General features: G+C 33.6%; 7 protein-coding genes, 1 long non-coding RNA gene and 3 other non-coding genes across 13 annotated transcripts; 3 read left to right on the top strand and 8 right to left on the bottom strand.

Annotated features, from left to right (window-relative positions):
- Positions 1 to 11745: 11745 nt before the first annotated feature.
- LOC107955396 (chloroplastic import inner membrane translocase subunit TIM22-2) lies at positions 11746 to 15470 on the bottom strand. 2 transcript variants are annotated; one of them, XR_005904488.1, is made up of 6 exons: positions 15239 to 15445; positions 13714 to 13778; positions 13536 to 13608; positions 13398 to 13451; positions 12449 to 13318; positions 11746 to 12350 (listed from the first exon to the last, which is right to left on the bottom strand). XR_005904488.1 is itself a non-coding variant. In XM_016891180.2 (5 exons), the coding sequence occupies exons 1-5, from the start codon at positions 15423 to 15425 to the stop codon at positions 13074 to 13076; spliced, it is 624 nt and encodes a 207-aa protein (XP_016746669.1). In that variant the 5' UTR covers positions 15426 to 15470; the 3' UTR covers positions 11746 to 13073. The 2 variants fall into 2 exon arrangements, 1 of the variants encoding a protein (XP_016746669.1); XM_016891180.2 differs by having other exon boundaries at positions 11746 to 13318; positions 15239 to 15470.
- Positions 15471 to 17030: 1560 nt separating this feature from the next.
- Positions 17031 to 23531, top strand: LOC107886331 (protein transport protein Sec24-like At3g07100). Its single transcript, XM_016810238.2, has 13 exons — positions 17031 to 17258; positions 17758 to 18844; positions 18951 to 19089; positions 19602 to 19792; positions 20315 to 20422; positions 20528 to 20731; positions 20847 to 21078; positions 21185 to 21334; positions 21553 to 21709; positions 21844 to 21971; positions 22072 to 22394; positions 22478 to 22666; positions 22853 to 23531. The coding sequence occupies exons 2-13, from the start codon at positions 17813 to 17815 to the stop codon at positions 23084 to 23086; spliced, it is 3087 nt and encodes a 1028-aa protein (XP_016665727.1). The 5' UTR covers positions 17031 to 17258; positions 17758 to 17812; the 3' UTR covers positions 23087 to 23531.
- Positions 23305 to 27017, bottom strand: LOC107886317 (uncharacterized). 2 transcript variants are annotated; one of them, XM_016810219.2, is made up of 4 exons: positions 26916 to 27017; positions 25088 to 25219; positions 24851 to 24991; positions 23305 to 23439 (listed from the first exon to the last, which is right to left on the bottom strand). In XM_016810219.2, the coding sequence occupies exons 1-4, from the start codon at positions 26937 to 26939 to the stop codon at positions 23386 to 23388; spliced, it is 351 nt and encodes a 116-aa protein (XP_016665708.2). In that variant the 5' UTR covers positions 26940 to 27017; the 3' UTR covers positions 23305 to 23385. The 2 variants fall into 2 exon arrangements, with proteins under 2 accessions (XP_016665708.2, XP_016665714.2); XM_016810225.2 differs by having other exon boundaries at positions 25088 to 25156.
- On the bottom strand, positions 26904 to 27006 carry LOC121210540 (U6 spliceosomal RNA). Its single transcript, XR_005905658.1, has one exon. It is a non-coding gene; the product is annotated as a U6 spliceosomal RNA (small nuclear RNA).
- Positions 27018 to 29993: 2976 nt separating the features above from the next.
- On the bottom strand, positions 29994 to 32931 carry LOC107886308 (uncharacterized). Its single transcript, XR_001680714.2, has 2 exons — positions 30474 to 32931; positions 29994 to 30376 (listed from the first exon to the last, which is right to left on the bottom strand). It is a non-coding gene; the product is annotated as an uncharacterized lncRNA (long non-coding RNA).
- LOC121210529 (U6 spliceosomal RNA) lies at positions 32311 to 32413 on the bottom strand. The gene has a single exon (XR_005905647.1). It is a non-coding gene; the product is annotated as a U6 spliceosomal RNA (small nuclear RNA).
- On the bottom strand, positions 32772 to 32874 carry LOC121210518 (U6 spliceosomal RNA). Its single transcript, XR_005905636.1, has one exon. It is a non-coding gene; the product is annotated as a U6 spliceosomal RNA (small nuclear RNA).
- Positions 32932 to 36898: 3967 nt separating the features above from the next.
- LOC107886290 (outer dynein arm-docking complex subunit 2) lies at positions 36899 to 38616 on the top strand. The gene has a single exon (XM_016810192.2). It carries the CDS (start codon positions 36899 to 36901, stop codon positions 38270 to 38272), a length of 1374 nt encoding a protein of 457 aa, XP_016665681.2. The 3' UTR covers positions 38273 to 38616.
- LOC107886272 (putative DUF21 domain-containing protein At3g13070, chloroplastic) lies at positions 38312 to 44321 on the bottom strand. Its single transcript, XM_016810178.2, has 14 exons — positions 43562 to 44321; positions 42613 to 42710; positions 42415 to 42508; positions 42136 to 42213; positions 41840 to 41943; positions 41600 to 41681; positions 41139 to 41278; positions 40982 to 41060; positions 40808 to 40871; positions 40529 to 40620; positions 40184 to 40249; positions 39678 to 39794; positions 39127 to 39306; positions 38312 to 38779 (listed from the first exon to the last, which is right to left on the bottom strand). The coding sequence occupies exons 1-14, from the start codon at positions 44084 to 44086 to the stop codon at positions 38525 to 38527; spliced, it is 1974 nt and encodes a 657-aa protein (XP_016665667.2). The 5' UTR covers positions 44087 to 44321; the 3' UTR covers positions 38312 to 38524.
- Positions 44322 to 56002: 11681 nt separating this feature from the next.
- On the bottom strand, positions 56003 to 61834 carry LOC107886261 (ABC transporter C family member 3). The gene is made up of 10 exons (XM_041079970.1): positions 59189 to 61834; positions 58989 to 59075; positions 58242 to 58886; positions 57961 to 58125; positions 57507 to 57801; positions 57199 to 57413; positions 56811 to 57116; positions 56668 to 56731; positions 56347 to 56586; positions 56003 to 56258 (listed from the first exon to the last, which is right to left on the bottom strand). The coding sequence occupies exons 1-10, from the start codon at positions 61550 to 61552 to the stop codon at positions 56152 to 56154; spliced, it is 4488 nt and encodes a 1495-aa protein (XP_040935904.1). The 5' UTR covers positions 61553 to 61834; the 3' UTR covers positions 56003 to 56151.
- A 573-nt stretch (positions 61835 to 62407) lies between these two features.
- On the top strand, positions 62408 to 66337 carry LOC107906303 (cleavage stimulating factor 64). Its single transcript, XM_016833265.2, has 7 exons — positions 62408 to 62536; positions 62683 to 63207; positions 63300 to 63395; positions 64621 to 64803; positions 64896 to 65341; positions 65436 to 65557; positions 66105 to 66337. The coding sequence occupies exons 2-5, from the start codon at positions 63067 to 63069 to the stop codon at positions 65019 to 65021; spliced, it is 546 nt and encodes a 181-aa protein (XP_016688754.2). The 5' UTR covers positions 62408 to 62536; positions 62683 to 63066; the 3' UTR covers positions 65022 to 65341; positions 65436 to 65557; positions 66105 to 66337.
- The last annotated feature ends 3505 nt before the right edge of the window (positions 66338 to 69842 follow it).

The raw sequence follows: 69842 nt of genomic DNA, 5'->3' as shown, positions 1-69842 counted from the left end.
GCAACTACTAATAATAAGTACCGAAGATCCAATTGTTAACTTGTAAAAAACAAAAGACAAACATGACAGTGTTGTCTGATAGTAACATTCACATAATCGTGCACTGAGCTGGTTCACTGTCAAAATAGTGTAACGGTGGAGGCAGCATAGGAGGCTGAGGAAGATACTGAGGCGGACGCGGAATTGGATCATAAGGATGGTGGTAATAATGATGGTTAGCTTGCCAATATCTTCCATGGTTGTTGACACCATTTTTCGGATAAAAACGGGGTCGACTTGGATTTTGAAAAAGGAAACGAAAATGGGAGTCGCCACCAATCTTTTTTGATGAGGTGTGATCGGGTCACCTCGAAAAGTGGTTATTTTTAATAAACAATTTAATTTTTATTAAAACAACGCTTTTGGTCTACGAAATTCAGAAAAACGGGTTCGGGAGTCGGTTACGCTCGAGGAAGGATTAGCACCCTCGATACGCCCAAAATTGGTACCTAATTAATTACTTAATGTCTTGGTGTCGGAAATTGAGAACTTTAAAGAATTTAAAATACGATCCTTCTTATTAATGTTATTTTAAAATTACTCGAATAAATCAAAATGGAAAAATGCCTTCTTATCTCGAAGTAACAAAATGTCGCATCCAGTAAGTTAGGACACAACACATCGTATTTTGAGAGTAAGCTTGCTTTTTCATTTTTATTTAAACCTCATTTATTTTAATTTTAAAAGGATATTCGATTATTTAAGATCAACGCGAGAAAAATCGAAGCTCAGAAAGTTAGGGCACGATTTCTCGAATCTTCTAAATACGGAATATTGCCTTTATCTTTGAAATTTTACCCTTTTGAATTTTGAGTATGATTTAGTGGAAATTTTTTAAAAACAAATGCGTGCGATTTTGATTATATTTAAAAAAAAAAAAAATTGTTCAGAAGGAAAAGAATACCGTACACGACCTATAATGAATATGCAACATAGACTTAAAATCCATAACATAATATGCGTCATAAAGTATACACATAACATAGATACAAATAAATCGAAATGCATGAATAATAATGTAAGAAACAATATAACAATAATATTAATATAATAACAAAACAAATACAATTCTAATAGATTTAGATTTTAAAACATTTGAAGATGACAAATAAATAATTAATAGAATGAAATTGCAATAATAATGGCAAGGATTAAAATAAACAAAATTAATATTTAAAATAGTGAATGAATAAATAAAATAAAACCTAAAGATAGGCATATATATATATGTTTATTTAAAAAAAAAATAAAACGTATATTTATATATATATATATATTAAAATGTATGCTTATGAATTATAAAAATAGAAAATACATAAAAAGAAATAAATTTTAAAATATAAAGAATATGTATAAATATGCGTGTATATATATTTATGAAAATAAAAGAGGATATATAAGTATGTACATATATAAAATTTTAAAGTATGCAGGCAAATACATATATGTATGTAAGTTATAATATATAAATGTAAGCGTATGTGTATATAAATATTAAATATGTATATATATAGTAAAATTTGAAGTAAAATAAAAATAAAAAATAAGGATAATAACAGTATGTAAATAAAAAAATAATATCACATTTATCAATTTAATTAATAAGATAACCAAAAAATAAAGGAAAAATGGGTTAAATTTAAAAGAAACAAAGGAAAGAGGGACCAACTCGCCATACGCTGAAAGTATGAGGGAGCGAAGGAGAAAATATCCCAAGCCCCCTTGTGCGCGGCGTTTCAGTGCAAAGGGCACACATGGTCAGAGGACCCAATTGAAACAGGCACAGAACTCGCATCCCAAATTTAAATAAATAAAAAGGTCAGATTGCATTTCAACGCGAAATGGAGGGACCGAAGGCACAAATTACCCATTAGGGCAAAAGTGCGCAGGTTTCCCTTTTAAACGGCGCCGTATGGAATCTTATAAATAAAAATAAATAAATAAATAAAACCCTAAAAAACAAATCAGCCCCCATTTCTTTCTCTTTTCTTTCAGACGAACTGAAGATCTCATACCCCTCAATCCCTTTTCTCGACCGCTCCAAATCACCGCCATGGCCGGTGGCCGGCGTCACGCGACGGAGTTCCCGGTCTGCGCAGTTGAAGCATATTCAGAGGGCCTGAACTTTTGAAAGGGGAATCGAGGAGAAAACAAGACCTTTGGCCCCTCTCGAGCTGAATCCGACGACGGCAAAGGACCATCGCCGGCCAGTCCAAGGGCCGATTCAGGTATTCTTTTCTTTTCTCTTTTTTGATTTTTAATTACTTTAGAATAGATTTGCAAAGAAAAAAACAAAATAAGATCAAACAAATAAGAGAAAACCAAGAAGAATAGCAAGGATTCAACCTTTTAAAATTTCTATTCCCTTTTGATTTCTGATGTGGGTTTTACAAAAAAAGAAAAAATCCCCCTGAATCCCGTGATGAAGCCCCCCTTTTATCCCCCGAAAATGATACAATAAAATGTTATTTTCTCCCCTTGGTCTCTGCTTTGCGTGTTCTTTCATTTGCAGGGAGTTAGAGGGCAGGTGAGGGAGTTGGTGGTGGCGTGGGACAAGGCGATGGCAGAGGGATGGGACCGATTAGGTTTTCTTTCTTTCTCTATTTTTTGTTTATTTTGGGCTGGTAGAAATGGGTTTGGGTTAATTGGGTTCTTGTTTTGTGTTGAATTGGGCCTCGGGCAAAATGGCCTGTAACAGCTGCCCCTCTTTGCTCGTTGTCGTGTAACGAGAACAGAGCAAAGACCAAGAAAGGCCAATTTTGTCCGGTCTTGCCGAATCTTGACTTCTTCTAGTGCTTCTTTTCTTCAAATAGCCTCCTTCCAGTCCACTATGTCTTGTTGCTTCGATCCACTCCACTGCACTTCAGAGTGATGCGTCCTGTAGCCTTTATCTTCTTCGTAGCAACTTCAGGGGAACGAGGTTTGTGGTTTTCAATCTATTCCACTGCATCTTCAGGGAAATAAGACTTGATGCGACCTACTCTGCTGTAACCTCAGAGAGATAAGATCCTTTATTTTAACCCACTCCACTGTAACTTCAGGGAGATAGGATAGTGTCTTCGATCTGCTCCGCTGTAATCTCAGGAAGATAAGATCCCTCATTTTAATCCGCTCCACTGTAACTTCAGGGAGATAGGATTTCTGGCTTTAGTTTGCCCCACTGTGACTTCAGGGGGACAAGATTTGTAATTTCCAACCTATTCCACTACAGGTCAGGGATATAGGACTTGTGGTTTGAATCCGCTTCCTTACACTTGAAGATAAGATTTGCTGTCTTTGATCTGCTCTGCTACGGCTTAGGGAGACAGAATCTGTAACCTTTAACCAGCTCCAATGCAACCGATGGAGGCAAGGCTTTGTTTTTTTTTTTGATCTGCTTTGCTGTTAATGCAGGAAGGCAAGATCTGCTTCTTTAACTAGCTCCACTGCAATCGATGGACGCAAGGCTTTGTTTTCAATCTGCTTCGCTGTTAATGTAGGAAGGCAAGATCTTTTGTCTTCAACCAGCTCTATCACAACCGAAAGAGGCAAGGTTTGTGTCTTCGATCTGCTTCGCTGTCAATGTAGGAAGGCAAGATCTTTTGTCTTCAACCAGCTCTATCACAACCGAAAGAGGCAAGGTTTGTGTCTTCGATCTGCTTCGCTGTCAATGCAGGAAGGCAAGATCTTTTGTCTTCAACCAGCTCTATCACAACCGAAAGAGGCAAGGTTTGTGTCTTCGATCTGCTTCGCTGTCAATGCAGGAAGGCAAGATCTGTAACTTCATTGATCTGTCCCTTGGGGAACATGACCTGTATGTTCTATTTTATGAACCTAATTGTGCCTAGTGATTAGGATGACATAATCAGAATGAATCAAATGCTCCTAACTAGATATGTATGAATGACATTTGAATGAATGCAAAATGTCATGAAGATGATTCCTTAATGCTTAGGTTAACATCACGTAAAAACTTATTAAGGTTTTATCACTGACGTACTACAACGCCTTTTTGCTCGTCGGGTATATCCAAAGAAACACTTAATCTGGTTGCCCCCCACTGTAAACCTTAAAGTTTGATCTATTAGGGCACAAAATTTGTACCATCATTCTCCCTCTACAATCCAAGGGTAGAAAGGTATGACTTTTCTCAATCTTCTCCTATCGCAATTCAATGATATTGAATGTGAAACTCTTTGGTCATTTACCTCATTCCCAAGGTGTCATACCAAATGCTCATGCACAATTGCAAAATTTTCTTCTCCCAGAAGACCTTCTCCTTTTGCCTGGTAAACATCGCTTGTTGGCTCATTGAAGCTTTGCCACCAACACGACATCTTGTCATTTTACTCAATCAATATTTGGACAACAAAATCTGAAGAGAAAGTCCAAACTTAGACTCTTCCTTCTCAAATTTCCAACCTTCGAATTTGGCATGTTCTAAACAATAGTCCTGTTTCAGGTTCCTGTATTATTTAGAAACTTTTCAGAGTAATATGCAAAACTTCATTTGTGAAAGTTTTATTAGTCCATTAATCATTATTCCAATGCTTGCAAAAAGGTCATAACAATGGATAAGAATAAAGTTGGTTCTGAGCATAGCTCGAAAGAACAAATTATCGAAAATAGTGAAGATGGACAACAAAAGAATTAATTGGGAATGTATATCTTGGAAAGAAAGAAAAAGTATTCCAAGAACAACAAATAGCATGAGAATTGGGTGCCCCAGATATCACAGCTTGGATTTCTCTACACAAACTTTCTGAAGACCCTTTTGAGTTGGACATGTGTTTAGGAGATCTACAATGCTCTGTCGATGCCCCCAAGATGTCGCCTATCCTTTCCTGTTGATTCAGGTATGGCAAGATCAACACATGCCTCAATATGAACAAAACTTGAGCAGCTTATATCACCTCATGCCCCATTCTGATCAATATTTGAGCCGCCCTTTTCGGTTTTCAACTCAAATCCCCTTTGGCCTAAGGTGCCCTTTGCGGGTTTTCCCCTTAGCCTCTCCATTTTTACTGTTTCATTTTTTTATTTTTTTCATCTTCTTCTTCTTCTCTTTTTTTTTTTTTTTTTTTGAATCAAAGTGCCCTTTTGCAGGTTTTCACCTTGGTCCTTCCTTCTTCTTTAAACGAAGTGTTTCTAGACTGGATCCGAGTTTATAGGATTAGCAATCTCACTCAGGATCAGTGCTCTTCTAAAAATGGTCTTCTTTACAACATAGGGACTTTCCTAGTTTGGCATTCATTTCCCTTTAGAATCCTTTCGTTTAAGGAAGAGTCTTTTTCAACCTCCAGCCCTCTTGTGGAATTCTCTGAGACGAGCACGTTTATTATGGGCTCATATTATTTATTTATGGTACATCTGACCCTGATGAATAGCTTTTAACCCTTTTCCTAGGGCCAACTAACCACATTGCGATTGGATCCCTTCATCAAGCAACGAGGGGATTTTAATAGGTAGAACTACCTCAATCCTGTAAACCAAAAAGAGAAGTGTTGCCCCAATACCGATGTTCGACAAACAATTAGGGTAAATGGTAATTTCTCACGTCAATCCTCGTAAGTCTCAGTCATTTTCCTTCAATTTTTGATGTTCAACTCTAGGAACTTCAGTGACGAATCGTGGTGTCCACTTCTGAGCTAATTTGAGACTTCAGCTATCGTGCTATTGTTTAACCTCAATGCATTCTCCAATACTCTCTTCTCTAAAATTCTGTATCGGTATACGATGACTTTAGCTCATGAAGTAGCCTCTCAAAATGAAACAATACCCATTAGAAGTCTTCGATAATGGTGATGTCCATGCCCCATTGTGCTCAAAATTTGAGTCACCTTTTTCAGGATTTCATCTCAAAACCTTATTTGGTCATAAAATGCCCTTTTTGGTTTTTCGCCTTGGCCTCTTCTTTTCTTTTCTTTACTTTTCATATTTCTATTTTGACTTTGATTGATTTCTCTTTTTCTTTTTATTTTTTATTTTGATTTTGATTTTATTTTTTTTCTTTTCCCTTGTTTTTTGAATCGGATCTAAACTCTTGGGATTAGGCAAGTCCTTGTTATCCCCTTCAAAGGATCTTCTCTGATATCGAATTTCCTTTATAGAGCCTTTTAGGGCAAAACCACAACTGAAAACTTTTGATCTTCTTCTTCCATCGGGATAAAATCCAGCAACATCTTGAAGGAATAGAAACTCGACTTCAAACCGGCAAAGCTATGCTGAATTGACGAGAACGGTATTGCCCCGGCAAAGAATTGCATCGTTCGCACTGTAAATTTCTGACATCGTGCTGTTGTGCAGGTTTTATTATAAGAATCGAGGCATACCCTGGTATGATCATACAAAGTCATCTTTGACTTTTTCGTCTCTGTAGGCAGGTCAATTCTAGTCTTCATCAAGCTCACAATTTCTAATGATTCACTAAGAGGTAGGATCTGTTTATCCTTTTGTTCTACCATCCTCAACAAGCTACGATCTGTGTCATCTTTCAAAGTCGTGAGATCCCTTTAAACACATATCTCGCTCAAAAGGAGGTTCTAAGTCTGTAGTAGTGTTATTCATGTCGTTGATATCCAGGGACCTATTGTAGGTACAAAATAATATATAAAGAATGTGTGAATTTAAGAATAATTATCTGCACAGTATGATTATGAATGAACGAAAGAATGATTTGGATGGAAGAATAAAAGAATGATCGATGAAAAAAATATTAGTTCAAAAGACCGCAAAGATGCATTCCATTAAAATAATGACGTTCAGACATAAGCCTTTTTCACAAAAAACTTCTTGTTGCTCTAGGCTGAAAGCAACAAGTGTGTTTTGAATATTACTCTGAGTAAGCTCTAAATACTACAAAGGTTTCTTTAGAACACTCCCAGGTTTATAAGGGCGAACACCTAATAAGATCCCTTTTCAATTATGCCTTCATATATGTGAAAACTTCCCCACACTTTCTCATATATTGCGTTCACCCCATTGTTAATCATGATTGGGTGGCGAATTTTCTGTACTAGATGAATCACCAAACTTGACGACACCCATGTTGATGAGCTTTTCAACCAGTTTCTTGAAGGCTATGCAGTTCTCTATGGAATGCCCCGTATTTCCCGCATGATATTCGCAATGTGCATTCGCATCGTGCCATTTGGGGTACGGTGGCTGTGGAGGTTTCGTGTAGAGAGGGGCGACAATACGTGCGTTGAATAAGCTTTGATACAACTCCTTATATGACATCGGAATTGGCGTGAATTGAAGGTTCTCAGTGCCTTGCTTCACATACGATTCTTGTCTAGATGAACCTTGCTGACTAGTAATCACCTTTCTTGGCTGTGTAATCGATTTGTTGTAGGTGTTCACATTGCTCACCTCATTTTCCTTCTTCTTTAAGTCTGACCTCCTATTATTTTCTCCAGCATCAATCTTTCCACTTCTCACGGCACTTTCAATCATTTCACCGCTCATGACTATGTCTGAAAAACTCTTCGAAGCACTTCCTAACATGTGGGTGATGAACGGGGCCTTCAATGTGTTGATGAAGAGCATCGTCATTTCTTTCTCTAGGAGTGGCGGCTGAACTTGGATAGCGACCTCCCTCCACCTTTGTGCGTATTGCCTAAAACTTTCATTAGGCTTTTTCTCCATATTTTGAAGGGTAATTCTGTCAAGGACCATATCAGCTACATGACTGTATTGTTTCATAAAGGCTTGTGCTAAATCCCTCCAAGAGCTAATCTGGATACGCGTCAATTGATTGTACCATTTAGACGCTGCCCCTGTGAGGCTATCTTGAAAGCAGTGTATGAGCAGTTGGTCGTTGTTGACGTATCCGGCCATACGCCTACAGAACATAGTAATATGAGCTTCTGGGCAGCTGGTCCCATTATATTTCTCGAATTCCGGCATCTTAAATTTGTAAGGAAGTACCAAATCCGGAACTAAACTCAGATCTTTCGCATCTATTCCACGATAGCCGTCGATACTTTCTATCGCCCTAAACTTCTCTTCAATCCATTTCCATTTCTCCTCAAACTGCTTTGGTAACTCCTCCTTCATCTTGTCTTTCTCCGCTACTTCATCGAAGTCCGGGACAACCAGATTATCGTCAGGACTAGGACCAGATCTGCCCTGAAGGTTCTTCGGTATTGAAGCGTCACCTTGAAAGTGCTGGGGCCTAATCGAAACAGAAGATCTTCGTGGATGTGGTTCAATCTGTACTTGCGCTTGCGGAGGCGTGTATCCTGGAGAAAAAAGTGGCTCATCATTGTTTCCTTCTTCATCGCAAACCACAGGATTTTTCCCTTTATCCACTCTCTTGGTTATTAATTGCGTCAATTTAGTCATTAGTTCATCCTGAGACTCCTTCATCTTTTGTGCCATGTCTTTCTGGATCTTTTCCATATATTCTTTCATTTGCACCTGTAACTGGTCTTGCATCTCTTTTTGCGTTTGCTCCAGTTTCTCTAATCTTTGATCCATTTCTTTGGCTTTGCGACGAGTACCGTAAAGATGTTTGGTTGATTGGTTTTCCAGATTAGCTGAAATAATTTTACATAATTAGGGTCACTTCGTGAAAATCTAATGCATATGATGCAATGTAATGCAAATGCATGAAATGAATGCCTAAAGAGACGTTGATTCTGATTCAATTACATTTAGGAAACTTTTCTAGAAAGCAAATTCCCTTACATAAAACGGATACATGTACGACCTCACCCTCATATTCCAAGAAACAATATCGATTTTTTCTTCATCCGCATGTTTGAGGTGATCTCACCAATAGATGCCATTGCTAGCTCATTTTCTTGATCCTGGTTGCAATCCATCATCTGCCCATCTTCATAAGGCTCGTCAGCTTGTTGAAGGCTTTTGGACAATCGTCTCGAATCCCCAGGCCACCAAGCAAGGTCACGAACTCTTCCATCGCCATTCTTGTGTTTCTCAGAATATGTTTGAGAAGTCGTATTGTTTTCCACTTTATCAAGGAATTCGTATTCCATGACAAGCTTTCTAATTTAGTAATTGGATTTGAATCTATATCTCTTTCCTAAGAGGCAAATGCAATGTAATGCAATCATAATCAAAACACAACGAGAAGGGTTAGTACAAAACATAAGCAAGCACAGAAAACAAAAAGTACCTAATCGGGTAGATACTAGGGGTTTGGAGTGGCTCTACCTAGGTTAAGTTCCTAAGTCTACTATATGAGGGTTGGTTCTAAAGTAAGGGTACCCGAACCAGCAGATTCCTCGATCCTCACCCATTATAGGCTCATACGGACTGAGTTCAGTTCAGGGGAATACATTTCCCTATGGCCATGCGGAGATGAAAATCTCACGAAGACATAGGTACGGATGTATCCCGAAAGCGATTCACTATCCCATGCGGAGGTGAAAACCTCACGAAGGCGTAGCTTCTCACTCCCACTTAAAAGGGTATGACCAACGGTCATGCAATGCAATGTGCAAAAATAAATCTGAACTTAAACACAGCAATTATGAATCACAATGACGAAGATCATAATAAAGATAAATAAAAATACAATGAAAGGATCGTATATTTAAACTAGGTTTTTGATTTTTGACAAAAGGACAAAAAGTAATCAACTCATGGCTTGACTCTCGTGTTTCCTCCCCAGCGGAGTCGCCAAGCTGTTGACACCATTTTTCGGATAAAAACGGGGTCGACTTGGATTTTGAAAAAGGAAACGAAAATGGGAGTCGCCACCAATCTTTTTTGATGAGGTGTGATCGGGTCACCTCGAAAAGTGGTTATTTTAATAAACAATTTAATTTTTATTAAAACAACGCTTTTGGTCTACGAAATTCAGAAAAACGGGTTCGGGAGTCGGTTACGCTCGAGGAAGGATTAGCACCCTCGATACGCCCAAAATTGGTACCTAATTAATTACTTAATGTCTTGGTGTCGGAAATTGAGAACTTTAAAGAATTTAAAATACGATCCTTCTTATTAATGTTATTTTAAAATTACTCGAATAAATCAAAATGGAAAAATGCCTTCTTATCTCGAAGTAACAAAATGTCGCATCCAGTAAGTTAGGACACAACACATCGTATTTTTGAGAGTAAGCTTGCTTTTTCATTTTTATTTAAACCTCATTTATTTTAATTTTAAAAGGATATTCGATTATTTAAGATCAACGCGAGAAAAATCGAAGCTCAGAAAGTTAGGACACGATTTCTCGAATCTTCTAAATACGGAATATTGCCTTTATCTTTGAAATTTTACCCTTTTGAATTTTGAGTATGATTTAGTGGAAATTTTTTAAAAACAAATGCGTGCGATTTTGATTATATTTAAAAAAAAAAAAAATTGTTCAGAAGGAAAAGAATACCGTACACGACCTATAATGAATATGCAACATAGACTTAAAATCCATAACATAATATGCGTCATAAAGTATACACATAACATAGATACAAATAAATCGAAATGCATGAATAATAATGTAAGAAACAATATAACAATAATATTAATATAATAACAAAACAAATACAATTCTAATAGATTTAGATTTTAAAACATTTGAAGATGACAAATAAATAATTAATAGAATGAAATTGCAATAATAATGGCAAGGATTAAAATAAACAAAATTAATATTTAAAATAGTGAATGAATAAATAAAATAAAACCTAAAGATAGGCATATATATATATATGTTTATTAAAAAAAAATAAAACGTATATTATATATATATATATTAAAATGTATGCTTATGAATTATAAAAAATAGAAAATACATAAAAAGAAATAAATTTTAAAATATAAAGAATATGTATAAATATGCGTGTATATATATTATGAAAATAAAAGAGGATATATAAGTATGTACATATATAAAATTTTAAAGTATGCAGGCAAATACATATATGTATGTAAGTTATAATATATAAATGTAAGCGTATGTGTATATAAATATTAAATATGTATATATATAGTAAAATTTGAAGTAAAATAAAAATAAAAAATAAGGATAATAACAGTATGTAAATAAAAAAAATAATATCACATTTATCAATTTAATTAATAAGATAACCAAAAAATAAAGGAAAAATGGGTTAAATTTAAAAGAAACAAAGGAAAGAGGGACCAACTCGCCATACGCTGAAAGTATGAGGGAGCGAAGGAGAAAATATCCCAAGCCCCCTTGTGCGCGGCGTTTCAGTGCAAAGGGCACACATGGTCAGAGGACCCAATTGAAACAGGCACAGAACTCGCATCCCAAATTTAAATAAATAAAAAGGTCAGATTGCATTTCAACGCGAAATGGAGGGACCGAAGGCGCAAATTACCCATTAGGGCAAAAGTGCGCAGGTTTCCCTTTTAAACGGCGCCGTATGGAATCTTATAAATAAAAATAAATAAATAAATAAAACCCTAAAAAACAAATCAGCCCCCATTTCTTTCTCTTTTCTTTCAGACGAACTGAAGATCTCATACCCCTCAATCCCTTTTCTCGACCGCTCCAAATCACCGCCATGGCCGGTGGCCGGCGTCACGCGACGGAGTTCCCGGTCTGCGCAGTTGAAGCATATTCAGAGGGCCTGAACTTTTGAAAGGGGAATCGAGGAGAAAACAAGACCTTTGGCCCCTCTCGAGCTGAATCCGACGACGGCAAAGGACCATCGCCGGCCAGTCCAAGGGCCGATTCAGGTATTCTTTTCTTTCTCTTTTTTGATTTTTAATTACTTTAGAATAGATTTGCAAAGAAAAAAACAAAATAAGATCAAACAAATAAGAGAAAACCAAGAAGAATAGCAAGGATTCAACCTTTTAAAATTTCTATTCCCTTTTGATTTCTGATGTGGGTTTTACAAAAAAAGAAAAAATCCCCCTGAATCCCGTGATGAAGCCCCCCTTTTATCCCCCGAAAATGATACAATAAAATGTTATTTTCTCCCCTTGGTCTCTGCTTTGCGTGTTCTTTCATTTGCAGGGAGTTAGAGGGCAGGTGAGGGAGTTGGTGGTGGCGTGGGACAAGGCGATGGCAGAGGGATGGGACCGATTAGGTTTTCTTTCTTTCTCTATTTTTTGTTTATTTTGGGCTGGTAGAAATGGGTTTGGGTTAATTGGGTTCTTGTTTTGTGTTGAATTGGGCCTCGGGCAAAATGGCCTGTAACAATGGTGATCATCCAAAAACTGTTGCCCATAATTTCTTCTCTCTGATACTTGGTTTCCATCTCTAGAGTCAATGCAGTACAGCTGAGCATGTTTCCCTGCTTTTGCTAGCAGTTTCAGAGTTTTTCCGGGGTCTACATTACCCGAAACACGAGTGATACCGTTTGGATCAATGGAGAAAGTAGCGCCTGTAAGAAGAACAACAAAGAATCTGCATCACGGGACTATATATACATAAGTACATATATATCATATCAGTCGTCAATGGAGATCATATTCGGAATACCTGGAATTCCCTTGAGGACTTTGATCATGGTATTCTCCCAACCTGGAGTTTGAATATCGACTCTGAGGATGAAACTCTGCAAACAACCAAAAGAAAAGAATTAAACTAAAGTAATGAACACTTGAAAAGATAAAACTAAGAAGAAAAAAAACGAAGATTTGGTGTTACAGTGAATTGAGATGATCCAGAGTCCATTGAAATTTTTTGAATAAATTTCTTGACCAGATATGAAAAAGGATAACGTTTACAAGGAGATAAATAGCAGATATGGTTTGTATAGATAGCTTTTTAAGCAAATCAATGATTTGGGATTCAAATAAGGCATGTTTTGTAATATCTTTAACAATAACTACTAACATATGGAGATATGGTAATAAATCAATTTGTAAGAATCTTACCATATAGGCATATGATGCTTGGGATATCCCTTTCCTTCCCATACATTAAAATGGAAAATTTTACCTTCAAGCAATCATATAATTGAATCGAGAACGGACATGAAATGCAACATAAAAGAAACAATTTCATATTTATGCAACAAAACTTTGCGTGTACAGTCGCATCACTCGCACTCGCACTCGCAACGATATACAGAAAACAGAAAACATAAAAATGGCACCCCACATCAGTTAGCTGACCTAGAGCTGCCTTTATTTGGTTTTACTAAGGATTTGCAGAAAGAAGAAAAAGGTCCTTTGAGCTCATCTGGAAGAGGGAGTGAAATAGGGAGTGCCAAAGGGTGAGTTTCGTTCTTGTTTCTCACAGAAAATGAATGTGCCAGTGCTGCTGGTTGCTGCTTGTTAAGCCCTTCGAGGATAAATGATAATGCCCCAAATGTGAGACAGCTCTGTAGAAGTGTCTGTGGTGTACCTGCAAAACCATTTCAATGAAAAAAATAAGGTTCAAATGGAACCCTGGAAGCAACGATTGAAGCTTAAGATTCTCGTACCAGGGAAACATAGAGCAAGTCCAGTGCAACATCCAGCTATGCCAGCATTAATAACTGCAGAGAAAGACAGTGTAGCCGTATATCAACATACCAATCATGAAAAAAGGGCGGTGCTGCTGTGTTTTTTACAAGGCATACCGTCATCTTTTCCCCGCAGCCTCTTTAAAAAGCAAACGACCAAACTGTGTACGCCCGACAAAACTGCAAATGTCTGTAAAAGGGAAAATTAGATATATAAGAGAAGCTAGAGATTTGTTCACTCGAGGGGGAAAACTACAATTTAATCACATTGTTCTCAATCATGAGATTCTCATACCTTGGCATGAGAACCTGCCACCACAAAGGAGCTTTTGAAGTCCTTCTTCTTAATCAATCCTGAACCTGCAACAAATGCATAATGGGAAATTTAAAGAAAGCGTAGACCTGATTTCTAAGCAGACAAATCAGCTGCATCAAAATGTTAATTAAAAGCCCCGAACCTGCCGAGAATGATTGCTCAGTGACTATAGGTTAAGCGGCCTAACCTTGAATTGCCACCAAAAGAAATAAATTCAGGGCATTAAACATGCACTATGCAGCAACCTAGAACACGAAAAAAAGCCTACAATCCGACTTCTCAGTCATCTAAAGCTCACATACAAAATATTCACATCTCTTCAAGGTCCAAAGTTCCAGTAAGTAATTTTCAAGCTTAAAGACAGAGGGCCATAGATAGGGCTGTAAATAAAGAGTGTTTGAACAAACGGATCCTTATTCATAGTCATTTATTTATTTTTAAGCTTGTTTTGTTTTTATTCGTTAAGAATTTCAAAATTGCCTTTGTGTTCATTTATTTAAAATTAAGTGTATTATGTCCTGTTCGTGGATATTAAACAAGTATATTTATGAACATATAATTGATCATATTTATGAATGATAAAAAGAAATGTTCATGAATAATAAACAAACAAACCTTCAATAAACATATTTCTTACCTTTTATAAAAGATTATTTATATAATAATCAAACAATAAATGAGTTCTAAACGAGGTTTATATAATTTATTAAACGAACTTCAATCAAACATAAACAAGCTCAGGGGCGTAGCCAGGGGGGGCTGGCATGGCCCCGGCCCCCCCTAAATGGAAAATTTTATTTTAGGCCCTTAAAATTTTTTAAAAATTTTAAATTAGTAAAGGTAAAATTGCACTTTAGCCCTCCTAAAATTATAAAAATTCAATTTAATCCTTTATAAATTATAAAAATATAAACTATAAAAAATTAAAATTTTATCCGTCCCCCCTAACAAAATTTTCTAGCTTCGCCCCTGAACAAGCTTATCCTGAACATGATTGAATTGAACATGCATTATTCATATTTGGTTCCTTAAACAAACACGCTTCAAAATCCAGTTCATATTCTATTATTTGGCTTAAGAAACGAATAGAAATCGAACTATTTATGAATTATTAAGGTTGTTTCACTTACATCCCTAACCATCGATGAACCGCAGTCACTGCTATGCAAATTCGGATGCTTTGTTTTAAGGAACTTATCCTATCTAAATTACAATTTAAGATGCTGAAAATTCCATTTTTCAACGTTATGACCATCTCATCCACTCAACTGGCTACCATTTTCCCGTAACCACATTAAACTTCCACTTCCAAGTTTCATATTATATGTTTAGTGCGTAATAATATGATAAAATTCTCCTACAACAAAGCCAAAATTTTAAAGAGAAACGCAATGATTCTGTATTCAAAGTTCCATTTACGAATAATATCAATCACCGAGAATTTTTTTTTCAAAAGAATAGAGATATGAGGCATCAAGTTAGAGAGGAAAAAAAAAAAAGATACCGTAACCGAAGATGGAGCCCATTAAGGCACCAGCGGCGGAGTCTCCTGGGAATTTGAAGAGACATACGGCGGGAGGATTGAAAATATGAAGATTTGGGGTTATAGCTTTTGAAGAATTAGGATCAGGGCTAGGGTTTGTTTCAACGTCAGTTTCAGTGGAAGAGCTTGATGAATCCGAAGCAGCCATTGTTGTTCAAAAATACTTGCTTCTTTCTATGCTTTGGCTTTCTTTGAACGGGAAAAAGGAAATGCCCGATGTTTAATTTTGCATTTATCAATACGGCATCGTTTGCCTCCCTTATTTGATTTTTGGGTAAACTGCTTCCAAGGTCACTAAACTATTAGTGAGTTTATGTTTTGGCCACTCAACTTCAAACAGTTACAAAATAGTCACTTGACTATCCGAAGCTTTCATATAAGTCACTAGGTTGTTAAAATCATTATTGTATGGCCTTCCCTATTCGTATTGTTTGAATCAATCGAAAACTCCCATTCCTTTTTTTGTCTACAGTTTAATTTTTTCATAACTGTCAATTTGAATTGGATGATGGAGTTTTCCTTTCGTTAATGATTAATTAGTTATTCTGTTGCAAATACATAAAAGAGAGTTTATTCTGAAAAAACAAACCAATATAAGACCACTCACATAAAACAAGCACATACCATATGTTATATGCCTACTCCTAGCCAAACCTAAGGACCACTCCTCGTGGTCAACTCTCAGTGCAATTCCTTAAGAAAACCCTTTAAGAGAATTCATCGGACTCTAAGTTGTACGAGGGTCAATCCCTCAATGCAACTCCTCAAGAAGCAAATAGGGAAACAAATGGGATGCATGGTTGGTTTCCTTTATATCTTTGATCGTCATCTGCTTCTTTCTAGCAAATGCCTTTACTCTCCTAAGCGCCTCCCTCCCATGGAAACATCGGTTGGTTTTTATTTCTCATTTATGTCTTCTTCTTATTTTTTTATATTGGTTTGTATTGTTTTATCGGTTTTTTTTAAATTCGTTTCAGGCGAGTGAACAAAAAACGGAGCAAGTGAAGACTATTAGTACACCAACAATATTGAGAAAATTAGAGAAGCAACTACAAGGCCGAGCAACAATGTCACCGGACCATTCGAAGCAATCTCCGATTACATCGGATCTTTAATCTCCAACATCGAAACTTTCCACACATACTGGTAATCAGAGCAATTCATCTTTCCCCCTTCCCCTTTTCAAGTACAAAGAAGGTAGCGCGAGGTCGCCATGAAAATTCTTCAAGGAAGCTCCGAGCCTCTCTCTGGATACCAAAGCCGTCGTTTAAAAAATAGCAAAGCCTTAAGCCTCAAGAGATCCGTATGAATGCCTCTATATTATTTGTGAACCAATGCAAAGATGAGGTGGACGATAACGATAAAAAAATAGCAATCACCAAGCGTAATTGCAAGACTCATAAGATTGGAATCATTATCGAATTTGAATCCCGAACCGAATGGAAAAGCTAAAAATGAAAAAAAATATAGGAAGCAATTATATAATTTAACCTAAAATTTTCATTTGAAATGATGATTTAATATGCCATGTCAGCTTAAGTTACACCGTTAATAACAATTAACGGCTTAAAGACTAAAATATTACAGCACTATAAAATAATGTAACATTTTAAATATAAATGACTAAAATGTAACATTAGTCAAAAAAAAGTGACTATTTTAACAGTTTACCCAAAATTAAATAAAAATAATATATTTTAAAGCCTAAGTAAAAAAAGGATGTACTGTATATACATATATAAAATTACATCAAAGAAGGACGTAAAGATACGCTTCATGTTCTTTTACTATGTTTCTAAACGTCCTTTTTATCGATCTGTAATTTCAATTTTTCAACAAATCCTTCTTTCTTTTTAGATCTTGGCTTGGACAAATTCCTATTAATTTGATCTCCAGTTCTTTTTTTTTTTTCTGAAAATCCTCGGCAAGATCTTCACTGGCCTGCTGCTGAAGCTGTACGCTGCTGAATACGACGGCGCCGGTTAGTCTTTGATTGGTTTTACGTTCCTTTTCGTTGGGACACTTTAAGGTTTTTGCTTATTTGGGAGAATGGTTGTTTTGGGTCTTGAAAAAGAGTAGTTTTTAGTAAAAAAACTGAAGCTAAGCTGGTGCTAAGGAAATTGAATTTGGATTAGTTGATTGAAATTCAGTTAATGGGTGGTTATACTTATATTTTGAATCTGAACTGTTTTAGTGGAATTTAGATTGGTTTTGGATTGAAAGAGTTTAAGTTTGTGGAAATTTGTTGGAATGGAATTGAATTTTGATTGTTCTAGTGTGCTGGAAGCTTGTTTTGATTTTTAGTCTATGTATTATAGTTATGTTGCAAAGACTGAATGCTTAAGATTTTGATAAAAAGAAGGAAGAAAATCAGATTCTTTTCAATTTCAATTATGTTATATGTGATCTTTAAATCATCATACTCGTAACTGTTTTAGTTGGAAGTTACTTTATCAATGCAGTTGTACTTTTCCTGGCAGGTTTGCTTGTGAGATCACTCTTTAAGTAGTAGACATAGACATATTATTGAAAACCATGGGGACTGAAAACCCTGGTCGTCCGAATTTTCCCATGAGACCTCCCCCTGGCCCTTTTGCTTCTGCTCCGCCAACTATGACTCCTTTTTCATCATCTAGACCTACCCCACCAAGTGCTTACCCAACTATGACTCCTTTCTCATCAGCTGGACCTAGACCACTAGCTCGTTTTGGCGATCAATCAGTACCACCTCCACCCGTAACATCTGTTCCACCTGCTGGGGGACCTTATCAGCAATTTCCAACATCACCGTCTCCTTCAACAGCTCAAGCCCCCCCCATACGTGCACCACCCCAGGGGCAGCCACCATTTCAACCTCGTGCAAGTCAAGTATCTGCTTCATCTGTTTCTTTCCCTCCACAATCACAAGTACCACCAGTGCCAATGGGATCTTCACCACAATCTGTAAATTTTTCTCCATCTGGTGTGAATGTTCCTCAACCTCCAACAGGTTCATTGTTTGCAGGGCCTAGACCCAATATTCAGCCAACTTTCTCCCCTCCAGATTCATCTTATTCTGCTGCCAAATCCACTTTCCAGCCACCTTTTCCTGGATATCCAAGCAAGAAATCTGCAGTTTCACAAACACCTTCACCTTTTCCTGCTCAGCAAGGAAGTTTTATGCCTCCTCCACCAGCATCATCTTCTCCCTTTTCTAGTCAGCAAGGAAGTTATGCTCCTCCTCCACTAGTAGCTGCTTCCTTGGGCTACCAGTCAAGGGGCCAAATGCAGCATCCTAGCTCTGCACCTCCTATTGGTGGCATCCAAAGCTTGACAGAAGATTTTAGTTCACTCTCTCTTGCATCTTTACCTGGATCAATTGATCCTGGATGCGATCATAGAACACTTCCTAGGCCATTGGATGGTGATGTGGAGCCAAGTTCTTTCACCAAGATGTATCCTATGAACTGCAATCCCAGATACCTACGGCTTACTACAAGTGGCGTACCATCTTCTCAGTCTTTAGCTTCAAGATGGCATTTGACTCTTGGAGCTGTTGTCTGTCCTCTTGCAGAGGATCCTGAAGGGGTAAGTGTCTCAAGATTCAATTATAATTTCCTTTTTTAGATTTACAATAAGTGTATTTTGTTGAAGACTAATGTTTTTCCTGTCGATTACCTTTTTTCCTGTTCAGGAGGAACTGCCAGTCATTAATTATATTTCAACTGGCATTATTCGCTGTAGAAGGTGTCGCACATATGTGAATCCCTATGTCACTTTTACGGATGCTGGAAGAAAGTGGCGCTGCAACATCTGCGCTTTACTAAATGATGGTAAACTCACTTAATTTAGGAAGCAAAAATATGTCTCAATGGTTGAAACTTGAAAGTAAAATAGTTACTTAGTTGTGGCTAATGTGTACAAAATCTTTTCCATGCCGTAGGTTCTTTTATATGTTATCAGCACTCGTTTTCCTCTTTGGAATGTTCAATTCTATTGAAGTGCAATGAGCTCATGCTTCACTTATACTGACTTGCTTTAACAGTATGTCAGTTTTCCGCAAGCTTGCTTGTTTTGGCCATCTACCTCTACATTTACTTTGAACTATCTCAAATCGTTGTTAAAGTGCAAATGAAAATTTTATGTTTTCAATTGAGCTAATGTCAGTTGTAGAATGGAATTTAATATAGCATGTTAACTAACTGTTCTTTATTGCAATGTAATTTTGTTTTATTTTCAGTTGTATCCAATTGGTAATATTGTGTGGCAGAATTTGATTTTTTTGCCTGGTAATATTTGGAATTACAAAGTATTTGTGCTGATTTGATTCAACTTCCATGTTCAGTTCCTGGTGACTATTTTGCCAACTTGGATGCCACTGGCAGAAGAATTGATTTGGATCAGCGGCCTGAACTTCTAAAAGGCAGTGTGGAATTTGTTGCACCAACTGATTACATGAATCGGCCACCAATGCCGCCACTATATTTTTTTCTCATTGATGTTTCAATATCTGCAGTAAGAAGTGGCATGATTGGGGTAAGCACTTCCTTTAAAGAAGTTGATTATTTTCCATCTCGTATTGCAATGTGAATAAATCTTGATCAGGCTATTTTTTGGTGCACAATATCGGAGCTTTTCAGATATCCTACATAAAATGCTGGCTTGAGTTATCTAGTGTGTGAGTGTCATATATTTATCGCTATTTGATTGTGGTAGATGGGCTGGCTGTGGTCTCAAACATGTCTATGAAGTAAGGCCTGCAAGATTAGTTTGCCTTCTTATGGAATCAGTAAAGAGAAAAGAATTATGGAATTAGCCTTGCTGCTATCATTACAGGGTTTGTCCAACACTGTAAAACTTGTTTAGATATTTTGATCAGGCTGTTGTCTGTATTGCTGGGTCATAGTTGATTCAATAAATGCTTTTGTGTGCATAGGTTCTGCGCTGGCCTTGTGATGATAAAAAGTACTTTGATAGGCTATGCTGCTCTTTTCTTTGTCTCTCCTCATTATACACGCATGTTAATGGTTTCTGCTGACTTAGAACATATCTGTATAGGTTGTTGCTCAAACTATCCGTTCGTGTTTGGATGAGCTGCCTGGTTTCCCCAGAACACAGATTGGTTTTATTACTTATGACAGCACGATTCATTTTTACAACATGAAGGCAAGTAACTTTTGAAATCAGTAGAAAAGTTCTTCTGAGACGCCTCATATTTTCTCCATTTTAGCCCAATTTTCCTGAGTAACTTCTGGGTTTTCTTCTCTGCAGTCGTCTCTTGCACAGCCTCAAATGATGGTAGTTTCAGATCTGGATGATATATTTGTCCCATTGCCAGATGATCTTCTTGTCAACTTATCTGAATCAAGAACTGTTGTTGAAACATTCCTGGATAGCTTGCCGTCTATGTTTCAGGACAATGTGAATGTGGAATCTGCTTTTGGTCCTGCAGTTAAGGCAGCATTCATGGTTATGGTGTGTTTTTTTCTCCATCTTTGCTATTATGATCTTTTACAACAATGGGACACCTTTTAGTATCTTGCTGATGGTTGCATTTGATAATAGTTGTTTGACCATCGCTTTATTGCAGAGTCAACTCGGAGGTAAGTTGCTAATTTTCCAGAACACATTGCCTTCCCTGGGAGTTGGACGCTTGAAGTTGCGTGGAGATGATCTTCGTGCATATGGAACTGATAAGGAACATTTATTGCGATTGCCGGAAGGTTCCTTCTACAAGCAAATGGCAGCTGATCTTACAAAGTACCAGATAGGGGTTAATGTTTATGCTTTTAGTGATAAATACACTGACATAGCTTCCTTGGGTACAAAAATCCATATCCTCGTTTTGACTTTAGGCTTAAAAATAACATTGAAGTATAGAGGAACTTTTGATGATACTTCAAGTCTCCTTTTTGAATTTCAATGTAGGAACCCTGGCAAAGTATACTGGAGGTCAGGTATATTATTATCCGAACTTCCAATCAAGCATTCATGGTGAGAAATTGAGGCATGAATTAGCCAGAGATCTTACTAGGGAGACTGCCTGGGAAGCAGTTATGCGCATAAGATGTGGAAAAGGTTTTCTGATTCTCTTTATTTATTTGAATCCATTTGTAATACAATGCTATTAAGCCATGATCCCAATGCAGTTTGTTTAGATTATTGATTTTTTTTCTCCTCAATATATGTTGAAATGGGTGTGCATATAGAACCACTATTTATATATATTTTTGTTTTTTCCCCTACGATTTTGTGATTACAAAGCAGTTGATCCATTTCGTTGGTACTTACACCAGGAATTCGATGTACCTCTTATCATGGGAACTTTATGCTGAGATCCACAGATTTATTAGCACTTCCGACTGTAGATTGTGATAAAGCATATGCAGTGCAGTTATCCCTTGAGGAGACACTGCTCACAACTCAGACAGTATATTTCCAAGCTGTTCTACTGTATCCTTTAAGCGGGTTGTTTTACTGTATCAATGCTAATTTATTGGGTTATTTGCTTGTTTGCTGAAACTCGCGGGTTACTTTTGAAAGTGGAAAAGGATATGGGTTACTAATGATTCTTTGACAATTTAAAGATACACTGCATCCTGCGGAGAGAGGCGCATCAGAGTGCATACAGCAGCTGCCCCTGTTGTTACAGATCTAGGGGAGATGTACCGACAGGCTGACACTGGTGCCATCTTTTCTTTGTTTTGTAGATTAGGTAAAAGTTAACCAAGCCCTGTGCAAGAGATGCTTTTTGTTTTGGCCGATTTCAGTTTCAAAGGGTCCTTTTATTTTTCTAATCCACTGATGTTTTGCAGCAATTGAGAAAACATTGACCAATAAACTTGAAGATGCTAGAAATTCTTTGCAACTAAGGATTGTAAAAGCACTCAGAGAATACCGCAATCTCTATGCTGTGCAGCATCGCTTGGGATCTAGGATGATTTATCCAGATTCTCTAAAGTTCCTGTGTTCGTATGGATTGGCACTCTCTAAATCAGTACCTCTAAAAGGAGGATATGCTGATGCTCAACTTGATGAGCGTTGCGCAGCAGGTTTCACCATGATGGCATTGCCTGTTAAAAGGTTGTTGAAGCTTTTATACCCTAGCTTGATTCGAATTGATGAGTATCTTTTGAAGGTGAAGATCTTGAACCTTTGGATAAATTTCAATAAAGATGCAGATTTTGCGAACTGAACATCCCTTCTGTCTCATATTTGCAGCCATCTGCTCAAACTGAGGATTTCAAAAACATTATGAAGAGATTGCCTTTGGTTGCTGAAAGCCTAGATTCAAGAGGCCTCTATATATATGATGATGGCTTCCGCTTTGTTATATGGTTTGGTAGAATGCTTTCGCCTGATGTAGCTAAGAATTTACTCGGGGAAGATTTTGCAGCAGAATTATCAAAGGTACAATCTCTTGTTAATGAAGCTATTCTTGTGGCGACGAGGTTGTTAAATGGAATTTTACCGAATATGCTTTTCTTGTTTTGCTGGTTCCTTTGTATTTCTGAAGGATTAAGACCTTTTCTCAGCGTGCTGCGCCACGATGAGGTTGTACTTAATTCACCGGGTTCTTTTATGTTTCCTACTCAGGTTATCCTTACTGAGCATGATAATGAAATGTCAAGAAGGCTGATGAGGATATTGAAGAAACTAAGAGAGAGTGACCCATCATATTATCAACTTCCTTATCTTGTAAGACAAGGTGAACAACCCAAGGAAGGCTTGCTGCTTCTCGTAAATCTTATTGAGGACCAGATGGGTGGCACCAGTGGTTATGTTGATTGGATAATGCAAATACACCGGCAAGTCCAGCAAAACACATGATATTACAGGTAGTTTTAGAGGTTGCTAAATTTCATCCAGTCTCCTCAGCTTAAGCTCAACAACCACTCCTTGAATCCGGGATAGACATGAGAAGCAGTTTCTTCGAGTAAGCGGGAAACGGTATAGCTCTTTATTCACTCTAAATATTGGCCTCATATATGGTTGGGAGCTCCTTTTTCTGAAAAACATCAATTGAAAGGCACCGTAACTTGCTTTTGCTTCTCACAACTTCAAGTCCGTAGGGGTTCATCATCTTCCCGATCTATTCCCATCGCATGTCATAAATTGTTCATCAGTATTTAATCCGGGGGGTTCCCCTCAAATCTTGTGTTGAATACATTGAAAAGATTAACCTGAAGATTTTGAGTAGACCTTTTTATTCTTTTTGAAAATATTTTTATTACATGTATCAAAAACTAGGGGATTAGAGATTGCAATGCTTTCATGGGTAAAATGTACAACAGGTTAAATTTTTGTACGGGATAGTTAAACTTTTCCCACCAATTTTTGCCTTTTAAAAGAACAAAAAAAACTTTAGGGTTTTTGTTTATAGAGGTGACCAATTACCAAATGTTTCACAATGCCGGGCCGGGTTTGGGCCGGGCCCATACAAATTTTTAGGCTCGTCTACTAGGCCTGGCCCGGCCCGGCCCGAAATATGGGCCTAAAATTTTGCCCAAGCCCAGCCCGAAATAAAATTACTAAGCCCGAGCCCGGCCCGGCCCATATTAAAATTTTTTTATTTCATTAAATAAAAAAATTTAAAAATATAATAAATTAAATATATTTAAAAACATAAAAACAAATATTAAAACAAATAAAAATAATACTAAAACAATTCTTAAAACAATACACAAATTAATAATATAATAAAAAATTGTTATATTAAAAATTTAAAATAATTAAAAATAAAATAAAAAAATATATATTAATATATAATTCAGGCCGGGCCCAAGCCAAAAAACTCTTACCGAAGGCTCGGCCCGTTTTCTAAACGAGCCTCGTTTTTTTACCCAAGCCCATTTTTCGGGCCTATATTTTTACCCAAACCCTCCCATTTTTCGGGCGGGCCTTCAAGCCGGGCCGGGTCGCCCAGCCCATGATCAGCTCTATTTCACATACTTTGGAACTTTAAATGCTATGTTTTATTTTCTTATTTCTTGGTAAATAGTTAAATTCAACAAGTCTTTTAACACTAGTCCATTGTTGATATATAGTAATATTAATGATAAATTAAAGATTAATATAGTATATAATAATATTTTTCTTTTTGTTGTTTGAGACTTCTCGATATCCAATAATTATTGGATTATTCTCGATATTTGATAAGACAAAGTCAAGAATTTTACTTAGGGAGGGACCGGAGTAAAATTATAAAACTTTGAGAGGACCAAAGCTAAGAAAGATTGTGTTTACTTAAAAATTAAATTTTTTATTTTTTAGATGGGCCTAAATTTAAAAAAATTCATTTAATGAAAGATTTCTTTTTTAAAAATCACTTAATGAAAGACTTAAAATGCTTAAATTTAAGGTTTAACTTAATTAGATGACCTAAAATAGCAATTCTACCATCTGGCAACCCCAATAAAATGCAAAGCCAGACCAGGTCAAAACTCTAAATAGATAACAAAGCTCACTCAATATTGTTTTTCATCACCACATTTGGCATATAATATAAATCCAGCAGGCAAGTCTGAGTTTCTAACATTCATTAAAACAATTGCAGAACTGTCCACAATTTCACCACTAAAATTAATGTTGTACCTGTAAAGCCGCATGGACCAAAACAATTGCAAGTAACATCATATTCCAAACTCCTCTGTTACACTCAGCCGCGAAAGGCAAGCATCTGGCCACATCAAGAACCACGAACGACACGGGGTCTCCCACATAGCACCAGTGTTCCTGCCGTACAAGCCAATCCACATTGCACGTGAAAAATTGAGTGATGAAACCAGTTCACTTTCACACTTACAGGAATGAATACACTGCTGCACCTACCGAAACGCATATCCCATGTCTAGCCAACTTATTGCCACACAAAGACTTCAACCTTTGAAGGTGCCAACCCTGCTTGTACATGCACCGACCAATCAGCTTCGAAATAAAAGATTTAGTATGACGACTGATTTCCTGAACCACACCATCAGAGTTTAGACGACTGTATGAATATGCTCTTTCAGGTGTTGCAAAGACTCCCTCTATGGAAGCATGTCAAGTTGTCAACTTGACCTTTAATCTTTGTGCCTTCCTATTAAACTCGCTCCTCAATTCTTATAAATGTACCAGAAAATTAGCACTGATAGACTACAACTATTTTGTGACTAAATATATATAAAGACGTGAGATAAAAATGATAATTTCAATCCATAAATGAAGCCATAATATTCAACATTCATAAAGGTTCATACTTACTTGTACAACAAGCATAAACCAGCTACGTAAAATCTTTTAATTAAATTGTAAAAGGATCTCTTAACCCAATTACACCACATTTCAGAGTTAGAAAAATAGAAAAAAACGGACAGAAGCTCGTTCAGAAAACACCGAAAAAAGACATCTTGAATCGAATTTACTACTTAATAGAGTAAAATAGACCCAACCTGCAAAAACATTCTAATTTGCAATATCAAGCAAGTAAAATCGATGAAGTCGAACACCAAGCTAAGCATACAAATGCAAAAGTAAACAGATTCAGAAACCTGCAAAATTTAGCTCATGTCGCACCGAGCAAGGCCTCTGTATGATAGAAAACAACAACTAAAGACTGAAGCAAATTAGGTCATGTTTCCCACTAAGATTTTCTTTGAAGGGACAACCTTTATGGATTCAAAGTGAGAAACTGACAATCATTTCCAGGCTTCAAATTGTTATTATCAAAAGTGATTCGCCTGGCATCATTTCCAGGCTTCCGAGCGACACTATGGACCTGTCCTATGTTGACATCTATATAAGTGAGACATGAGCATTGATGCCCGTATTTGAGTCTGCATCCATCCACAGGCATGGTAATAGAGTAGCACATAGCCTAGCAATCATTAGAGTTTGAATTACAAACAAAATGCATGAAATTTTGGTCATTCTAACCCCTTTCAGCATGTTAACTACAGGTGAATCTAGAACTTCCTATTCAAATTCATTCATCAATGGTTGCCAAACCCAATTTAATCCTTCACTATATTATATGGTACTTCTAACTACAGATTTTTAGCATATATGATGTATAGAAATTCTGGTCAATATCAGAAATCTCAAATTGCATTGCTTTATTGAATAGAAAGAAAATCAAGTAGCAAGGCTATGGAAAGAGATAAAAATAAATAAATAAAGTCCAATTTCTACACAACAAGAATTGAACATCAGCATTCGTAACATAAAATAATACTTTTCAGCAAGCACCATATTAAACCCAAATTTTTCCCAATCGTTCTCATTTGACCAACTGTGAGTGCTCAAGGGAAATTATTTGATCAATGATTCCACAACCCATTTATAAAGAAATCAGCTGTTAAACTCGAAAAAAACGAAAGTCTCCTTTAGACATAGTCAACTACAAGTAATTAACATTTACCAGATAACGGAGTTGTAAAAAACCCAGAAAAAAATAGAAAAATGCAAAGAAAACAGAGAAAAATAACATTTACTACATTTACCAGCTACCGAAATTGTAAAAAACCCAGGAAAAATAGGAAAATGCAAAGAAAACATAGATTTATAAAAAAAACTAAAGAAAACCAAAGAAAGCAGAGAACAGAAACTAAAAGCACCCAGAAAAAAATCGTAAAGTTCAAAGAGAACAGAGGGAAAAAATTTTAAAAAAAATTTGGACCATTTCTCGATTTGTGCGTGTCATCCTTGCGCAGGGGCCATGCTAATCTTCTCTGTATCGTTCCAATTTTATCGGATGTCCCCAAAGGGACAACCTGTTGGAGCTGCTTCAGCTATATAAAAGGTTATGTTATTGTGTCGCTAAGCGATGTGGGATATTTAGTTGGATACCAACTAAATTATGGACCAGCCTACCTCACTCTGACTATCCCAATGTATGGGCTCAAAACAAAGGCCATGGGCTTATGGTCGTAGAGTGTGTCTCCTTTGTACAAATGTGGCCTTTTGTTGACTATGCAAGATTTGCGTTTGCTAAAATATGAACTAATAATTTGTTAAATTTTATTATGTAAATATATTATTAAATATGATTAGCTAAAAATTCATATAAGAATTATATTTACTCAAAATTTATTTAAAAATCAATTGGAATGATAAAATTAATGGTTTTATAATTATGAAGTTATTGGTTGAAACTTTATCAATTGTAATTTTTTTTATTAATTTATAAAAAAATAAAAATAAAAGAAATTATTTTGTACACCGAGTAAATTTCAGAACTGGGGTCAGGAAATAAATAAGTGTCAGTGTATTAAATACTTACCCTAATAATAATATAACTCTTACTTTATGGAAATCTTATAGTATAGATATAGCTATAGATTTTACTAAAGTTATTAGAATTGGACTGATCAGTCAAACTGATTAAAGAATCAATAAATACGTTGGTTTTGAGAAAGAGATTAAACCAATTGATCTACAAATCAATATCAATCAATTGAATTAGGGTGTGTTTGTTTCACAGAAAATGACTTACAGAAAATATTTTTTTGTGTTTGTTTCACAGAAAATAACTTGGTCAACGGAAAATGACTTATACTTTAATGAAAAATAAGCTTTTTTTTCCTGTAAAATGACTTACTATTTTGAAAAGCGTAAATTATTTTCTGAAAAAGAACTCCTCTATGAGTAATTTTATTTTAATATAAAAATTAACTTAAATTAAATCAAGCTTAATATAATTATATTAATAATAAATTTTATTTTAATAATAAATTTTGAAAACAATAATTTTAAATAATATTATTAACATATTATTGAAAATATTCAATATTAATATTTTAATAATAAATATTTATTACATTTATAAATATATTGATAAAAAAAATCTCGTAATGTAAAGGTTAAAATATGTCATAAAGTGTTGAATCTAGTATTCTAAGTGCAGTATTTTCATCTTACACATGTAAATTTTCAAATAGATAGGTTAATAAAATTATTCATGAATCACATTAATAATTTGTATAATTGTCTTCATATGATTTTTGTACGCAAAGTAAAATTTGACTAAAAGTATGAAACATAGAAAAATTTAGCTTCAAAATTTTCTCAAAGTTAAAGATATCGATGTTTTTATGTGGTACAGTACTAATTATGTGGTGTAATACTAGTAATGCGCTTGGCCAATATTAATATGTGGTGTAGTACTAAATATGCACTTGAACAATACTATTATATAATGAACTATTAATTTATTATTATTCAGTTTTTTTGTTTTTATAACACAATCATGAGTCATCTATTCGCTTTGGTTATTTTCGATTTATAACAGGTAATATTTTAGCTTAATAATTGATTAATATTATATATTTAATTTGATGTTTTTATTTATAAATATATAAATCATTGCAATATATACAAAAAAAATTATAGATATAAAATAAATTCAACAAACAATGAAAAGATAAAAAAAAATCTCAAATGTATGTTTATTTTATTAAAAATAACTTTTATAAAATATTTTCAGAAAATCTGTCAAACATCAACGAATGTTAATTTTTTCATAAAAATAAATTATTTTCTTAAAATTATTTTCAATTAAACAAACAAAAACCTAAAATTTTAACAATTTTCCTTTAAAAAAATTAGGCCTCTTTAACCAAAAGATCCATAGGTCAAATTTGATGATTGGCCTATGCTTCTCACTCTACCACCACTTACGAGAGAGTTTTGTCGACCACACTTAAACTTAACTTCCAATCAAAAGTCAAAACAAGGATGTTAGCCATTAGCTACTAGTTAAATTGGCATAACTATTGTCCACTCAAAAATTTTCTTTGCTGTGCTGGTTTATTTTTAATCCATACCTGATCAATTATTTTTATTTATTTTACTGTTTGCAGAAAGTTATGTATGTAATTGTTGTTATTGCCCTATTAACTTAGAAGAAAATTTTTTTTCTCTTTCTTTTCATCCATGACAATTTTCTCAAATAAATTAATGGTTTAACATATCATTGTTGAGAAAACAATTTAAAGTTAGAAATTAAAGATATGGGTTGGAAAAGGGGAGAAAAGGAAATGTTAAATCAACCGTGCTTTTGTGAGGTTAACCCTACATTACAAGCTCATGAACAAAGATATATAGAGTCAATTAAAGTCCACGAATGGTCAGATAGCCCACAAAGAAAGTTGCCTTTTTATTCTTTTTGAAAATATTTTTAGTACATGTATCAATAACTAGGGGATTAGAGATTGCAATGCTTTCATGGGTAAAATGTACACAGTTCAATTTTTCCCACCAATTTTTTGCCTTTTAAAAGAAAAAAAAAAACTTTCGGGTTTTTGTTTATAGAGGTGACCAATTACCAAATGTTTAACGTACTTTGGAACTTTAAATGCTATGTTTTATTTTCTTATTTCTTGGTAAATAGTTAAATTCAACAAGTCTTTTAACACTAGTCCATTGTTGATATATAGTAATATTAATGATAAATTAAAGATTGATGTAGTATATAATAATATTTTTCTATTTGTTGTTTGAGACTTCTGGATATCCAATAATTATTGGATTCTTCTCGATATTTGATAATTACATTGAATCTAAGAACAAAGTCAAGAATTTTACTTAGAGAGGGACTTGAGTAAAATTATACAACTTTAAGAGGACCAAAGCTAAGAAAGATTGTGTTAAAAATACTTAAAAATTAAATTATTTATTTTTTAGATTGGCCTAAATTAAAAATTTTCATTTAATGAAAGATTTCTTTTTTAAACATCACTTAATGAAAGACTTAAAATGCTTAAATTTAATGTTTTACTTAATTAGAGGATCTAAAATAGCAATTCCACCATTTGGCAACCCCAATAAAATGCATAGTCAGACCAGGTCAAAACTCTAAATAGATAACAAAGCTCACTCAATATTGTTTTTCATCACCACATTTGGCATATAAATCCAGCAGGCAAGTCTGAGTTTTGAACATTCATTAAAACAATTGCAGAACTGTCCACAATTTCACCACTAAAACTAATGTTGTTCCTGTAAAGCCGCATGGACCAAAACAATTGCAAGTAACATCATATTCCAAACTCCTCTGTTACACTCAGCCGCGAAAGGCAAGCATCTGGCCACATCAAGAACCACGAACGACATGGGGTCTCCCACATAGCACCAGTGTTCCTGCCGTACAAGCCAATCCACATTACATGAGAAAAAATCAAGTGATGAAACCAGTTCACTTTCACACTTACAGGAATGAATCCATTGCTGCACCTACCGAAAAGCATATCCCATGTCTAGCCAACTCATTGCCACACAAAGACTTCAACCTTCGAAGGTGCCAGCCCTGCTTGTACATGCACCGACCAAGCAGCTTCGAAATAAAAGATTTAGTACGACGACTGATTTCCCGAACCACACCATCAGAGTTTAGATGACTGTATTAATATGCTCTTTCAGGCGTGACTGTATGAATATTCTCTTTCAGGCGTTGCAAAGATTCCCTCTATGGAAGCATGTCAAGTTGTCAACTTGACCTTTAATCTTTGTGCCTTCCTATTAAAACTCGCTCCTCAATTCTTATAAATGTACCAGAAAATTAGCACTGATAGACTACGAATATTTTGTGACTAAATATATATAAAGACGTGAGATAAAAATGATAATTTCAATCCATAAATGAAGCCATAATATTCAACATTCATAAAGGTTCATACTTACTTGTACGGCAAGCATAAACCAGCTACGTAAAATCTTTTAATTAAATTGTAAAAGGATCTCTTAACCCAATTACACCACATATCAGAGTTAGAAAAATAGAAAAAAAAAAAAAAAGGGGACAGAAGCTCGTTCAGAAAACACCGAAAAAAGACATCTCGTATCGAATTTACTACTTAATAGAGTAGAATAGACCCAGCCTGTAAAAACATTCTAATTTGCAATATCAAGCGAGTAAAATCGATGAAGTCGAGCACCAAGCTAAGCATACAAATGCAAAAGTAAACAGATACAGAAACCTGCAAAATTTAGCTCATGTCGCACTGAGCAAGGCCTCTGTATGATAGAAAACAACTAAAGGCTGAAGCAAATTAGGTCATGTTTCCCACTAAGATTTTCTTTGAAGGGACAACCTTTATGGATTCAAAGTGAGAAACTGACAATCATTTCCAGGCTTCAAATTGTTATTATCAAAAGTGATTCACCTGGCATCATTTCCAGGCTTCCGAGCAACACTATGGACCTGTCCTCTGTTGACATCTATATAAGTGAGACATGAGCATTGATGCCCTTATTTGAGTCTGCATTCATCCACAGGCATGGTAATAGAGTAGCACATAGCCTAGCAATCATTAGAGTTTGAATTACAAAAAAAATGCATCAAATTGTGGTCATTCTAACCCCTTTCAGCATGTTAACTACAGGTGAATCTAGAACTTCCTATTCAATTCATTCATCAATGGTTGCCTAAACCAATTTAATCCTTCACTATATTATATGGTACTTCTAACTACAGATTTTTAGCATATATGATGCATAGATATTCTGGTCAATATCAGCAATCTCAAATTGCATTGCTTTATTGAATAGAAAGAAAATCAAGTAGCAAGGCTATGGAAAGAGATAAAAATAAATAAATAAAGTCCAATTTCTACACAACAAGAATTGAACATCAGCATTCGTAACATAAAATAATACTTTTCAGCAAGCACCATATTAAACCCAAATTTTTCCCAATCATTCTCATTTGACCAACTGTGATTTCTCAAGGGAAATTATTTGATCAATGATTCCACAACCCATTTATAAAGAAATCAGCTGTTAAACTCGAAAAAAACGAAAGTCTCCTTTAGACATAGTCAACTACAAGTAATTAACATTTACCAGATAACGAAGTTGTAAAAAAACCAGGAAAAAATCGAAAAATGCAAAGAAAACAGAGAAAAATAACATTTACCAGCTATCGCAGTTGTAAAAAACCCAGGAAAAATCGGAAAATGCAAAGAAAACATGAATTTAAAAAAAACCCAGAAAAACTAAACAAAACCAATGAAAACAGAGAACAGAAACTAAAAACACCCAGAAAAAAATCGTAAAATTCAAAGAGAACAGAGGGAAAAAATTTGGACCATTTCTCGATTTGTGCGTGTCATCCTTGCGCAGGGGCCATGCTAATCTTCTCTGTATCGTTCCAATTTTATCGGATGTCCCCGAAGGGACAATCCTTGGGAGCTGCTTCAGCTATATAAAAGGTTGAGTTATTGTATCGCTGAGCGATGTGGGATATTTAGTTGGATACCAACTAAATCATGAAACAGCCTACCTCACTCTGACTATCCAAATGTATGGGCTCAAAACAACGGCCATGGGCTTATGCTCAATATCAGAAAAATAACATTTACTACATTTACCAGCTATCGCAGTTGTAAAAAACCCAGGAAAAATCGGAAAATGCAAAGAAAACATGAATTTAAAAAAAAACCCAGAAAAACTAAAGAAAACCAAAGAAAACAGAAACTAAAAACACCCAGAAAAAAATCGAAAAATTCAAAGAGAACAGAGGGAAAAAATTTTTTAAAAAAATTTGGACCATTTCTCGATTTGTGCGTGTCATCCTTGCGCAGGGGCCATGCTAATCTTCTCTGTATCGTTCCAATTTTATCGGATGTCCCCGAAGGGACAATCCTGGGGTGCTGCTTCAGCTATATAAAAGGTTACCTTATTTTGTCGCTAAGCGATGTGGGATATTTAGTGGATACCAGCTAAATCATGAGCCAGCCTCCCGCACTCTGACTAAGTCCCAATGTATGGGCTCAAAACGAAGGCCATGGGCTTATGGTCGTAGAATACAAATGTTGCCTTTTGTTGACTATGCAAGATTTGCATTTGCTAAAATATGAACTAATAACTTGTTAAATTTTATTATGTTAAATATGATTAGCTAAAAATTTATATAATAAATATATTTATTCAACATTTATTTTAAAATCATTTTAAATAATAAAATTAATGGTTTTAAATTCATGAAGTTTTTGGTTGAAACTTTATCAAATGTAAATTCTTTATTAATTTATAAAAATTAAAAAAATAACAATAAAGGAAATTATTTCGTACAATGAGTAAACTTCACAACCAGGGTCAAGAAGTAAATAAGTGTCCTATAAGGGTATAATAAAATATTTAAAAAATAAATTTACTTATGAAATAAAAAAGTATATTGTCAGTGTATCAAATACTTACTTTAATAATAATATAACTCTTACTTTATGGAAATTTTATAGTATAGATTTAGCTATAGGTTTTAATAAGGTTATTGGAATCAGACCAATCAGTCAAATTGATTAAATCGAGAATTAATGGAAATATTGGTTTTGAGAAAGAGATTGAATCAATTGATCTGCGAATCAATATCAATCAATTGAATTAGGGTGTGTTTGTTTCATGGAAAATGACTTACGGAAATTTTTTTTGCATTCTCCTGTGTTTGTTTCACAGAAAATAATTAGGTCAACAGAAAATGATTTATAGGTCAATGAAAAAAAAGCATTTTTTCCTGTAAAATGACTTACCATTTTGAAAAACATAAATCATTTTCCGAAAAAGAAGTATTCTATGATAGTTTTATTTTTATATAAAAAATAACTTAAATCAAACTTAATATTATTATATTAATAATAAATTTTAAAAATAATAATTTTAAATAATATTCTTAACAAAATATTTAATATTAATATTTTAATAATAAATATTTATTACATTAATAAATATATTGATAAAAATATTTTGTAGTATAAAGGTTAAAATATGTTATAAAGTGTTGGATCTGATACCCTAAGTGTAGTATTTTCATCTATGTACACTTGTAATTTTTTTTTGAATAGATAAGTTAATAAAATTATTCATGAATCACATTAATACTTTGTATAATTGTCTTCATATGGTTTTTGCACATAAAGCAAAATTTGACTAAAAGTATGAAGCATAGAAAAATTTGGCTTCAAAATTTTCTCAAGGTTAAAATATCGATGTTTTTATATGGTGTAGTAGTAGTAATGCACTTGGACAATATTATTATGTGGTGAGCTATTAATTATGTGGTGTAGTACTAAATATGCACCTGAAAATACTATTATATGATGAACTATTAATTTATTGTTATTCTATCTTTTTTTTTTATAACTCAATCATGAATCATCTATTCTCTTCGGTTATTTTTAATTTATAACTGTTAATATTCTAGCTTAATAATTAAGTAATATTATATATTTAATTTGATGTTTTTATATATGCAAAAAAATGTAACATATAAATTTATAGATTTAAAATAAACTCAATCAAACAATGAAAAGATAAGAAAATCTCAAATGTATATTTGATTTATTGAAAACAGTTTTTACGAAATATTTTAAAGAAATTTGTCAAACAACAGAAAATATTTTAGATAGATTCATCCAAACATAAGAAAATATTAATTTTTCCATAAAAATAAATCATTTTTTAGAAGTTATTTTCTTGAAACAATTTTCAATTTAACAAACGAATCCTAAAATTTTAACAATTTTCCTTTCAATAATTTAGGCCTCTTTAACCAAAAGATTCATATGTTAAATTTGATGATGGGGCTATGCTTCTCGCTCTACCACCACTAATGACGAGGGAGTTTTCTTAACCATGTTTAGACTTAACTTCTAATCATAAGTTAGAACAAGGATCTTAGCTATTAGTTAATAAATAAATTGGCCCAACTATCCACTCAAAAATTTTTTTTTTGTTGTGATGGTTTTTTTTTAATTGTTTTCATTTGTTTTTATGTTTGTAAAAAGTTATGTATGTCATTGTTATCACTATCCTATTAACTTAGAAGAAAATCATTTTTTTTTTCTTTCCATTCATGATAATTTTCTCAAAGAAATGAATGGTTCAACATATCATTATTGAGAAAGCAATTTAAAATTAAAAATTAAATATATGAGCTAGAAAATGGGAGAAAAGAAAATGTTAATTCAACCGTACTTTTGTGGGGTTAACCAAACACCACAAGTTCATTAACAAAGGTATATAAAATCAGTTAAAGTTCATGAATGGGTAGAGATGGTCCACAGATAAAATTGCCTTAGCCTCACCTTACCTATTAACAAAGTTTCCATCGCCCCAACAACACAAATTCCAACCAATTCGATTTCAGTTTTGTCCTCACAAAGGAAATAGCCACCTAATGGGATTGGCAATTTAGCATTGCTTTATATGAAATACAATTTGATGAATTGATTCTTATAAGTATGAAAGTAAAAGGGTTTACCAAAAGAAAAAAGAAAGTGAAAGACCAAATATATAATATGCCAGTATCCATTCATACTAGAGGTGTTCATGGGTCAGGACAGGGCTGGGCTCAATTAAAAATTTAGGCCATTCTACTAGGCTTGGGCCCGACCCAACCCCAAAAATGGGCTTAAAATTTTGCCCAAGCTCGACCCTGATAAAAATTCTAAAACCCGAGCTTGACTTGGTCCGCTCGTATTAATTTTTTATATTATTTTTATATATTTTTTAAATATATATAATATATCAAAAATATTAAAAACATCAAAATAAATATTTCTCAACAAATTAAAAATAAATTTTTAAAAAAATGTAGACTTAAATAACACTAAGATAAATGCAACTTAACAAGTAAATGCCTCTAAAATAATAACAAAATTAACAAATGCCTTTGAAATAATAACAAAATTAACAATAAAATAAGTTTTATACAATATCCAAATAATAACAACAAAATAGTAACAATATAATAGTAAAAGGATAGCAAAATAGGAAGAAAACAACAAGAAAATAATATTAAAAAACGAAAAAAATAATATATTTTTTTGTCTTTTAGTGAATTAGGGCCGGGCCAGGCCCGAGCAAAAAATATTTTACCCGAGGCTCGACTCTTTTTTAAAACGGGCCTTATTTTTTTATCCGAGTCTATTTTTTGGGCATATATTTTTGTCTAAATCCTCTCACATCTCGAGTGAGCCTTCAAGCCGAGCCAAATAGATCGAGCCACTTGATACCAATTTCATATCTGCTAACAAAATTTGAAATACATGAAACCTAAGAGGGAAACGGGTTTTATATTTGTCTTTCTGGCAGTTTTCCTATAGAGTATTGATGGAGTTGATTGTCATTTCTTAATTATATTGAGTGCAATTAGAGTAAAATTAACCTTTTTAATAATTTTTAATTAATTTAGATCAATTAATCGAACTAAAGATTGGTGATATGATGGGTCCAACGAACTCTAGGATTGTAAACACCTTCAATTTTACAAACAAATCTCAACTCGGGAAAAAAAAGAAAGGGAAAAAGAAAGACGAAAAAGACAATTCACGAACTATGAAAATGGTTGCCTCGTATCGACATAGCTGAAGCTCGTATAAACAAATCTAGAGGCGGCTGTCTTCCCAAACCTTCAAATTTTCATCATCTGTTCTGAAAGGGTACTTTTCTGCTTTTCTCCTCCCCTTTTAAACATGTTTTCCTTAATGTTTTGTCTGTATATAATTTTATACGCTTGTCCCCCTTCCTTCTAATCATCAAATTTGGATTCTTTCCTATGTTGAATTGGTTTTGTTATATACCCCCAAAAAACCCTTCTTGAATTTTCAACATCTGAATTTTTTTAGCCAAATTTGGTGATTTTGATACAAAGAATCCAGGAAAAAAATGAACCCAAATTGGGAAGAATCATTGAATCACTTTGAACGAATGATTGATTCTGGGACTGAGTCCATGCGTATAAAAGCTGTGATCAAATTGTCTAAACTATCAAATCAAGCCCCAGAGTATATACTGAGTCAAACAATACCGATTCTTAGTAATCTTATAGCTGATGATAGTTCAAATAATTCGAGTCCTCTTCAAGGACTGGTTATTCATTGCTTAAAATGTATTGCTCGGCAAGGAGATGATGGTAGATTAGCAACTGAGATAGGCCAATCTGGTGCTCTATGTTCCATATTAAGGTTTTTGCCACAATCTAATGCTAGTGTTCAAAAAATTTGTCTGAAATGTATTTGGTGCCTTGTGAATTTGTGTAATGAAAATCGCCTCATTGTTGCCATGAATGGTGGTTTGGAGATTATTGTGAACATGTTGAGTTCATCCATGGATGGTGTTAGAAGGTACTTGTTAGAGATTTTGAGTGCATTGTCATTGGTGAGAGTTGTAAGGAGAGGACTTGTTAGTTTAGGCGGACTTAGATTTCTTGTTGAGGCAGCTAGGGTTGGTAACATGTTATCTAGGGAAAGAGCTTGTCAAGCGATCGGGTTACTTGGTATTACGAGGCGTGTTCGTCGTATGCTTGTTGATTTGGGTGTTATAGATGTTCTCATGGAGCTGCTTCGAGTTGGAGACGGTGCTTTAAAAGTTGTGGCTGGCAATACCCTTGGTGTGATTTTGGCTAATATTGATTACATTGACTTGGTTGCTCAATCTGGGGCTATTCCGTTGTTTGCCGAGCTTATTCAAGGATCCGAATCAGTCGGTCAGGAGATCGCGGAGGATGCATTCTGTCTATTAGCTGTTGGAGAAGCAAATGCAGTTGTAATAGCTGAACATTTGGTGAGAATCCTTAGGGAAGGCAATGCTGAATCAAAAGCTGCAGCTGCTAATGTTTTCTGGGATCTTTCAGGTTACAAGCACACAGTACCTGTCATCCGAAACTCGGGTGCAATTCCCCTTTTGGTTGAGCTTTTGAGCTCTCAGAGCAGCGAAGTAAGAGAAACAGTATCCGGAGCTATTGCTCAGTTGAGCTATAGTCAAGCAGATCGAGAGGCGTTAAACGAATCGGGGGCTGTCCCTCTTCTGCTTGATTTGTTACATGATGATTCAGAGGAGCTGAAAGATAATGCTGCAGAGGCACTTATCAATTTCTTTGATGATCCACTGCAGCATGAGACAATATCTCAAGTAGTTGACCATCCTTCATTTCGGAGCATGCAGAACAGACTCGGTAGAATCCGAGGTGCTTCAGATAATCAGACAGTTAGTTCTATGAGACAGATGAATATCAATCAAGCAGAGCCCACTAGAGATTAGTGAAAAATTCAACAATTTCATCGAAGTAAAAATAGGCCATTCTCCTCAAAGCCATTGGCACTTTCATCTGTGAAAATTTTGTACAATGTTGGTCTATTCATATATTCTTTTTGTTTCATAGTTCCGTTTTACAAGTCTGTTGCCTCTTCGTATGGAGCTGTAAGAATTAGAAATGGGGTGTCCATGGGGGAAATCACAAATGAGAAAAAAGGGAAAAAAAAATGAAAAGAAAAAACAATTAGTATAATATGATTACTGTCCATTGGAGCTCTCATTATCCTCTTTGTGATCAGCAATTACATAATGATCGTCCAAGAGGTTATCCTCTTGCTTGTTTTCAAATGTATCTTCATTGTGTTTACCATTATTTGAGTCTTCATCCTTGCTCCATTTCTTCATGATTTTTGGTACCATCGGCGTTACTGTCATGGCATCTAATAGTGCTTCCTCATTGTTTACTCGTTCAAATCGAACGGCACTTACTTTTCGAGCATTTCCTGCTAATATCTGCACCAAAGACAATATATGCTCAAACTGATTTTCCAGTGATGCAGGCATATATAGAAGATCAAGTATTGGCCTCATCGAAGCCTCTATGCAAACATGCTCTATGACCATTTTCACTTCCATTTTGACAGTAGTCTCAGAAAATCTAAGAATATCTATATTTGAGTGGTTTGGCTGAAAGAAATGGGAGATGGATCACCTCACTTTCGCCATCAAGGTAGAACACGCCGAGTTATAAAAATAATATCATTAGGACACAATTATAAGTAAATGACTTGAGGGAAGTCACTGGTAAATGTTACATTATTCAATATAAGTGCATATCTCAACAGGGGTTCGAACTGTACCTCGAGTTTATATATTTGACGCCTTTCCTTCAGGTCTTGCCGATCAGATGCAGCTTCGGAATTCTCATCTTCTTCTTCTTGATTACCCCTTTCAAGCTCTACTTTGACACTCTCACCTGTCCTTGGTATATATCCAAATGCCTCACATACAAAACCCGACACAGTCTCGTATTGATGTTCCTATAAAACAACAATAAATTATGTTGAAAATACATGTATAATTGACAAACAGACACTTTGCAAATGTGGATACAGTTCCTCATGCTTTGAGGTATGTAGTTTCTTAAGCTATATAACTCGGACTCTTCATTTTTCATGAAGTACCTGTGTGTCAACACACAAATATGGGGATATGACCTCCAAGAATAATTCAAATACACGCTAAAACTTAGAAAATACTACATGTATCAGACACTCACATCGAGCCCAAGCAACATAGATTTTAAGACCTTTTTTTAACATCTGAATGCATATTCATAAACATTTCTATTTCAACTAAACTGGTAAATAGAATGAAATTTTACGCATGAGGCTTTATATCAGTAATAAACCTCTGGCATTTTGATATTTAGATCTTCAGAAAGTTGATCAATAGATGTATTAGCATCAACATCAAAGATACCCTCAGCCCGCATTACGATATAGCCAGTTTTCTTCTGGATCTCCTCCTGTCATAGCAAGAAACAGAAATGGCTAAGACCATATAAACTTGAAAATAAAGTCCATAGCTTTTAAGGTCGACACATGTAGTGATAGCATATTATTAATATCTCACTTGATCCTCCTCATTTGGTCTCTAAATTTTGTGGAAGTGAAGATATGCAATGCCAACATAATAGATAAAAAGAGAATATTTTTGAGAAGCGAAGAGATTGAAAGATAAATATAAGAACCAGATATCAAGTGAGCAAAAAATTTGAAGCATAACAATCGTAACCGTCCCCCCCTTGTGGAATAACGGAAAGTGCATTTTGAATAAACCTATATATTTAGGAATATGAAGTTTATAGCAAAGAAACTAAGTAATAAAGCAATCAAAGAGGTAGAAAAGACTTACTTTTGAATCATTTTCATCGAAAATTTCACCAACAATCTCCTCAACCACATCTTCTAAGGTGACTATCTGTTCAGCATAAAAAAAATGAGACAAAGAATATATAGTGGGATTCCAAAAGAAGAAATGTACTATTACTCATTGGCTTGTTGCATAGTAAATCAGTTAACTTATGCCCTACAGATAAAATAATGCTATTTTATGCAGGCACAGAAACATGCTACAGAAGTGCCTCCGATTAAACACCTTAAACCATGAAAAAGTGCATGTTAACAAAAACTCCAACAAGAATCATTCAAGAGTAAAAATGTAAAAACAAAATCATTCTAAATTAAGTATACCGCATACCCCGACTGTTCCACCATATTCATTAAGGACAACAGCCATGTGAACCTTCCTGATTCGAAACTCTCTAAGAAGATTCCAGACTAACATTGAATCTGCAAAAAAAATTGAGAATACTATTGTGTTATAGCTTCTTAGAATATAATCTATGGTCACACCTTGTCAAAATATGTTAATGGATTAATGAATGAAAACAAACTGAAGCAATATCTACCATGTAGCCTAATGAATAGTGAGATAAAAAGGTAAAATTAATTCAAAGGTTGAAACCAACAGAATTACCAGGCACAAAGTATGCAGGTTTGTGAGCCATATCTCCCACAGTAGTACTTTCTAGCAGTTCACCCTTCAAAATCAAACAGATTATATAATTCTGCATACTATGATATTGTTGCATACATCAACAAGCAAAGTCTTACCGATGAAGAAGAAGCAAAGAGTAGAAACTTGTCTTACCTTTGGAACATAATCTAGAAGATCCATGGCATATGCAATACCTACTATATTGTCAATACGCTGCTCAAAAGCAGGCACCCTGCAAAGAAGTTTACAAATTTCTTAGCGTGTTTTTAAGGAAAAACAGCCAAAGAGATTAATCACTAAGGTTATTTACCTTGAATATTGATGAGTCAGCCACAAATTGTGGAACTCAACAAGAGTTGAGCTTGCATCAATTGCAACTACATCAACAAGAGGTGTCATCACCTCTCTAACATGGGTATCTTTTATCTCTAATACATTTTCAATCATATCCTGCACAGGGATTCCAATAATAAGAGCACCAGAACCATAAACAAAGATAGAGGAACTAATCAATGATTCATTTAGATTTATGCCAATAGTCAAACATAAACAGGGACCATTGAAAGCAATGACTGCAGCATGCCTGTACATTGGCATTGTAGCAGATAGCTAAGCTGGACTTATCCATTTTGGAGTCATTGAAGACATACTGGTCTAGTGCTACAGAACAGAAGATAACAACAAATATCCATATAAAATTTTATGTGTTAATCAAATGCCCAATCAAAGTTATATATATTTACTTATAATATATGTGATATATATGGTTACCTGCTCCTCCTCCTCTATTGCTCCACTCAACTCTGCCCCTCGTAACATTAACTTTAATTCCTCTTCAGTAACATAAGGTTCACTAAAATAAAGAGATAATCCATAAGTCATTTAGAAGGCCTATAACACAATGAAGACATATGTTGAGAATTTGACAGACCATTGAAAAAAAAAAAAGAGAAAATGCATGATGATTTAGAAGATGCAGATAGATGAAATCCAAATAATTATTTTCTTCACCTCTTTCCTTTTAGACCAAGAATTTTGAGCATTCCCATCGATAAATACGTCACAACTCTTCCCACCGGATATAGTATTACAGAAAGCCATGCCACTGGCCTGACCTAGAAACATTTCAACCACAGTTAGTCAGCCAATTTTTAATTGGTAATGATAACTATAGCAAAGCATCAAGAGAGCAATGAAGCAGGAAGAATGAAAGACAGGAAAGAAAGGCAATGCTGCTTTCACAAATATCTGGATGGCAATAAAATTTAAACACCAAGCGAGAGGGGAGACAGAATAAAGAAACTTACCACAAATCTGGCAACTTCTGTGGGATTGTGAACAGCTATACTCTTTGGAGTAATCTCAGTGAGAAGCAATATGGCAACCTAGCACCATACGATAAAAGGTAACTGGTTTTCATATTTATTGCATAAGTAGATATGTTATTTTACTTGTCTAAATATAGACCAACCACCTCGATGACTTCTCACAAAATTATGATATAAGAAAGACAAAAAGATGGCATGCATGCCACAGACGCAACACAACCCCAAAAAGAAATCTAAGAAAAAGATATTGGTACATACGGTCATTACTCCAGTTGCTGCACTAACACCAGCTTCCCCAAATATAGCTGTGGCAGCATCTGTGACTAAAGCAGTAGCTCCAATATTGACCACCCTGAGTAGAGAAATAAAATCCACAATAAGAAACACTTTCAAGCTAAACCTGAAAAGAAAATGGAAATGGAACTGGTCAAGGTGATGGCATAAAAAGAAGAGTACGTGGTGCCAATAAGAATGGTTGTGAGAAAGCGTGTTACATCACTGGAAAGCATTTTAAAAACACCATCTTCAGAGTCTTTATCAGCCAGTTCACGCACCTGACACAAAGTAACATCAGATGATCAATGAACGAAAGAATTCTTAAAGGTTTGATGACATGAAAATTAAAAAAAAAAAAAAAGAGTACAATCTATCCTTCAAAAGGCTTGCCTGATGGCTTGACCAAAATGCAATACTACTTAACCAATGTAGACTTAGGTTTAATAGTTGAAATAGTAAATACTTCTAAGTTGTTCTCTGGCTTATTCTATAAATTGTTTGTCTTTCTCTATTATTCTCTTTCTTTGTTTTCCTTCTTCCAATCACCTTTCTTCTCCCTTTTCACTCTAAGGTGCTTCCATCTTTCTTCCACTGTTGCTCACCATTAACAATTTGCTTCCTTTTATAAGTTACAATGATTAAGCTCATATCTAGAAGAGATGATTATCATCCAAATTCAACCATGATAAACTAATAATAAGAAATGGAATTCATATAGAATGTTCACATGGCAAACCAAGATTTAATCTTATATTAACTTAAGCCAGATATCTCAAGTCACCAAGGAATCTGCATAGCAGTCACAAAAATGAAAATTAAAAGACAAAATCTATGATACTAAGATAAGTGAGCATTGGATATGAGTACGTGCCTTACACAGGTATACTCATTTTTTTCAAAGTTTTTCTATATATTTAGACGATGATACTACATATTTGTGTCCATATATGAGTCAAACACAGGCATAAAGAGTTGGTATAACATAAGACAGTATTTACAAACTGACTAAAGCATCTTCATTCTTTTCAACTTGCAACAATCCCTATCCTATTCATTTTGATTTCCATAGCAACAAATATGCATTTATAAGTATAAAAGCCATCAAACCCAGGGTCAAAGAAATCATTACCTTCCAAGGCCATAATGTAGTTATAGCAGTCTCTGCCATCGAGAAGAAAGCTGAAAGACCCAAAAGAGCTGTCAAAACCAGACCTTGTTCCTTAAACACTTTAAGAATCATAGATGCCTTAGGCCAAGCATTCCTCAATAACAATATGCACTGCACAATAACTCCATAACCAGCATTAGCCACTCCATCTACAGCAAAAACTCTTTTGCATCCAAACACCAATACACCACAAACCATTGCCACCAAAATACCCCTTTTCACCAAAACCAATTTTTGATCATTCCCCACACCTTCATTTTCTTCCCTCAACGATCCCACGTGACCAAAACTACCATTTTTGGGGATTCCAAAAGCTTTGAAAGCTTTGGGATTTGAACAGGTGGAGATAACAGGAGTTGGGTAGTGATTGGTTTTGGGTAAAAACTTTGATTGGTTCTTCAAATTTCGATTAAAAAACATGAAAGATGAGGACTTTGTTGAATAAATGAAAGTGGGTCGGCTGCAAATTGAGGATTCAAGTGCCATTTTTATCAATAAGAATAAATCAATAATTAAAAAAAAAGATCGAAACTTGTTTAAGCAAAAAAAGAAGAAGAAGGGATTTTCAGGTTTCAAAGGAAGAGTCGTTTGGTGAAGGAAAGATTCTAGTTAGCTGCAAGTGGGATGGCAAGTTAGTGTTTCGGAAATCACGAAACTTGCCCCATTGATTTTACATTTACATTTCTCCCCTAAAACTGACTCTCCTCTCCTACTAGGAAATGTGATAGGAATTAAAATATAGACTTTAATTTTAATAATATCAATATGTTTTTACATAATTATATTATTTATTATTTAGTAAGCTTAAAATCTTAAGTATAAGACTATTTTTTGGGACTTGAATTTTACAATTATTTTAAATTGAGGCTTGAACTTTTTTATTTCAAGTTAGTCTCTGAATTTAACAATTATTTTTACATTAGGGCCTGATCTTTATTTGTCCAAGTTGTTCTTTAAGCTTGACAATTGTTCCCACATTGATGCCTGAACTTTTTTTTATTCAAGTTAATCCTTGATATTTCTTTGAAAGCCTTAAAGTTCAAGCCCTAATACGAGAACAATTGTCAAGTCCAAATACTAACTTAGGATAAAATAAAATGAAAAAGCTCATACCTCAATGTGAGAATAATTTCCTAGTCCATGCTTTAATATTAGAATAGTTATTAAATTCAGTGACTAACTTTAAAAAAAAAGGGTTTGAGCCTAATATAATAGTTGTTGCTAACTAGGTTATGATTAAGATAATAAAATTAAGGTATGGAAATTTTTGATATTTTTATTCGATTGTTATCATGCATAGTATTTTATATTGATTTGATTATATTTATAATTATTTGAATATATATTATGATTATATTTGTATTTATAAATTAAAAAATAAATTATAATTTTTTTATATAAAAAAGTCTTAACTGAAAAACTCCAGGACGAGTAAAAAAAAGAAAATAGGAAAAGCAAGAATTAATTGAATTTGAAAAGGCTTAATATTTGTTTTAGCCCTTATATTATAGTGAAATTCTTACTTTGGTCTTTCTATTTTCTTTAGATCATTTGGCTTCTTATACTTTCAATCTGTTCCTCACATTAGCCCTTTCACTATTTCGATTAAGACAAAACTCCCACTTTGGCCCTTGAACGATAGTGAAATTCTTATTTTGGCCCTATACTATAGCAAAATCCTCATTTTGGCTATCTACATGTTCACATTTGATTAGCTTAAATGGTCACGCAGAAATTTTTTTTAAATAGAAATGATCAAGGGGCTAAAGTGATGGATGGAATGAAAGTTGAGGGGGCAAAGTGACCAAAAAATAGTAAAAGAGTCAAAATGATAATTTTACTATAGTACAGGGGCCAAAACAGATATTAAGTCATTTGAAAATGAACAACCGTAATTGTATATAATAAAATAGAATTTACAAAAATCTAGTAAAATTATATTAGCCAGCTAAAAAAATAATGCACATTGTATTTTGGTTCTCGAGTTTAAGTTTTACCTCCTAATTTTAAAGAAAGTATGAGTTGAATGTTAGACTTTTAGAATAGATGTCCTTCGTCGGATTAGGTCACCTACGAAAGGGACATGAATGTTGCATTATTTGAATCCTTACCCCTTATATGGCATTTAAGGACACATATGCTACTACTTGATCAACTACATGATCCAACAAGGTGCTCTTGTTCTATGAACCTTATATTCGACTTGAATTCTTTGAAGAGTCGAGAGACAAAACTCTAACTAGATTCAATGATAATATAGACCTATTGAGGGGTTAGAACGAATGGCACTCAGAAGACTTCTCCGAAAGAAATTGACTTCCTCTCAATATATGAGGTATTAATTTAAAACATAACATGGCACTTTCACTCAATCTATTATAGTTTAGAAAACTTGAACTATTGCATCTAACACGTGAATAGGATATGAAGGGTCGAGTAAAATTCAATTGTTTAAAAATTTTAAGATATAATAAATTGAGTGAACAGTTATGCCGTTTAAAATACCATGTTATATTTTAATTTAATGTCAAATCGTTAAATAAATTCATCTCATAAAATTTAACATTTTTTTGTCAATTATTATAAAAATTGTCATTTTACTCATTTTTCTAATGTATAAAACTCTTTTACCCTTCGACTAAAAAGGTTGGAAAAGTTTATTAGAAGTTTATTAAACTTAAAGTTAGACATTCCCAATTTATTCGAATTTGGATGCAAATATGTTAAATTTTTCGAAGTTTCTCCTTAAATTTGGAACATCTTTGAAAGTTATATTTCATTAGGGGCAAAATTAAAGCTGGCTAGTAGGGGCCTCGGCCCTAGTTTTAAAATTTTAAATTAGAAAAAATAAAATTGTACTTTAAACCCTTAAAAATATAAGAATTTGATTTATTTTTTAAAATTTATAAAAATATAAACTATTAAAATAATAAAATTACATTTTTTCTATAGTAAAAATTACAATTTTGTAATGACCCGAATTTTACGGTTATCAGAAAAGTGCATTTTTGGATCTCCGTTTCTGAAAAATGAATTTGTAAATATTTATTAAAAATATTTACAAAGTTAATTGAGCGGTTAATTAAAGTTTAATTAAGTGAATTAGCTCAAATTAAGGATAATTGTATAAAAGGATTAAATTGAATATAGTGTGAAAGATTAATTATAGATTAAAGAAAATTGAAGGACTAAATAAGTAAATAAGCCAAAATGAGTGCCAAGTGTGTGGTAAAAATAAAATACATGTGTAACAAATGTTGTATATACATTTGTAATACATGTATGTATTTATTTATTATTTAAGTAAATATTATTTTATTATTATTATATTATTCTTTTATATTAATTAAATAAAGTAAATAAATAAAGACAAATGTGTGGTAATAATTTGATACAAGTGTGTAAAAAATACATACACTTGTAATACTTGTATTTAACTACTAATAGATATTTACTATTTATAAAAGATATTTATTAATTAAGTAACTATATTATAAGATATTTATATAATAAATAAATTTAATTATGACAAGTGTATGGAGATGATGATATACAAATGTAAAATAAATATTTGTTATTTAAAAGATATTTAATATAGATATTTTATTGTTATTATTATATTATATATATAGTAAAGAAAGAAAGAAAAAGAAAGGAAACAAAAATAAAGGAACAGAAACGAAAATGGGGGAAAGAAAGGGAAAAGAAAGAAAAATGGAGAAATAGAGGTTTTGAAGCTTTAAACTTTAATAGCTAATATTGTGCCGGAAAATCTCGGCTAAGCAAAGAAAAAGGCAAAGTCGACAGGGGTTAGTTCGAAAATTACGGTTTGTATTTCTATAATCCGAACTTAGTTATTGATTGTTATATTTTTATCTAAAGTATATGACAAATGTTAAGGTAAGAATTATTGTGTTTTATGATTAAAATGGATTAATTGGTATATGTTAAATTTATTGAATTTATATGGATAAATGTGATTGATGTGGAATTGAATATGAATGTAAGTTATATTAAATATTTATATATATATTGATTTGGGAAATGATGAAATTGAAATGAAAATATATGACTGAGTATGTGGAAATGGAACTGAACTGAATTGTGAAATTATTGATGAATTGAATTACTGTAATACTGTAAAGTTAATCGAAGAAAGGAAACTATGATTGATACTGAATTGAATTGGAAATTGAACTAAATAGTGAATTAAATACCCTATTAACTAGTCGGGCTAGTCGGATATAGTTGGCATGCCATAGGATATGAAAGTGTACAGGATTAGCCGGCTTTACTGATTAGGCACTTTGTGGGTCGTTTACTGTTACTGCTACTGTTACTGTTATCTATTCAGCACTTTATGTGTCGAATATTGTTACTATTACTATTATCAAATTGGCACTTTGTGTGTCGAATACTGTTACTGTTACTGCTACTGTTACTGATTATTGTTTAGGTACTATTGATCGCGTGTGTAACACCTTGAAAATTTCTACAGTAAGATATTATCTTTAATATCGTAAAATAAGGAAATAAAGTGACAAGAAGAGGAAAAATTGAGTTATGCCACTGGGAAGTATATTATGACACATTGATTCAAGAAAGGACTAAATTGTAAAAGTGAGAAAAGTTTTGTGGCCAAGAGTAAATACTCAAAATTTGAGGGATTAAGGTGTAAATATAAAAATTTGAATGACTAATAGTGTAAATATTTTAAGGGTGGAATGATCTAGAAACCAAGGAAAATTGATGAATTAGGACCTAATTGAATAGGTGAAGAATCATGAGGGACTAAATTATAATTTTACCAATTTAAGTGATGACTTAAGAATGAAATTTTAAAAGATCACAAAAGGCAAAATGGTCAATTGGAAGAGAGAGAAATCTAGAGACAATGATGATGTTGGAGAAATTTTAGATAAATTAAATAAATAAATATTAGTTTACTAATACTTTAAATTGATTTTTAAATGATATTTTATTATTTTATTATTATTTTATTTAATATATATATATATATATATATATATAAAATAAAGAGGAGGATGATCACCTTTCTCATGCAACTAACATGAGAATAAGAAGAAGAAAGAAAGTTTTCCTTTTCTTACAATTTGGTCATTCCACCAAAAATTCACCATTTTCACCTAGAAATCAAAAGAATTTCCATAGCCATCAAGAGAGAAAGATGACAAGAAGACTATGGGGAGTTAGAATATCAAGTTAGATTCAAGAAATAGAAGCTGGAGGAGAAAGAAAATCAAGTTAAAAATTGAAATCAATGGAACAAGGTAAGAACATCAAGATTTCAATATATTTTTAAGATTAATATTATTGAAAAAGCATGGAATTGATGTTAATGTAGAGTTTTCTTATATATGGTCTTATGTTCTTGATATGTTAGTGAAGAGAAAATAAGAAAAAGTAATCAGAAATAGTGTTGAGAAAGAAAATAAGGGTGTTATAAACATGGTAAATAAACATCTTGCACTAAAACAGTTTTGGACAGCAGCAGTAGGCTAATTGAAAAATCACCATAAATTGTAAAAATCGAACTAGAGTATGAAAAATATATGGAATTAAATATTATTGAGTCTAGTTTCTTGTGTAGGCAATGGAATTGTGAATCATGAGATATAAAAAATTTTGTGATACAAGGTCAGAATGATTTCGGGTTCCCCTGTTCTGACTTTAGAAAATCATAAAAAATTGGAGAAAAATAATTAGGTTCTTAAATTTATATATTTAAAATCCTTAATTAGTCTATTTTCAATAGAAACAAACTAGAATATCATCCGAATCCTGTATAATGAGATAATTAATTTTTAGCAAAGAAGGATCGAAACTGTCAGACAGCAGAATAAGGGTGAATTTAAAGAATAAACTGTACTTATTGGCTAATTAAAAAATTCTGAAAATTTTATGGTAAGAAGATACGTAAGTCTAGTTTCATGGAAAATTAGCGTATCTTAATTTCGAGTTCTGTAGCTCAAGATATAAATAATTTAGTGACTATGACGCAAATGGATAGTTTTGAATATACATATAAGTAAATAGTGAAATTATTGATAATGTTACTTGTATCATGTTATATAAATTAAGGATGTGAAATGGCTAATTTGTATGTTTTAGGCTCAGGGACTAAATTGAATAAAAGTAAAAATTATGGGTACTTTTGTAAAAATGTTACAAATGACCAATTTGCTTGAAATGGGTTATTTTATTATTTAAAATTACAAAATTGAATGAAATTATTAATTTAGCTCAAGATCGAGGAAAAACATGTTTTAAGGATTAAATTAAAAATTGTTGAAATTATGAAAAATTCTGATATTTTATAGAATTCATGAGTTGTTATCAATTTGTATGAGAATAACATCGGGAAATAAGGAATAAGTTGCAAAAACTTTATTTTATCTTTTTTTAACCTAAGGATGAAATCATAATTAATTAAAAGTTTAGGGGTAAAATGATAATTTTGTTTAGAGCATTAATTGAATGTATTAGAACATGAAATAAATGAAAACGACGATCAAATTTATTTATAAAGATCCGGATGACTCGAATACGAGACTTGAACGTAGAAAAGAAAAGATATCGGATTAATGAAATTATAAACATGAACAAGCAACGAGGTAAATTAGTGTAACTTGAATTGTATTTTTTTAAATACATGAAATATCGATATAATGAATTACCTGATTTATGTTTATAGAGAAATGGCAAGAGAATGATATTTATCATGACATGTAAATATGTGATTATTTTTTATACGTTAAAATAAGGAAATTAAGTAAATTGAGACGAGTAATAAATTCAAGTAAAACGTATCAAGAAAAATAAGTACGTAAAGTGACAATATGTTTGATTTTAATTAGTTTCAAATATGAACGTTAGATGAAATGAAATATCTGATAAATAAAGCGGTAACTTCGGTAATGCTCCGTAATTCTATTCTGGTGACGGATTCGGGTTAGGGACGTTACAGCGTGATTTCGTGATAGGTTTTAAATATTTATAATTACTTGTTCTTGAACTAACTATTATCGCGATGTAGGCAAATGTACCTATCGAACAGTAGTATAGTTTTAGCAAAGACCGGATTGTAATGGCCTAAATTCAAGGTTATCGGAATAGTGGTTTCATAACCACAAATCCGATTTAATGAGAAATTTATTTCAATATTTTTGCATGAAAATTGATATGATAGGAAAACCGTATGAAAATATTGATAGAAAAAATTTACCGATTTAGTATTTAGTTAGAAAAAGAAATTATTGAAGAAATTTGGTAAAATAAGGTATCAGGACCTCTATCTCGTAAAACCGAGTCAAAAATAATTTTATAAATATTTATGAAATGTTAGTAATGTGGTATTAAAATTTCGTTAGGAAATTTTAATGTTTGGATAGTTAATTAAATGAAAAGAACTAAATTGTAAAAGGTGTAAAAGTGGATGGGATGATTAAATAGCTTAAGTGGCTAATGAGAGAGGATTTAAAAGGCAATTAAACCCAAAATTTATTTGGGCTGGACGGCAAGGGCATGAAATCAGCAGGAAAATTGATAAATTAAGGGTAAAATTGGAATATTGCAAAATTAACTAAATAAAGCTAGGACTAAATAGGAAATATCTAGATTTCTCTTTCTCTTCAATTCCAGCAGCTAAAAACGCCATAGGAGGGTTCTCTAAGCTGGTATTCCATAATTTTTGCACCAAGTGAGTTAATCCTTGCCTTTTTCTTGTAATTTTTTTTGTGTTTCTAAGACTTTTACAATTAGGTCCTACTATTAAATGCATTAGTTTTTGATTTCATGGATGAAATTGAAAGTCACCATGGTTGAGTGCTATAATTTTATAATGAAATAGAATGAAATTAAAGTTTTAATTTGTTTATGAGATGATTTTATTAGGTAATTTAAATAGAAATTGATTTTTAGGACCTAATTGTGAAAATGTTTGGAATTAAAGTCTATTGCTGAAATTTTGATTCCTAAAGGTTGTAAACTAGTTTAAGGTGATAGAATAAAGTGTTAATTGAGAAAAATCAGCTCAATTGAGAGGCTAATTGAGTAGGGACGAAATTGTTATTTATTAAAAGCTTACGGGAAAAATGGTAATAAACAGCTTGCACTAAAACAATATTGGACAGCAGCAGTTGAGTAACTTTGAAAAACCACCATAAATTGTAGAAATCGAATTAGAAGATAAACAAAATATGAAATTAAAGCTTATTGAGTCTAGTTTCTCATAAAATAAACGGTGTAAGCAATGAATTTGTAAATTTTTAGATATAATAAATTTTGTGAGACAAGGTCAGAATGAATTCGAGTTCCCCTATTCTGAATTTGAAAAATCATAAAAAAATTGAATAAAAATAATTATGGGCTTAAATTTATATGTATAGAATCCTGAATGAGTCTATTTTCAAGAGAAATAAATGGGAACATTCTGAATCCTGTATGAAGAGATAATTAATTTTAAGTGAAGAAGGGTCAGAACTGTCAGACAGTAGAAAAAGGATGACTTTAAAGAATAAACTGTACTTATTTGCTAAACAAAAAATTCTGAAAGTTTTATTGTAAGAAGATATATGAGTCTAGTTTCAGGAAAAATTAACGGATCTTAATTTGGAGTTATGTAGCTCGAGTTATAAATAATTTAGTGACTATGACTCGAATAGACAGCTTTGAATAAACTATAAATAATAATAATGAAATTATAGAAATTGTTGCATATGAACATGAAATGTATTAAATTGATAATTAAATTTATTTATTTAGATCCAGAAGATTCAAATACGAAGCTAGATCGAGGAAAGGAAAAAGTTTAGGATTAGTAGATTTTTGTACACAAACAAGTATCAAGGTAAGTTCATGTAACTTGAATTATATTCTTAAATACTTGAAATGTATGTTATTGATGTGAAAATAATTTGAATGTTCATTGTATGAAAATTAATGAAATATTGATATATTTGATAAAAGAGGAAGAAATCCCGATTGAATGAAAGGAAATTTCGATGGATCTCTGAAAATGAATTGACGGTAAAAAGGATCTAGCCCGGACGGATGATCCTATCCTGATATAGCCCTCCCGAAGAATATGTGTAAAATAGATTTAGCCCGGACGGGTATCCGAATCAGGGTCTGAATTTAGCCTGGACTGGTAATTCAGATCCAAGCTCATTAGAGTAATTGTCGTTGCAGGGGATTTAGCCTAAACTGGTAATTCTGACAATACTCTATGAGTTTATATTACAGGGGATTTAGCCTGGACTGGTAATCCCGCTGTAAGGAAGAGGTTCGCGGGAGTGTGCTCTCTGAAATGGAAATGTGCGCATATAAATATGAATTGACGGACCCGGAAATATACACTAAAAGTGTACCTCTGAAAATCCATCGAAAATTCCAAGAAATTCAACGGGATAAAATAGAAAAATAATAATGGAATGAAAATCATGGTATTGATGAGTTCGTCAATCATGGTATTTATTATTGGTACATGAAAATTATTGTACTAACTTGAATGTTGAGTTTGTGCATATTAGGGTAATAATGCATTGAATGGATATATGAATGTTTATTGTATTATATTGAAAATATTAGGTAAGTATAATTCTTGTTACATGAGCTTACTAAGCACAAAGTGCTTACCCTGTTTCATTTTCCCCTGTTTTGTAGTGTTAAGAGCTCGGAGGTCGGATTTGGTCGGAGACACATCACACTATCAACGTCAGGATTTCAGTATATAAATAAAAACTTTATTTTGGAAATCAATGGCATGTATAAGCTAATAAAGTAAATGTTAATGTGAAATGAATGTAAAGTTAGCCATTAGTATGGTTACCAAACCTGGTTTTTGGTATGTGATGATGTTATCTTATAAATACGCGTGAATCTATATGCGTTAATCTATCTTCAAAATATGTTGAATTGGATTGGTTGATGTGGATTGTTTTTGGTTTAAAATTGCAGGAAATGTTAGATATCTATAAAGGGATTATATTGAGTTAAAAAAAAAATTTAATTCGTAAACTCCGGTAATATTTCGTACCCTATTCCGGCAATGAATACGGGTAGGGGGTATTACACGGATTGTCGAACCCAAAGGAACTAAAAGTACTAGTAATGACTGTCCTTTTATTATCTAGCCTAATAATAAAAAGGTTTTGTTTTAATTAACTAATTATCTAAACTAAGAACTCACAAAGAAAAGAATTGGGGAATTGCTTTTGGGGAAAATCGATTGACTTAAGACAATACCTAAGGAAAAATCCACCTAGACTTTACTTGTTATTCTGGCTCCGAATCGGACGATTTATTCATTCAACTTGTTCCGTAGAGATCCCTAAGTTATGTTATTATCCCTATTCAAGATTAATAACGTCTAATCCCTAGATTGAATAATTGAGACTTTTCTCTAATTAACACTCTAGGGTTGCATTAACTCGATCTATGGATCCCCCTATTAGATTTCACCCTAATCCGGCAAAATCTTGTCACCCTATGTCTAGGCGCGCAATCAACTCTGCTTAATTATGACAAATGTACTCTTAAACATGGTCTATTCCTCCTCTGAGTAAGAGCTTATCTTGAATCATTATTCTGGGATATCAAAACAAGAATTAAGAACACATAATTAAGAACAAGTTAAATATTTATCATACGATTCAGAAAATAATAACAAGATTCGTCTTAGGTTTCATTCCCCTTAGGTATTTAGGGGATTTAGTTCATAACTAAATAAGAAAACATCTCAGAAGAATAAAGAATACAAAACATAAAGAAAACCCAAAACTCCTGAAGGGAAATTGAGGAGAGATCATCAGTTTTGATGATGAATCCAGCTTCTGAGATGGGTCAATCGGCTTCCTTGGAGTAATTTCTTACTCCATATTCTCCGTGTTCTTTTTCTTCCTCCTCTAGGGTGTATTTATAGGCTTTGAAATGCCTAAAAGCCCTCAAAATTAGCTTTTTCCGAATTGGACTCAACTTGGGCTCGGCCGGGACACGCTCGTGGCACACGCCTGTGCTCGATTACTTCAGGTTGTGTTCGAGCCTGCCAAATTGACACGGCCATGTGGTATGCCCGTGTGAGGAAGTCCAGGCCATGTTAATTTTGTACTTTGGCTCATTTTCTCCGTTTTTGGCTCGTTTCTCGTTCTTTTCGCTCTCCTATGCTCTCCTAAGTATAAAACATGAAATTAAAGCATTAGGAGCATCGAATTCACCAATTCTAATGGGAAATCATCTATAAAATGCATTAAACGTGGGGTGAAAATATGTATAATTTACGGTTTATCAACTATGTACTGTTAAGGCACAATGTGCCGTACTGGTGTGTTTGCTTGGATCTTTGTATCCGCCAAAGTCCGAATTATGGTAATAGGGGTAAATAAAGGTACTGAATAAATGATTATTACTGAATAATTGACTGTTACTGAATAAACGACTGTTACTGAATAAATGATTATTACTGAATAACTGATTAATATTGATGACTGACTAATACTGAACAATAAAGATCAATTGATTGTTACTAAAGAATATTAACTGTTATTGAAATGGAATGGTACAGAATATTGAATGAAAGATGAATAATAATATTATTCAAATGAACTGTAAATATATGTTGGAAACTGATTATCAAAGAATAATTGATTATTACTGAATGATAATGATAAACTAATTGATATTGAAAATTATTGACTAATATAGAAGTTGGATTAAAATAGATTATTGAATGAAAAGTAAATAGTTGATTATTACTTAATGATATTGAACAATTATACAATTGTATTTATTATATGATTTTAAGAGTCTATAATATTTTTATTATTAAGTATTCGAATTATAGAAATATCACTGAGTTCATACTTAGCGTACGATTTGTTTCCGTGCGCAAGATAGGTTAAAGTCAGACCGTTGAATCACCATCCCAAGCAGGTCCCGAACTCAACGTGATGAGGTATATAAATTATTGGTAATGGCATGTACCTAAAATGTCTGTGTGTGTCATTTTGGATTGTCAATGTAAGAATGAAATAAGTAAATTTAGATTTAGTAATAGTATATGGTAGGCATTGGCTTATTTGGTAAGAATTTGAACTATTTGATAATGTAAGTGAAATACTTAAAAGATTGATCATATAGGCACATAAAATATCTAATTTGACATGTTTTGAGTAGGTTTGAATGTGATTTAAAGTAATTGAATTGTATTGTCTGGTAATGCCCCGTAATCCTGTTCTAGGGACAGATAAGGGTTAGAGGGTGTTACAAATTTAATTTTAACCCTCCTAAAAAGATTTTCTGGTATCACCCCTAATCTTTATATAAATGTGTAGAATACAAGTATGGAACACATACGAAAAGTTTTAGCAACATAAAACATAACAATTGGACCACAAAAAAAGGGAAAATCGTTTATTGGGAGCCAAAGAAAATGGCACAAAACAATGAAAAACATCCACAATTACAAATTAAAAACATTACTAATTATTAACACTTGTAAATTTTCATCATCATCTAATTCAATCCAGTTTCTATCAAAAACCAGAATTTGATCTCACACCGTACTCTGCTACGAGCTGTGCAAATGATGAAGACTTGTTTTCCAGCAAACTTGATGGACTATCGTATTCTTCTATAACTCCTGCAAAAACAAATGTTTTTTTTTCTATTCAAATGAAATGAACTTCAAAGAATCCATCTTAATGAGCAGAGCATACTGTACTACTAACCATGACTTAGAAGCAGAACCATGTCGCTATCCAGAACCGAAGTTATTCGGTGAGCGATTGTTATAACCGTACAATTGGAGAAGTGCTCCCTTAACGTCGTCTGTATTAGGTTGTCGGTGGCTGTATCCACCGATGCAGTCGCTTCGTCGAGCACTAAGATCTTACTTTTCTTCAATAGAACACGCCCAAGGCAGACCAACTGCCTTTGCCCCATGCTCCAATTCTCTCCATTCTCACTAACTGCACAACAATATTCATACTAAATATAATTTATGCAAAAGAAGACAAACTCATGTGTGTTATAAGAGAGAAGGATCGAACCTGAAGAATCGAGCCGGCCGGCCTTGTTTCGAACTCCATCCCCAAGTTGGCATTTATCCAATGCCTTTAAAACACAAGATTGATTGATGTTAGACTTCAATTGCCGATCATAACAGACAGTGTTTTAACTAAAATGAACCTACCTCCCAAATCTGTTCATCTGTGTATTCTTCAAGAGGGTCCAAGTTGCTTCGTATAGTCCCTTCAAACATGGTAGGCTCTTGAGGGATGATGCTGAGTCGTGAACGCAAATCATGCAACCCAATCGATGAGATGTTTACTCCATCGATTATGATCTGCCCTGCTGCAGGTTCAACGATCCGGAAAAGTGTTTGTATGAGAGTAGATTTACCACTGCCTGTTCTCCCTACGATACCGGTTTTCAACCCTCCAGGAAATGTGCAGGTCAGACCTCGCAACACGAGGGGCATGTGTGGGGCATATCGTACCTACATCGAGACCATCATTGTTTATTTAATACGGCCAATCCATTCGAAACAGAATCATAGAACACCACAACACTGCCCTTACCTGCAGATCACGAATATGAACTTCTCCGTGGTACGGCCAAGAATGGTCTGGGCGATTCGTTTCTACCACAAGGGCAGGCTCACTAGGAATACTACAGTACTGAAGTATTCTCTCAACAGATATAATTTTATTCTCCATACTGCAAATATTCCATACCACCCAAGCCAGCAACATATTTAGATTGAGTCCATACGTCACAGCTAAACCGGCAATAGCTAAACAAAAGAAAAATGCATAAAGTCATTCTCCTAGAACATTTGCTATCTAGTAGTCAATAAAGCTGCCAATATGAATCTGCATTTACTTACCAGGATCGATAATTCCCTCAGGTATAGAGATTAAAAAGAATAAAGAGAAGGCAAACATAACAGAAGACAGTAAGTCCAGGCGGAAGCACAGCCATTCCATTGCACCGCAAACATGGAATTTTGGACGAGAATACGAGTCAGTCAGCACCATATTGGTGTCTTGGAACCTTTTCTCTTGATCAAAGCTCCTTATAGTTGTTGCTCCTAAAATTGTTTCAGCAAAATTCTGGATTACTGGAGCTTTGCATACTCCAACCAGCCGCGAAAGTTCTCGTGCAGAAGATATGTAATATTGCTGCGAGATTACAAGTTTATGAGCACTCCTTTGTTCAGGAATAAGGCAATGATTAAATGAGTTTTACAAAATAGAAAATTCGAGATTTTAGATATGTTGCTGCATTGTAAGAAGTTCATGATTTCATGCATTGCATAGCCACAATTCGGCAGGAGTTACCTGATACCAAATGCAGGTAGCAATCACTGGAATAAAAATGATAAAGATCTGCCAAGCAACTTGAGACATGACTGCAATGATTCCAAGTAGCTGGATAACTGCGAAAGCAAATGCGGCAACTTGATACGCGATGTTCATATCTACTGCACTTTGATCTGTAGAAGCCTATAAGAGGCAGCAAAAAAGTTTACAATACTTCAAAAACAAGGGGAAAAATGCCAACAAACATGAAGAGAAATCACATCTTTCGTATCCATACAGGAAAAACATTAGATGCTTACTCTGTTGAGGATTCTTCCACTCGGTGTAGAATCGAAGAAAGACATAGGAGCACGGAAAATGCAAAGATGCATCTTTTTAAAGAGAAGAGTGGCTGTTTTATATCCAGCTGTACCAAGAAGCATGGTTCTGGCAAAGACACAAATGGCACTTGCAATGGCCAAAGCCAAATAGACCAAGATTAGTGTAAAGCTCCCAACAGGAGGCTTTATGTCTGCCGACACCGGTGATCCCCAAGCCATCCAATAGTTGCTGCCTATTTGAAAAATCTGAAAGAGAATCTGAGCAAGCAATATTAAAGGCACAAGAGCTCCTCCATATGCTGTTGTGATGTACTTCCAGTAGACCGAAAACCCGACTTGTCCTTTCTCTCGTTCTTCTTCTTGAACAAGCTGTCCTTTTGGTCCGACATCATCTACTTTACAGCTCTGGTTACCTTGGTTTTCTTGTTTCTGCACTTTCCCATTAGTAGTACCTATATCACTTTCTCCTTTGCTGGTAGTTTGTTCAGAAACCGAACTTGCTTCAACAGTATCAAGGGCCGACAAAGCTTTCTTATGTGCACCCACAAGTTCCATAAAATCAGTACCTGAATTGAGAATATCATTATACTTTCCAGCTTGAACAATCCTCCCATCTTTCATCACCTAACAAATATGTAAATACAAGTTGAATCCAGTTAGTAAATTATTTCGTGAATCTAAGACACATGATGAAAATCACTGAAAATAATGTAAATAATAGCTTACCAAAATTAAATCAGCAGCTGGTAAAAACTCAACTTGATGAGTGACATAAATCACTGTTTTTGATCTCAAATTGTTTAGTAAAACCTCCTGCCATTCAAAAGAGTAAACAAGATACTCAGAGCTCATACATAACTATTTCAACTAAATTAACTATAGGGACTCTTAAAATACATGCCATATGATCATTAAGAAGACATTACCTTAAATAAATGAGATCCGGTATGAGCATCCACTGCACTGAAAGGATCATCAAACAGATAGACATCAGCATCTTGGTATAGAGCACGAGCAATCTGTATTCTTTGCTTTTGTCCACCACTCAGATTGATTCCCCTCTCGCCTATAACCGTCTGATCACCGAAAGAGAGAATTTCAAGATCCTTCTTGAGGGTACAAGCTTCAAGCACTTTGTCATACTTTTCTCTGTCCATTTCCTTACCGAACAATATGTTGTCTACAATCTTGCCACTTTGTATCCAAGGTGACTGGGCAACATAGGCTGTTGTACCACACAACTTAAGCGTTCCTGATATCTTTGGTAACTCTCCCAAAAGACAGGAAAGTAAACTTGACTTGCCAGAGCCAACCGTACCACAAACAGCAACACTCATGCCATGGGAAACTTTCAAGTTTATATCATTTAGTGTTGCAGTAGGGGATGACGTATCCCAAGAGAAGTTCCCATCAGCAATCTCGATCGCTGTATTGGAACTACCACTGGGCAGCTTCTCTATAGCATCAGGCTGCAAGTCATCGAGCCGGAGGAAGGCAGCAATTCGATCAAGTGACACCTTTGTTTGAGCTATCATTGAGATTGTGTCAGGAAGGCTGTAGATTGGCTCCTGAAGAATCCTGAATGTTGCGAGTGCAGATAGGATCTTCCCTGACTCAAGTGGAACTCCTAAGAACATACAAGCACCAAAAGTGGCTGCAGACACAAAGGTTGGTGCAACCCAGAAAACGAAAGCAGTCATGGCATTTGTATAAACGAATCGTTTTAACCATCCTTCCTCGACGCTCCTGAGCCCAACAATCTTGGAGAGGAACTTCATTTCCCACCCCTGCAGTTTAAGAATCCTCATATTCCTCAAAATTTCAGATGTTGCCTTCATCCTTGTATCTTTTGATTCCATTAACTTATCCTGAAACTTCTCCAGCATTTTCCCCAAAGGAATATTCGCCAACATAACAAGTATAGTAGCAACGAAAGCAGCAATGGATGCAAGCCCCAGGGTCTTATACAAGATCAACAAGGCCAAAGCAACCTGCAAAACTACAATCCATGGATCATGCATGTACCAACTAAAGTCACCCACCCTTTCTGCATCAACAGTCATGAAATTGATGATCTCCCCACTGGTATGGCTCTGCTTCGACTGGCACGAAAGGGTTAACCCCTTGTTATATATCATTGCTACCAATACAGCCCTCTGCCTAAGTCCAACTTGTTGCAACTTAAAGAACCAGCGCCTCTGAGACAAGCACTCCACTAGCTTGGCAACAAAGAAAGCAGCAACTAGAAGATAGCCCTCAGCCTTAAATTCCCTTTGCCCATTCAGATACTGAACGAAAGTGTCAATGAGGTATGGGCCAACATATGAAGCCACCGTGTACGTAAATGCAAACAAAGCTGTCCAAAGAATATCTTTCCAAGCTGAAAAGAAAAGTGCCTTCACCAGCTTAAGTGAGGTAACACCATTCCCCTCACTATCAGCTGATTCAAGCCTGTTTTTAAAATTTGGAAAAGCCCCAATAACACTATCATGGCTATCTAGCTGGGGAACATCCTCAAGGTCTAATGGTTTCTTATTGCCAGCAGCAATGAGAGGCCCCATCCAAGAAAATGTAAGAACGCTGAAAATACCAGCATTTGAATATGGGGTTACAGTATCACCCCCTTTTTCCTTACTCAACTCTACACCATTACTAACACTAGAATCTCCACTTAAAAGGGGTTCCACAAGGAGGGTATCTTCACCCTCATTTCTTACAAAGAATCCAACAATGCATAGAATCAAACCAGTAACAACAGACAAGACATCAGATACTAAATACTGGCTTGGGAAAGAAACATGTTTTTTGAAGAGAACAACGTCTATAACAAGACAATAACATGAAATTGAAGAGTAAAAACCCCACCAAATTCTCAACACAACAGGGAATCTCTTTTGTTCACCAGGATTGGAGAATTGACAATGCAAGTAAACACATGCTGCACCCCAAGCGAGTGTTTTCAACGTATAATCAAAAAGACTCACCAACTTATCCTCAGACCAACCATTTGTATTCCAATAAAAATAACTTAACAAACACAAGACAACATTAGAAACTGAAACAACAAAACAACAAGCTAATGTTTGCTTATACCATAAAATCTGCCGTTCCTTTGAACCTTCCCTACTAACGTTTTTAATCCTGCTCACCATCCACAAGATAAACAATAAAAGCAACAAAACTAAGTGTAATGAAGCAGAAAACCCATGAAGAAAAATGGGTTTTAGAAGAAAATCAAAACTATTAACTGAACTCATTAGTAAAGATGATTGTGAAGCAAAAAGTTCCATCTTTTGTGGTGCTTTGGCTGAAGAAAAAACTTGGGTTTTGTGTGTTTGGATAAAAGTTTTGATTGGTTTCAAGTGTTTGAAGGCTTTTGGCTTTGTGTTTATATATAAATAAGACTAAAAAAGAAAGACCAAGAAAAATACTTGGAGAAGAGAAATGCGTGGAGAGCAAGATTGGAAGCGGAGAGAGCAGAAGGGAAACGCACTGAACCTCAGAAAAAGACGCAGAGAAGGAAATTGGAGGGGCCTTCGGGGAAAGACGTGATTTTTGACTCTGAAAAGTCTTTTTTACTTTAGTGTCAGTTTTCCACAAATAACAAAATACTAATTAGCAGGAACTAGGGACAGAACGAAGGACTTAATTTCAACTAATATTCCTAAATTATTGCTAAAATTTTAAATTGATCCCCATACCTCAAATAGTTACTGGGTTCTCAGATTATCACAATAACACTATGTTTGGTTGGGTGTATTGGCTATGCCAATACACCCCTAATCGGTGGGGCCCACTTAAGACGCCTCTATGCCGTTGTTTGGTTCATGGTTTTTCTATTACGCCTGTAATACAATACTAACCTAATCGGTGAAATCCACCGATTTCTAATACACCCCATTTGCTCAGATTAGGCGCCGCATAGGTTTACCATCCCTGTTATACCCTCCCATCTGCTTCCCTGTTTCTCTTCTGTTCCTTCTAGCCTCTGCCGATTTCCTTGTTGGTAAGTTAATACCTCCAGATTTGTTTCACTCTGCTGATTCTGCATGTAATCGGTTTCCCCTTTTCTGATTACAGCTTCTTCTTCATCGCACTGTGCCCGAATTTGGTCATTTACAGGTTAGTGTTTTGGGTTTTTAAGCTTTCCATTCCTCCTAATTTATTCCTCTTCTTGGTTGCCTTGCCTGCGCCTAGTTATCGCCATTTCTGCTTCTTTCCAGGCTCCACTCAAGGCTTCAATTTATTTCAAAGGAAATCCATATTCATTACAGGTCAACTAAACCTTCAATTTACAAGCCATATGTAATCATGTTTCCTTTTTTTTTTAATTTTGGGTCTCTGCAAGATTTGTTCTTTTTGGGGTTTTGAATTCTTTTTATTATTATGTTTAGTTAATCCTTGAATTTATGTTGTTTAGAGATGGTGAATTTAACAGAAGTAATATAGTTGATGTCAGTATTCATGTCTGTGGAAGAAATGATTAGAAGAGTTAATTATAACAAGAGAAATGGAAATAAGGTACAATTCACTGCGTTAAAAACAGTACCTTTTCGTTGAACAAAACTCCACTAGTAGGGTTATCTTTGTCTTCAAGTCTGGACTGTTTTCTATCTCAAGAATCTTTAAGGCTGGGAAGTCAACAGTATAATCTTCATGGAAAAATCCAATGAGTTTCTGAAGATCTTTCAATTTGAGGGAGTTCAATCGAGGGAAGCAAATTAATCCTCTGTTTTAGAATGCTTCTTCGATCTGCTCCTCCAGCCCGTTGCAAAAGTCATTTCAAACAACTGGAATTCCTCATATGCATCAGCAGCCACCAATGCAACCACAGGCACGACTTTCATCAGCACCGAATTTCTATCATCAGCATGCCCCACAAATGGGTCCTAGTGTTGGTTTCCAACACCCTGGTGCTCAGCATCTTTCACAGCCGATGTTCCATGCAAGTAAAAAGTTACAATTTGGAAGTCAGTCTTGGGTGTCTCCTTCATAACATATTCTGCAATAATTTCTCTTATTTTTTGAATTACTCAGTCAGGTAATAGACCTCCTAGCCTTGGACATTCGTTTCCACAAGGGCAGCCACCGCGTGCAAATCAGCTGCCAGCTCAATTAACGTATCAAAATCAGGTATGTGCAAATTTTAGTTGTTTGATGTGTATTGGTTTTATCACTTAGTGGACCATTCTAATTGGGTTGATTATTAAAAAAAATGAGCTCATGTTTTTTATCACGCTACTGGTCTAAGTGGCAGGCTGTAAACATTCCATAGTTTACCTTGTGTGTGTACTAGATTATTTTTTGTCTCTCTGAAAAAGTCTGACAAATGTCTGCCTTGTTATTCACACCACTACTAACAGATTGTTGAACTGATTGGCTTCGGGCTTCATTAAAATTGTGAAAATCTGTTTTTGAGTCCCTTTTCCTTGATAATTCTTGTACATGTAGATGAAAACACAATTGCAAGTTAGAAGTGCACACAATTGTGATTGCAATAGCAGTTAGGTGGAATTTATGTACTTCAAGGTGGAGAAATGTCTGATTACATGTGGTATCTCTTCCACTGCACGCATGTCAATAAGGGGAAATATATTTGTAGCTACCATTGAGCAGTGTTTGCTGTCTTTGAATAATTAAATTCGTTCAGCTAGCTATGTAAGTTAGAGTTCTGGCTCAGGCTAGAGTAATTATAATCCATTGAATGAGGTGAAGAAAGGTTATGAGTTTGTAACTGGTCTTGATTTAATAAAAGGTAAAGCTTTAATAACTGAATTAAATTATCCTTAACATGCAAGATGGGATCATTGTTTTCAAGTTTGCTCTTTAGTTGCTTTTACATTTGTGTGCAAGTAGTTAAATTTTTTTTTTTTTAGTTATTGTTTTTGTTACATTATCCCACCAAATGCAAAAAGAAATAAGAAAAGTGTTTTGGATACCAATTAAAAAAGGTACTTCTGAAAGAATAAAGGTTTATAATAACATTATAAGGAAGCATGATTTTAGTTTTGCATGGGGCTAAAAGATATGGATTAATGTTAAATTTAAAGTTACTTATATTTAATCAAATATGGTTTGTTTTTTACTATAAGTCATTTTTAATCAAATATGGTTTATTTTTTACTATTCAACTTTATTTATGTAGTAGTTTTTGAGTAATCAAAGAGCAAATAATGAGATCTTAATGAGGAAAGTTACATATTAACTGGAGTTTTAATCTCCTGCACTTGATTTTCAATTTTTAGTTGAAACTAAAGTTCCATCTCTAATGTAATAGTATCCTGTGGGAAATGTCTATGGCTTAATAGACTCTGCCAATTGACAACATCTTTTGTATGTGTTATGGTTATTCTTTCAGGCAGGAGCCTTGCATTTAGGATCCGAGTTTGGCAACCAAGTAGGGGGTTCGATGCAGGCAGATAGAGGATCTTCGTGGACACATAGTCAACCAGATAATTCAGCACTAACTCAGTTGCAAGGACCCTCACCATTGGTTTCCAGTCAGATGGTTCCAGGAAATCAGCCCCCTCGTCCAGCATCGGTGATTATCCAAACTTTGAGTTTCATACAAGCAAATAGAATTAGTCAGTAGTTTGAGTGGTTCCATTAACAGTTTCCATTGGCTCTTTATAGTTGACTCCTGAGATGGAGAAGGCGTTACTTCAGCAGGTGATGAGCCTCACTCCGGAACAGATTAATCTCTTGCCTACAGAGCAAAGGAATCAAGTGCTTCAGCTCCAGCAAATTCTGCGCCAATGACAAGACTCTACTTCAGCTATGTTTGCATGCCATATACTGATAAAAAAGGACAAATCTCAGCTGACTAAAATTGATTGATTTGCTGCTTTAATACAGCTGCCAATTCAGCATTCATCTCCTTTGAGCCTGCCTTGTTTATATATTTGTAGGTTGATAGCTTCTGAAAGTTGAATTCTAGGGGCAGATTTGTAGGTTTATGTACTAACAACGAAAGGAGCTTGAGTGCATTGTGGGGGAAGCTTGCTGCCGAGATACTGATGCAAAACTGGGATATTGCTCTTGAAGAACTTAATCGTTTGAAAGAAATAATCGATTCCAAGGTTTTGGTTATATCCCCATTGATTATTCGGTTTTTATTTTGACAATTTGCTTTCCGATTATTCGTTGACTCATTTATTGGTCTTTTTGCTGCAGAGCTTCTCATCACCTTTGAACCAAGTTCAGAGTAGAATATGGCTTATGCATTGGAGCCTCTTCATCTTTTTCAACCATGACAATGGAAGAACACAGATCATTGACCTATTTAATCAAGACAAGTATGTCACTTTAACAACTAAACTTAAGGTTTCCATGTTTTGTTACTGATGTTGTTAGTTGCATCATTTGTGTGGTAGTCACATCTGTGCTTATTTGTTCTTTGTGCATTTTCCTGTCTTTTTATGCCATGACTTACTTCTGTTTCAAGATCCTGCTATGTTCACATGCTTCGGTTTTGATTGTGTTGGAATGGAACATATTTAGAAACTTTGTGGATTTCTTTTATCATTTGCATGGTTTTTTTAATATGAAAAGTTAATGCACTGCCTGCCATGTAATTTGCAAAATGTTTGTTCAAAGATTTGAGGCTAAAGTAGGTGATATCTTCGCATTGACAAAGAAAGTATGTGTCCCATAAAGAACTGCAATCAAACCAAAAACAAAGAAAGTAGTGTTAAACCTCTAATGAACATGTCTAGAAGTGTGTATATGGTATATGCCCCATGTTTTGAAGTCTTTACTCTTTAGCATGTCTAAGAGAATGTGTATAGTATTTGCATGTTGAATTTTATATAAGCAAATTAAGTGATCAGTTTACTAATGTAGGGAAGAAGTAGATGAGTTGTGCCGAACATTGGAAGAGAAAGAGGACAGTTCATGTACTGCCTCAGATCAGTTTTCTTGTATCACAATATAATGAACTTTGCTAAACAAGTTATGCGTGCAATTTAGTTGGAGAGGTTTTTTGTTAGGTCATGTAAGACTTTTGTTGGTTAAACTATTAGAAATTCAAGAGCAAATTGGGTCCTCTAATATAAAAATGAGCAATTTAGTCCTTATATAATTCGTTTTGAAGCAAACAAGTAACTTTTGAATAGTTTTAATATTTTTCTTATCTAAATGCTCGTGGAAAAAATTGAAAATAAACATGTCTAAAAGTTTAATCATAAAAAATCCATCTTTCTACAGAAAATATAACAAAAAAAAGTTAAAATAAACGAAGAAAACAACATTGAAGACCAAAATTGCTGCAAGTCAAATCTAGAAACAAAAATGAAATTGAATACATAATTCATTACTGGGAAACAAAATACATAATTGGGAATATGAAGAAAAACTCTAATTCATTATATTGTTAAGTAAATTTAACTTGGGTGGCTGATGGTAAAGTAACAATCATAAAATCATTATTCAAAGTCAAGTTCAAATATTTTAATATTTGATAGAAGAAATTGATGAAGTTTGTTGATACAATCATAAGAATATTTAATTTTATTAAATTATATATTTTTGTTAAATTATATTTAATAATAATAATTTATAGTATTATATATTATGATTTTAGTAAATTCATATAAGAATATTTAATACTAAGAATTTTATTAAATTATATATTTTTGTTAAATTATATTTAATAATAATTATTTTAAATTATATTTTATAATATTATATATTATAATTTTAATAAATTCATATATTTTATCAAATTATATATTATAAAAAAATATATTTAATAATAATTATGTTAAAATATGATTAAATTATTTATTATTTATATTAATAATCTTATTAAAATTTAATAACAATAACAATAATCAGTTACCTAAACAAATTTATGCTAAGGGTATTCTAGTCATTTTAGTTTTTTCCATTATGCTATTACACCTCTATTCCATTCAACCAAACACAAGATTACTATTACGCCTCTATTCCATTACATTCAACCAAACAGTTGATTTGCTATTACACCTCTAATCCAATACACCTCTATTCCATTACACCTCTAATCCAATACAGCGAACCAAACGTGCCCAAGATTCTTTTGCCAGTGTAGTTATCACTTTAAATAATAAATATTTATTGGGATATGACAAAATATATTCAAAACATTTTTATCAAATTGTAAATACCTATGTAACTATAGATTGAATAGCTTACATTCAATGTGTTTTTAAAAAAAAATCAATAAATTTTAAGAGAATTACTTTTTCAAATACGTAGATTCAAGTGTTTATAATTTGGACTTTGGAGATGAATTTGAACTGGAAGTCATAGTTTGAGGACTGAATTGAACATTTTTTCAACGATGGTTTATGCTGTTGACTCACATTCACATTATATGCCACTTGGTGGAGGATGGTCAAAGAGGAAAAAAGGCCAAAAACATGGTCGTCAGCAACTCAGCACACCATGCAATGCAAAACTGGGGGATTCTGTAGTCAGAAACTTGTCTTCCAAGGAGTAAACACGTGAATAAAGAAATGATCTTACACTGGAAAAGTCTCTAATAAAGAAATTTTAATTACGAAAATACACATGTTGTAAATTATTTAGGAGAATAATATCTTATTACTTATGAAAAATAATATTTCAATAAAAATAAATTTTAAAAATAATATTTTAATCTAAAAAAAGGGTGACCCAAAATATCAGGCCGCACTCCCTTTCCTAGTTTTTTACATTTTTTTTAATTTAGGGTGATTGTGGTATAATTTTAAATTTTATATCTTTATTTTATGAAAATTAGAAGTTAGTCCATTTCTTTTAATTTATCATAATTTAATCTAAGTTTTCGATCTTAACTATTATTTTAATTTATCATAATTTGGTCTTTGTAAGTTTTTGAATTTAAAAAGTTAGTCAAATTCAAAAACATATAAAGATTAAATTATATTAAATTAAAATAAATGGACTTATTTTTAATTTCCATAAAATAGAGGTATAAAATTCAAAATTATACCATAACCATCTCAAATTTTTTCTTAAAAAAAGGGATAAAAGTCAATAAGAAAAATAAGTGTCGCCCGACATTTTGGTGTCATCCTTTTTTAGATTAAAATATAATTTTTAATTTATTATTTTATTTATTTTATTAAAATATTATATTTTATTGGTGATGCCGCTTGATAGGTTGACAAATACTTAATTTTATTATAGAAAAAATATCATTCTCGTAATAATCTACAACATGTCACATTTTTATTTTTTTTTGTATTATCTAAGTAAAAACCCTTAATACTAACTAATACGTATTTTATCATGCTTCGTGTTCGGTAAATGATTAATTATTTTTAGTTAAATTATAAAGTAAATATTAAAATATAGTTAAATTTTTGTACTATTTGTATATATACAATTTAATTTTTATACTTTTATTTTTGAAAAATTTAATTTCTCTATTTTTAAATTTTAAAATTTTAAATCTAATTATTAAAGTGATTAAAATCTTCCATTAAAATTGACTATTTTACTGTATACTGCAAAAAGAAAAAAGAAAAGAGGAAGTTAATTCACGTGTGAACGAAGGAAAGTCCAAAGGACCTTTCCTTTTATATGAATAATATATAATTAATAACAAATATATATATACGAAGGAAAGTCCAAAGGACCTTTCCTTTTATATGAATAATATATAATTAATAACAAATATATATATACATATATATATGAAGGTATAGATCTTAAAACGTAGATGTAAATTTAATTAAACATCAAGATTTAAGAAAATTTTTCAAAAATTTGAACAGAACAAAGCTCAATTAACTCTCATTAGACTTATTTATAGGTTGAGAAGTTCACCCGATTGAATAGGCCTGACATGACTAGATTTAGATTTAAACGAAGATTTTTATGTCTCAAGCCAATCTGATTTGACCCAAATTCAATTTAAATAAAAATATTTTAAAATTTTAATTCATTATAAAAAATATAAATATTAATATAAATATATTTAAATGTTTTATAAATTTTCCAACAGTAAAATAAGAAAAAAAAATTGGAACCTAGTGGCATAATACGAATTTATCCCTCAATATTTACATTTTCTGTTAATTCAACTTTTACTTTCTTTTTAATTAAATTCGAGCATTAAACTTTTAAAAAGAGTTAAATTGTTTTTCTTTAAAATTACGTTGACTAAAACATTAATTTTTTAATAAAATTGTCATGATAACCCGCGTGTTAGTTCATGTGAACAATCTAACATGACAATACTTATCTTATATACCACGTAAATAAATAATTTAAAATTATGAAAAGATTCAAAAAAAAAAACTCAACTAAAAAAAATTATAAAAATTTCATAAAAAAAGCATGAAAAGCACTTTAACTGCAATGAGAGTTGCCATATTTAAAATTTTAATTTTTTAGTTAATATTTTTAATTAAAAAAATTAATTTAACTCTTTCTCAAAAGATTAATTATTAAATTTAACTCTATTAAAAGATTAAGAGCTAAATTTAATTAAAAAAAGTTATATTAACAAAAAAAACTATAAACCTCAATAATTAAAACTTCAATTCAAAAATATAAAAATAAAATATTTGAAATATTTTAATATAATTT

This window comes from Gossypium hirsutum, chromosome A11 (assembly GCF_007990345.1).
Source record: "Gossypium hirsutum isolate 1008001.06 chromosome A11, Gossypium_hirsutum_v2.1, whole genome shotgun sequence".
NCBI lineage: Eukaryota > Viridiplantae > Streptophyta > Magnoliopsida > Malvales > Malvaceae > Gossypium > Gossypium hirsutum.
Note: the sequence above shows the minus strand (reverse complement) of the source record. Positions and strands in the feature narration are given on the sequence as shown.

What these genes read in the sequence shown, in the direction of transcription:
- LOC107955396 (XM_016891180.2), bottom strand. Translation starts at nt 15,425, where the DNA reads ATGGCTGCTTCGGATTCATCAAGCTCTTCCACTGAAACTGACGTTGAA. An exon ending in GGGCTCCATCTTCGGTTACG is followed by an intron (nt 13,779 to 15,238) that starts GTATCTTTTTTT and finishes CATTTGTTGCAG; the next exon opens with GTTCAGGATTGATTAAGAAG. An exon ending in ACTTGCTCTATGTTTCCCTG is followed by an intron (nt 13,319 to 13,397) that starts GTACGAGAATCT and finishes ATGGTTTTGCAG; the next exon opens with GTACACCACAGACACTTCTA.
- LOC107886331 (XM_016810238.2), top strand. Translation starts at nt 17,813, where the DNA reads ATGGGGACTGAAAACCCTGGTCGTCCGAATTTTCCCATGAGACCTCCC. An exon ending in CACTGACATAGCTTCCTTGG is followed by an intron (nt 21,079 to 21,184) that starts GTACAAAAATCC and finishes ATTTCAATGTAG; the next exon opens with GAACCCTGGCAAAGTATACT. An exon ending in TTGCAGCAGAATTATCAAAG is followed by an intron (nt 22,667 to 22,852) that starts GTACAATCTCTT and finishes TTTCCTACTCAG; the next exon opens with GTTATCCTTACTGAGCATGA.
- LOC107886317 (XM_016810219.2), bottom strand. Translation starts at nt 26,939, where the DNA reads ATGACACGCACAAATCGAGAAATG. An exon ending in CACGCACAAATCGAGAAATG is followed by an intron (nt 25,220 to 26,915) that starts GTCCAAATTTTT and finishes GGTGTGGTTCAG; the next exon opens with GAAATCAGTCGTCATACTAA. An exon ending in GACATGGGATATGCGTTTCG is followed by an intron (nt 24,992 to 25,087) that starts GTAGGTGCAGCA and finishes CTTGTACGGCAG; the next exon opens with GAACACTGGTGCTATGTGGG.
- LOC107886290 (XM_016810192.2), top strand. Translation starts at nt 36,899, where the DNA reads ATGAACCCAAATTGGGAAGAATCATTGAATCACTTTGAACGAATGATT.
- LOC107886272 (XM_016810178.2), bottom strand. Translation starts at nt 44,086, where the DNA reads ATGGCACTTGAATCCTCAATTTGCAGCCGACCCACTTTCATTTATTCA. An exon ending in CAGCAACTGGAGTAATGACC is followed by an intron (nt 42,214 to 42,414) that starts GTATGTACCAAT and finishes GTATGGTGCTAG; the next exon opens with GTTGCCATATTGCTTCTCAC. An exon ending in CAATAGAGGAGGAGGAGCAG is followed by an intron (nt 41,279 to 41,599) that starts GTAACCATATAT and finishes ATCCCTGTGCAG; the next exon opens with GATATGATTGAAAATGTATT.
- LOC107886261 (XM_041079970.1), bottom strand. Translation starts at nt 61,552, where the DNA reads ATGGAACTTTTTGCTTCACAATCATCTTTACTAATGAGTTCAGTTAAT. An exon ending in CAGCTGCTGATTTAATTTTG is followed by an intron (nt 58,887 to 58,988) that starts GTAAGCTATTAT and finishes CATATTTGTTAG; the next exon opens with GTGATGAAAGATGGGAGGAT. An exon ending in CAGATGAACAGATTTGGGAG is followed by an intron (nt 56,732 to 56,810) that starts GTAGGTTCATTT and finishes TGTGTTTTAAAG; the next exon opens with GCATTGGATAAATGCCAACT.
- LOC107906303 (XM_016833265.2), top strand. Translation starts at nt 63,067, where the DNA reads ATGCATCAGCAGCCACCAATGCAACCACAGGCACGACTTTCATCAGCA. An exon ending in AATTAACGTATCAAAATCAG is followed by an intron (nt 63,396 to 64,620) that starts GTATGTGCAAAT and finishes TTATTCTTTCAG; the next exon opens with GCAGGAGCCTTGCATTTAGG. An exon ending in AGCCCCCTCGTCCAGCATCG is followed by an intron (nt 64,804 to 64,895) that starts GTGATTATCCAA and finishes GGCTCTTTATAG; the next exon opens with TTGACTCCTGAGATGGAGAA.